General features: G+C 35.5%; 3 protein-coding genes and 2 long non-coding RNA genes across 9 annotated transcripts; 1 reads left to right on the top strand and 4 right to left on the bottom strand.

Annotated features, from left to right (window-relative positions):
• Window positions 1-2,879: 2,879 nt before the first annotated feature.
• On the bottom strand, window positions 2,880-4,812 carry LOC130055081 (uncharacterized). The gene is made up of 2 exons (XR_008803341.1): window positions 4,037-4,812; window positions 2,880-3,909 (listed from the first exon to the last, which is right to left on the bottom strand). It is a non-coding gene; the product is annotated as an uncharacterized LOC130055081 (long non-coding RNA).
• A 9,189-nt stretch (window positions 4,813-14,001) lies between these two features.
• LOC130054782 (uncharacterized) lies at window positions 14,002-18,738 on the top strand. Its single transcript, XR_008803166.1, has 3 exons — window positions 14,002-14,116; window positions 15,934-15,993; window positions 17,628-18,738. It is a non-coding gene; the product is annotated as an uncharacterized LOC130054782 (long non-coding RNA).
• A 6,332-nt stretch (window positions 18,739-25,070) lies between these two features.
• On the bottom strand, window positions 25,071-31,830 carry LOC130054198 (uncharacterized). 2 transcript variants are annotated; one of them, XM_056163090.1, is made up of 6 exons: window positions 30,912-31,830; window positions 30,568-30,617; window positions 30,241-30,459; window positions 27,278-27,413; window positions 26,330-26,364; window positions 25,071-25,411 (listed from the first exon to the last, which is right to left on the bottom strand). In XM_056163090.1, the coding sequence occupies exons 1-6, from the start codon at window positions 30,986-30,988 to the stop codon at window positions 25,101-25,103; spliced, it is 828 nt and encodes a 275-aa protein (XP_056019065.1). In that variant the 5' UTR covers window positions 30,989-31,830; the 3' UTR covers window positions 25,071-25,100. The 2 variants fall into 2 exon arrangements, with proteins under 2 accessions (XP_056019065.1, XP_056019458.1); XM_056163483.1 differs by lacking the exon at window positions 30,241-30,459.
• Window positions 31,831-31,841: 11 nt separating this feature from the next.
• Window positions 31,842-49,856, bottom strand: LOC125653181 (uncharacterized). Of its 4 annotated transcripts, none has more exons than XM_056158140.1 (6): window positions 49,579-49,856; window positions 48,693-48,745; window positions 48,396-48,554; window positions 40,390-40,537; window positions 40,271-40,302; window positions 31,842-35,531 (listed from the first exon to the last, which is right to left on the bottom strand). In XM_056158140.1, exon 6 carries the CDS (start codon window positions 34,286-34,288, stop codon window positions 33,347-33,349), a length of 942 nt encoding a protein of 313 aa, XP_056014115.1. In that variant the 5' UTR covers window positions 34,289-35,531; window positions 40,271-40,302; window positions 40,390-40,537; window positions 48,396-48,554; window positions 48,693-48,745; window positions 49,579-49,856; the 3' UTR covers window positions 31,842-33,346. The 4 variants fall into 4 exon arrangements, with proteins under 4 accessions (XP_056014115.1, XP_056013726.1, XP_056014498.1 ...); XM_056158945.1 differs by having other exon boundaries at window positions 34,660-35,531; window positions 49,579-49,845; XM_056157751.1 differs by lacking the exons at window positions 48,396-48,554; window positions 48,693-48,745; window positions 49,579-49,856 and having other exon boundaries at window positions 40,390-48,389.
• Window positions 49,857-54,475: 4,619 nt separating this feature from the next.
• LOC130053703 (multiple epidermal growth factor-like domains protein 11) lies at window positions 54,476-69,231 on the bottom strand. Its single transcript, XM_056161235.1, has 6 exons — window positions 69,054-69,231; window positions 68,199-68,251; window positions 67,902-68,060; window positions 58,955-59,108; window positions 57,995-58,029; window positions 54,476-57,080 (listed from the first exon to the last, which is right to left on the bottom strand). Exons 1-6 carry the CDS (start codon window positions 69,134-69,136, stop codon window positions 56,716-56,718), a joined length of 849 nt encoding a protein of 282 aa, XP_056017210.1. The 5' UTR covers window positions 69,137-69,231; the 3' UTR covers window positions 54,476-56,715.
• Window positions 69,232-72,089: the final 2,858 nt, after the last annotated feature.

Raw genomic sequence — 72,089 nt, 5'->3', positions numbered from 1 at the left:
TTACAAGTCAAATTTTCAAAGGCTTTTGTACAGTAATTATGTCCCATGAGGTTACTAATAAATGAATGATCAATATATCAGAGGTTGTACAGTTTTGACAGAAAGAACTAAAGCCATAAAGTACTAAAATTGGCCCTTTCGCCAAAATAAATGATACTTTCACAGTTGATGCTCAAAGATTGATAGGTTATAGAACAATTTATTTTATAACAATATCTTTTCTAGATTTCATTTTACAGTCGTTTAAACTTGGTGTTGTTTTTCAGCATTAAAACTATATAACGTCATGATTCTTACGTCATGATGTTGACGTTATGAGAATTAATGCACAAAAATGGACGTATAGGTTAATATATTATATTTTGGGGGCATATTCTGGTTGTAAACCAAAGCTGTTAAATTCCTAAAATAGTAGGAACTCCTGAAATATTAGGAACTCCTAAAATATTATGAACGTGTATATTTTCTATGATGTTTAAATTTGTGACATATTGCCCCTCCTTACATGAAAAGTGAAATGTAAGAGATTGCACTGTTAATTATAGCTTGTTAATTAATCAAAAGGATTAAGTATTCTACTAACACAAATTAGATGATACGTTTTACGGTTTCCTTGATAAACATAAGATATCCACGTGTACTTTAGATTCTCCCACACTGAAATTGGACAAGTCATGCTATGATATGATGCTAGTATCCAGGTTTCCATGGTTTGACTAGTAGAGGGATTTACATTGCCTAAAAGCTCTTGCGCAATATTTAAAGGACATATCGCATGTTTCCAAAGTTCATTAAATCATATACAATTTGTTTTCCTTATGCATATAGGGATTAATTCTAATACTTATTTCGTCGAAATACTGCGATAAATAGCTACAATACGATTTTATAAATTAAACCCGAGTTACCTATAAGCAATACAAAATAAATAGTTGGGCAAACACGGATCCCTGGACACACCAGAGGTGGGATCAGGTGCCTAGGAGGAGTAAGCATTCCTTCTTGACCGGTCACACCCGCCGTGAGCCCTACATCCTGATCAGGTAATCGGAGTTATCCGCAGTCAAAATCAGTGTGCCAAGAACGGCTTAACAATTGGTATGAAACACGTCAGACAGCATTTGACCCAATGCGAGGTTGTATTGACGAACTAGATCGTTATAACAACCATGGCAAACATTTCGTTCATCAGGTAGTCACGTGGTGCTGTGACGTCACATGCGCTCTTCTCCGGTCAGCTGATAGAGAAAATGAAGAAGTACATGCATGAAAGGCGAAGACAAGGAACAGCGAACAATTTCATATATCCCATAAACAATACAAAATAGATAGTTGGGCAAACACGGACCCCTGGACACATCAGAGGTGAGATTAGGTGCCTAGGAGCAGTAAGCATCCCTTGTCGACAGTATATATACATTTTCTCATCCACTAATACCATTACAATCACTCCCTTACTGTATTTACGCTTCGTCGGTGTTATCTTCTAACTGCATGCACCCGTATATTCTAAACATTTTCAGGCTTCCGCGATAATGACGCTCTTTATGTACAAATGAAATAATCTCCCAACGCGGCACCGTGCTTGGAACAGAAAAAGAAAGATAACTCTTGCAGATATTGACTACACAGTTTGCTAAAAAGTAGTTATGTTATCGATTTACCTGGAATCAAAAGTACCACAAACTGTATATCTTACTGTATAGTAATAAATATATATTTCAATATTTCATAAAACATGGTTCAAAAACTTTCAAGATATAGATCTATAAGTATGTATTAACAAGCAGAAAATGGTTTATTTCTCTACTAACAGACAATTGGATAAGTAGTCTGTAGCAGAAATACTCATAGCTTACTATTTCATTATGAAAAACTGTGATCTCCTTACTACAAAGTATAATCCGATCAACTATATTTGTACCAAACAGATCCTCCGGTGTAATATATCTGTGTGAATACTTAGTAACTAATAAAACAAACTATCTAACCCTCTTTAATTGAAATAACTTTGGGGATGTTATTTCTAACTTCATCTTCGCTAGCCAAGGGTGACGATACACGGTGTTCCTCTTTCACCGTGTATCGTCACCCTTGGCTAGCGAAGATGTTCTAACTTTGGAATCACTCATTTCTAAAACATGCAATTTGTTTTAATATGAGTGCTCTTATTGTGACGTTTAAAGTCTTAGTTTCTATTTTCAAAATCTATACTGGTTTCCTAAAATAAAGATAACCATTGAAATCTTAATGTTTTGGAGTCTGTTTTCGAATTGATCATCTAAATCAAATAAACGTATATTTTCATTGTCAAAATTTATAACGAATACAAATTGTAAAAAGTTTTTGTTTGTTTTACGTCGAGAAATTGTTCACTCCTGTAGAGACGCCGCTGGGTGAAGTACCACAAAGTTAGATCTATACACTTCACTCGGGGCCGTGGCAGTTAGGTTTCTTTATCATAAGAACTCCCGCGGCGACATGAGGGGGCGGACATTGTGGTAGCCCTCTCCCCCTCCCTCCCCTTTCCCAGAATAGTAATAAATTGCAATTCATTTTGGGTATTGAAGCGTAATGCATGCCAGTTTACTACCCATATGCACTACAACAGTTATAATACAATCATACAAATATAATACTAGGCTAAGACCTGGACAGAGGGAAGCAGGATAGCAGAACGAAGGACAAAATGGGGAGGAATTTTTCGCGACCTTATTCTCCACAGGATAAGAAGGAAGTAAATCAAGTAAGTCATATATAACAGGCTTACTGCACTCAGTCTCCGACCACGCTTTCCGCTAACTGAATGTCGCCTCAAACTCCGTAGAGTGTCAATTTTCCCCTATGAATAACACACGCATTCACACCCACATACATCACATGTTTACTCCTTTATTCAGTGGATATCGCCTATTACATAAAACTTCAATTTTACGTAGGGTGGTTTTACAAAATATCAAGAAGCAAAAGCAAAATTTCCAGCAATGCAGTATCGTAAATGAATAACAGGGGGGGGGGGGTTGTTAGCTTAATGTGAAAAAAATCTTCCATCATTTGTGGTTTGACATGATTTATATCCAACTCGCCACAACTCGGGGATAGAAGTTACACAACTGGTTGAAATCATATATCAAATTACAAACTATAGAAGATCCTATACAAAATGAATAAATAAATAAATATGCATATCACATATGGAAAAATGATCAATCTCACAACTCCTATGAGCAATACAAATTAGATAGTTGCGCAAACACGGATCCCTGGACACACCAGAGGTGGAATCAGGTGCCCAGGAGGAGTAAGCAACCTCTGCCAACTGGTCACACAAGCAGGTAGCCCTATATCCTGATCGTGAAAACGAAGTTATCCGCACTCAAAATCAGTGTGCCAAAAACGTTATAACAATCGGTATGAAACACGTCAGACAGCATTTAACGTAATGATAAGTTGTATTGATAAATTAGATCGCTATGATGACCATATAATTTTCGAAATGCTGACTTTAAACAATACTATTGAAATCTCTGTACCATACCATACTGTATATACAGTGCAAAATTATCAGTCAGGTGCTTTACCCTCGACCACATAAACATTCTGTTGACGGATTACTGCCCAGATTGCACTTGCCCATTTACGGACCAGGTGGGACAGACATATTGCAACACATCCTGTTTTTACTATATTATACTTAAACCTAAACTACACTATTGGTAAAGACAGCAGTCTATTGATATTAACATGTTATATTTTGTGAAAACATTTTATCTTCATTACTATCAGCCTGATCAGAAAACAGAGACTTTTTAGTCCTTTTGTTCCTCATAACTGCTTCACTTGTATTGTTAGATGGTGTCTCGCAAGTCATTTGCTCCCGAGTTGATTTGGCCATTCTTTTCTGAGACACTACAATATGAGATATGGAGTTGTAGGAAATGATATATAAAGTCAATGACATGCACATGAAAATAAATAATTAATACAGTAGTCATCAATTTTGAATAAATATCTCAAAATATCATTGCTGGCTTACCATTTGGACGGAATATATCATCATTAAAAACTTCAGCAACCCCTTTGCTAAGTTTCTCCTTTAAAACATCGACATTGAATACTGATCAGGAAAATGAAAGTAAAAGCTAATGACCGTAACAGCATTTTATACGATAACTATTTACAACTTAATCTTGGAAACTCATATCAAAATATCCATGTTCCTCGTCACAAAAACTAATGCAAACAAAAGATGTGGATTTTCAATAAAGATAAAATGTTAATAATAATAATAAATAAAATTTAAAAATGGTGCTTAGAAATGCATCGAAAGCAGTCAATTATGGAACTATGAATAGATACCGATCGGGTCTTCTTTTTTTTTTTTTTTACACTGACATGAAACTTTACACACCTTCAGGAGAGAGTACTTACATAATTATATATAATGAGAAATCTAGACAGTATGTAATATGACTAGTTTCATATTAAACTTTGATCAGCTGTTTCAAGCACTAGCACTCAATAAATACCGAAACTCCTGCCTCTCGAAGTATTTCAATTGTGTCTGGTCCCAACAACTCGTTGATAGTTTCTCCGTAAATAGGAACCTCCATGAATTTTCTCCCGTTGACGGAATACATTGTTTTTGGAGCATTAAAACAACAAAAACATTTTGCGTACAACGTAAGGTATTATGATTACACGGAACTATAAATTCTGTATCTTTTTATAGTTCCGGTGGAGACGTGAGATAACCGAAACTAAAATTATCCATTTTAATTAATACAGTTTTGGACGTGATACAGTGATATATATATATATATATATATATATATATATATAATATATATATATATATATATATATATATATATATATATATATATATTATCCCTCTTCAGGGTGTAGAGTTGCTTATGGCGCACCAGATTAACAAACTCAAATAACTGAAAATATCTTTAATCATTTGAATATATCATCACTTCATTTGATGTGAGCATCCATTCGAGTAATCTCTTCAAATGATTAATTATATCATTGCGCGCATTGATTGAATTGTTGATAGCATTAATTATTCTGATGAACTGATACGCGCTATAATTGAATTGTTGCTCTCTTCAAATGAATAGACGATAGACAATTGAATTGGTGTCTGCTGTAATTCAATTAAGAGAGTAGTAATTCAGTTAATACACGCATCAATTCGATTGGCTGGTTGTATTGCTTAACGGGAATATTTCACTCACATGGAAACGTCACAATTGCCGGTGAAGGGTTGCAAAATTTAGGCCTATGTTTGGCGTTTACTGCCTTTGAGCAGGAAGGAATCTTTATCGTGTTACACCTGCTGTGACATGGGGCCTGGGTTTTTGCGGTCTCATCTGAAGGACCGCCCCAATAACTCGATTCAATCAATGCTCGCAATAATTGAATTGTCGTTCTCTTTAATTGAATGAAACCGCCGCGGTGGTCTAGAGGTAGATCGTTCGCACCACATACGGAAGGTCGGGGTTCCAAGATGACGTTAAATACGGATGTCTCATGTCACAGTAGGTGTAGCACGCTAAAGAGCACTCACTGCTCAATGGCCATAATCCCCGAGCATAGGCCTAAATTTGAAGCCCTTCACCGGTATTTGTGACGTCTCCATATGAGTGAAAAATTCTCAAGAGGGACGTTAAACAAGATACAATCAGTTAATCAATTGAATGAATGGTATCAGTAATTGAATTGATGTGTGCAATAATTCTTTTAGAGAGAGTGACTATCTAATTAGAGATATCTTCAATTCACAATTTACACACTTGAATTAATTATCTCTTTAATTGAATTGATGCTCTCTTTAAAAGAATCATGGCGCACATTAATTCCATACATAAAATCGTTGAAAGTAATTTAAAGATATCCTCAATGAAACTAACGAGATCGTCAAATGATTTATATCAAGCTCCAAATTAAATTCTGCGAGCAATAATTCCACAGTAATTGATTTGATACCCGTATCAATTCAATTATTGAGCGCGATTGATGTTATCTTCAAATAATTAAAGATATCTTCGAATTATTTGGGTTTATATTAACATGGCGCGCGCGTGTTGTTTTTTATATAACATTCTGCCCTATATAGGAGCTGATTTTACATTTTTACTTGCCACAACCAGGGATTATGGGATGTACATGTACATTGTATGCATCTGTGTGTCTACTCGCCGTCCACTTCTTATTTGTATATATTTGTAAATATTTTGTATTTATAACCGATGAGTTGTATAGAGAATCTGAATTAAATTATGCTGACTCTAAATCCCAAACCTCGTAATGTACAAACCCAATTTTTTTCGTAGAAACAAGTGAATTGTACTTGAAATATCACGAAACGTTACGTATTACTGAGAAAAGTGGCGTATGTAAATAGCATTTAAATTCACCTTCAGGAGAGTTTGACGTTTGGGAATATTTAGACTTTGGTGCAGTTGTACTTAGAGAATCCTTTGATGTTACTTGTACGTATTTGTACGTAGTTATCCCCGCGATGTCTTCCGTTCTGTTCTCCACACAGCCGTACCGTCTATCACAAACTTCTCCTTCTGTACAGTTACACACAAAATAACATTTCTCTCCGTAATAGCCGGCTGAACATGGCTCTGAACAATTTGCACCAAATGTACCGACTTCACACGCTGAAAAGGTTGAAATGAAAACATCAAAACGAGGCAGGAATAAAAGTGGTACTATATGACGTTTTATTGCATAGAAATCAGTATCTCATATACAGTCTGTACATTATTTGTGTTAAGAATTCAAACATTCTACTAAGTAGTAATGACGTACGTTCACAACTCTTTTTTTCTGTAGCTCTGCAATTGCTCTTACAGCCTGGCCTAAAATATAATTCATCATTACATGTACATAGATGTAAGCGTTAAGAAAGTATATAGCTATTAAAGGACACATCTCATGTTTTCAAAGTATATAAAATTACATGCATTTTGTCTTCCTATATACACTTAGCTATGAACAGATTAACAGTTACCGAAATGCCAGTAATATAATTCCTTTTTTCTACGATGTGTCCACAATTCAATGAACTATGAAGATATGCATATATATATATATATATATATACATGTATATATATATAGATAGATAGATAGATAGATAGATAGATAGATAGATATATAGATAAATAGATAGATAGATAGATAGATAGATAGATAGATAGATGCATTAACATATCCTTTGATATACATGTATGGACGTATCCAATGAAACGATGCTCAGTACTGTTACAGTTCTTTTGTCCAAGTAAATACTCCTAGAATAAGACTCTTTCAACCGCCCACAAAAATACACCCGATAAGAGCCCTACAGCCATCCCCACATAAAATTACATACGGTAATTCCCAGGGAAATACATCAAAAGAGTCTCTCAGGGTCTAAATCTAAATACAACAGATTAAGTTTAAGTTATCTGTCCGTCTGTATAGACGAGTACATTAGATAAGAATTTATCAAGGATGCTACACATAAGACTACGGGACACCTCTCTAACACAAAAGTGTTATTGTTACCTGCAAGACATTGACAAATTGACTACTGTCAAAGTACAAAAAGAGAAATCTTACCAATTCTGATCATGACATTCTTCCTTACTTTCAGTACATATTGTAAAGAAACTGATTAGTATCAAATAAGTGGTAATCATCTTTCAATCGGATCTTCAGGAATTGTGATGCTTGCCGCATTTGATATCACGTTTATCAATTTTCAATTACATTATGAAATACTTCCTCTATGTGTGATGTACATCAATCTTGTTTAACATGTATACGAATCGAAGGCTATTTTTGTCCCTGTTGAGGGGGATTGGATAACCTACATGTGCTTTTCTTTGTATCATCGTCTCATATTAGATTTTCAGGATGAAAGGTTTCCGCATCTTATTTTTCACATTGAAACGAGGAAATTGATAATTATTGGCCATAAAACGTGTCCATCTCCAAGGACTGGTGTATTTCTACAATAAATGATATTTATATGGTAGGCGTTCAAATCCGTGATTACCATACACGGGTTAAGAGAGGTGCACAGAAAACCTTTAATGTTTAAAAAGGATATCTTACAAGCTCACACATAATTGCACCCAAACATGACGAACTCTGTCATTAGAAGGACTTTGAATTAATCATGTTGGGAAACAATATACAAAGATATATTGGATGTAAATATATACATGTAGACTTCAAATATGATATCAAATGCCTTTCATATATGGTACACTAAATTAACATGAACTCTAATTGAAGATATCTTTAATTAATCAAATAATTAATGATATCATAAAATTTAATAATCGAATTTAATTGAATTGTTGATAGAATTAATTATTCTGCTGAATTAACATTAATTATTCTGTTGAATTGACACGCGCTATGATTGAATTGTTGCTCTCTTCTAGTGAACTGATTATATCAACAATTCAATTCATATGTGTTATAATTTAATTGAAGAGAACAATAGCTCAATTAATTTGCTCATTATTCAACTAATGAGCACAATATTTGAATTATTGCCCTACTGATGCGCGCAATACGTCTTTTTGCGAGAGAGAGAGAGAGAGAGAGAGAGAGAGAGAGAGAGAGAGAGAGAGAGAGAGATTATTTAATACTAGATATATTCAGTTCAACAGTAATTTCACCCTCACTTGATGTCATCAGATTTTGCAAAGTCAATGGTTTATTCAGATTTATGCATGATAGGAACATAATGTTTTGTTAGAGTCTTTTCCGATAGGTATTGTAAAAAATCTTGTTAAAAATAAACTATTTCAGAAGTCCAAATTATGGTGTGTCAAGGGGTTCGTGTTTGTCCAACTATCTATTTTGTATTGCTATTAGGAGTTATGAGATTGATCACTGTTCGTTATCTTCACCATTTATGCAAGAGCTTGTTCTGCGTATAGTCAGTTTTGAAATCGAGGTAAGTTACTGACAAACAAGTTGATGGTACAGGGATTTCAACAGTCTCGATTGAAGTCAGCATTTTGCAAATTCTATGGTCGTTATAACGATCTACTTTGTCAGGACAACCTCGCATTGGGTCAAATGCTGTCTGACGTGTTTCATACCGATTGTTTAGCCGTTCTTGGCACACTGATTTTGACTGCGGATAACTCCGGTTACCTGATCAGGATATAGGGCTCACGGCGGGTGTGACCGGTCAACAGGGTATGCTTACTCCTCCTAGGCACCTGATCCCACCTCTGGTGTGTCCAGGGGTCCGTGTTTGCCCAACTATCTATTTTGTATTGCTTATAGGAGTTATGAGATTGATCACTTCGTTATCTTCACCTTGCATGTTAAAAAAAATATTGAATCCAAGGGATATAACTCTTTTCATTGATTTCTATATCAAGTATATTATGCGATAGATTTCCTTTATATACATTTTTTTACAGACATTTTGTATATTTTTATGTGAAGAAACAGTTTCAGGAAATTGTTAGGAATCCTATGATATCATCAGAACCAGTTTTTATGAAATTTTGATAACATTATTTAAGGAAAATAGCAACTTTTTGACGGTGATATGATTCTGTTTATGTTATCTTCACCTTACATGTATTGCTCGCATCTTAAAAAGTGTGGTGACCTATTAACTCTAATAAATGGAAATAAATACACTTTTCAAACTTGTATCAGACAAAGCTGCGAGCATGGAGTTACCTTAACTCTTCCTATATCGCACCAGGCAGTTTGATCGGTATAGCGCGTAAAAGCATGTCTACGCAAAAGGAGTGCCTCTTAATCTTTGATAGAGCGGTCATAAGATAAAAGATGTATATATCAGATTTGATTTTAAGTTTGCTTTATTTTTAATTACATGTATATGTAGGTACCCGGTATAAGCACATATTTAAGTAAATAGAAGCATTGAAAGATGTCTTTTGATGAAAGATGAAGATAACGAATAATGATCAATGCAAGGTGAAGATAACGAACAGTGATCAATCTCATAACTCCAATAAGCAATACAAAATAGATAGTTGAGCAAACACGGATCCCTGGACACACCAGAGGTGGGATCAGGTGCCTAGGAGGAGTAAGCATTCCTTCTTGACCGGTCACACCCGCCGTGAGCCCTATATCCTGATCAGGTAATCGGAGTTATCCGCAGTCAAAATCAGTGTGCCAAGAACGGCTTAACAATTGGTATGAAACACGTCAGACAGCATTTGACCCAATGCGAGGTTGTATTGACGAACTAGATCGTTATAACGACCATGGAAAAACATTTCGTTCATCAGGTAGTCACGTGGTGCTGTGACGTCACATGCGCTCTTCTCCGGTCAGCTGATAGTCTAGGTCACCTACACGTTTGTCAATGCAGTGTTCTATGAGACAAACGTCTAGGAGCATTCTACGATAAACATTTACACTCCATAACGAGGCTTATCCGAATTCTGATAAAGCAGCTGATTGGTTAATGCATAATGATGACGGATGCAGTCAAACAGAAGATAAACAAAGTTTTATCAGATTTAAAAATCGAATTCTCACTGAAACCTTTACAGAAAGAGTGTTTACTTAAATTACCAAATAGGTCAGACGTGTTGGCAGTATTACCAACAAGCTATGGGAAATCGCTATTGTATACGATTCTACCTCAATTAATGTTTGAAGAAGACCTGCATAGTAATACGTTTATTTTTTTCCCCAGTGATATCGTGTGTGTATTTTATGTATATTTTTTATATTATGTTATCTATTTTTCTATTCTCTCATTTATCTGTCTGTGAATATGTTTTATACAGGACCACAATGTAAACTAGTCATTTGTACTAATTGTGCTATCCTGTCTAAATAAAAGAATTTATTATTATTATTATAATACTAGTTCTCGTGAAGTCAGCATAATTCTGGTCATATCGTCACTGGTTTCTCTAATGAAGGACCAAACACAACGTTTGCTTTCTTTAGAACAAGCGACACATAAACTGACATTTGGAACAACAGCTGTGGTCTTTGTTTTCTTCGGTGTCGCCATTTCCGTTTTTTGATAGCGCCCCCTCGCGGTGTAATATTTTTAAATAGAACGCTCCAAGGCGTTTGAGTGGGAAGTCAAGCGGCTTGCGTGACCTAGGCTAGTCAGCTGATAGAGAAAGTGAAGAAGTACATGCATGAAAGGCGAAGACAAGGAACAGCGAACAATTTCATATATCCCATAAGCAATACAAAATAGATAGTTGGGCAAACACGGACCCCTGAACACATCAGAGGTGAGATTAGGTGCCTAGGAGCAGTAAGCATCCCTTGTCGACCAGTATATATATAATTTCTCATCCACTAAAACCATTACAATCACTCCCTTACTGTATTTATGCTTCGTCGGTGTTATCTTCTAACTGCATGCACCCGTATATTCTAAACATTTTCAGGCTTCCGCGATAATGACGCTCTCTATGTACAAATGAAACAAGAGGTACTGTGAGCAATGCTCACCAAGAATAACCCCCTACTTACCCCAATCTCCCAAAGGGTGTTGGTAATAGGTAAAACTTCAGTATTATGATCCAAAAGGTATTTAGGAATACAACATCTCCATGCGATGAAAAAAACCATTAAAAAATTTAAATGGAAACCATATTGCTACTTCGATGTCCAGTGCGCTTGACCTTTGACCTTTTGACCCCAAAATCAATAAGGAACATCTTCATATCATGGCTAGTCCATATGTATGATATGGTGACTGTAGGTGGAAAGGATAACGCTTTAGAGCCCGGAAACCATATTGCTACTTCGATTTCCAGTGCGCTTGACCTTTGACCTTTTGACCCCAAAATCGATAGGGAACATCTTCATCCCATGTGTAGTCCATATGTATGATATGATGACTGTTGATGGAAAGGATAATGCTTTAGAGCCCGGAAACCATTGCGTCTACAGACAGACGGACGGACAGACAGACGGACAACCCGATTCCAATATACCCCCCCCCCCAACTTGTTGGGGGGGGGGGGGTATAATAATCTCCCAACGCGGCGCCGTGCTTGGAACAGAAAAAGAAAGATAACTCTTGCAGATATTGACTACACAGTTTGCTAAAAAGTAGTTATGTTATCGATTTACCTGGAATCAAAAGTACCACAAACTGTATATCTTACTGTATAGTAATAAATATATCTTTCAATATTTCATAAAACATGGTTCAAAAACTTTCAAGATATAGATCTATAAGTATGTATGAACAAGCAGAAAATGGTTTATTGCTCTACTAATAGACAATAAGATAACTAGTCTGTAGCAGAAATATCCATAGCTTAATAATAGCTGAATATCTATTAGAATAGTTCATAAAACATGGTTAAAACATCCAAGATATAGATCTACAAGTATATTTTAACAAGCAGGAAATGGTTCATTGCTCTACTAATAGACAATTGTATAAATAGTCTGTAGCAGAACTATCCATAGCTTACAGATCAGACAGATCCTCCGGTGTAATGTATCAAAGTATCTGTGTGAATACTTAAAGTAACCAATCAGACAAACTATCTAACCCTCTTTAATTGAAATGACTTTGGGCAAATTATTTCTAACTTTGGAATCACTCATTTCTTAAACATGCGATTTTCTTTAAATATGCGTGCTGTTATTGTCACTTGAGATATATCCTGGTTTCCCAAAATAAAGATAACCTTTGAAATTTTAATGTTTTTGAATTGATTGATTCATTAAATATTGTTTAACGTCCCTCTCGAGGATCTTTCACTCATAATCATATGGAGACGTCACCATTGCCGTTGAAGGGCTGCAAAATTTAGGCCGTTGCTTGGCGCTTACAGCCTTTGAGCAGGGAGGGGTCTCTATCGTGCCACACCTGTTGTGACACCGCCCAATTTAGTCGCCCCTTCGACAAGCAAGGGGTACTGAGGACCTACTCTTACCCGGATCCCCACGGGATCGAATTGATCATCTAAAACAAATAAACGTATATTTTCATTGTCAAAATCTATGACCAATACACATTGTAGAAAGTTTTTCTTTGTTTTACGTCGAGAAATTGTTCACTCCTGTAGAGACATCGCTGGGTGAAGTACCACAAAGTTTGACCTATGCACGTCACTTGGGGCCGTGACAGTGAGGATTCTTTATCGTGACAACTTCCGCGACGAAATGAGGGGGCGGATATGGGGGGTAGTCCTCTCCCCCTCCCCTGAATAGTAATAAATTGCATTTCATTTTGGTACTGAAGCGTATTGCATGCCAGTTTACTACCCATATGCACTGCAACGGTTATAATACCTATACATATAACAGGCTGAAATTAATTTGGATTCAAGACCTGGACAGAGACAAGCAGGATAGCAGAAAGGGCAGAATGGAGAGGAATTGTTCACTATTCTCTACAGGGATAGAAGGAAATAAGTCAAGTAAGTCAAATATAACAGGCTTACTACTCTGACCATGCTTTCCGCAAACTGAATGTAGCCTCAGTAGATTAAAATTAAAACCGGCATCGAATACGTATAGCCGGTGCGATCAGTTTGATGCAAATTAGTGGCGAAAAGGTGAAAGCGAAAGAAGTTATAGACAAGAAGTTTAAGAATCTCCCCACTAAACTTCTTTCTCTCCCTCCCACTGGATTTATCCATATTTTATAAACTCTGTGTTTTTTCTAATTCAATATATTTTAGTTGTGAAGTATAAATAAAATGATTTTATGTACGTTACAGCAGCAGATATTGTATCAAATGTTTTTCGATGAAATTGATTGTCCCCGACACACTTCAAACCTGTTTCTTCTTTCAACAGAAGTTATATCAAATAGACGTACGCAATGTGGCTATACTGTTGCGTTTTCTCCCTTGTAATTGTGCGGCACAGTGTACAGCAATGTTTGGCATGAGAGGAAGATATTTCAGACGTGAAGGACTGAAAACTTTCAACACGACACAAATTAAATTGCGTTTTTCCTGTTTCTGATAGGAAATATAAAAAAAAAAAAAAAAACAGACGCCGACAAAGTGTGTTTTAAGGTTTATTGCATGGATGTTATTCAACATCCTTAACAAACTACCGGTATGTTCTGAAGTCACAGGTTCTGAGTTTACTGGGTGAGTGTCTGTTTGATTAATTGATTGAATATTGTTTAACGTCCCTCTCGAGAATATTTCACTCATATGGAGACGTCACCATTGGCGGTGAAGGGCTGCAAAATCTAGGGCTATGCTCGGCGCTTGCAGTTTTTGAGCAGGGAGAGATTTTAATCGTGCCACAGCTACTGTGACACGGGGCCTCGTTTTTTTTGCGTTCTCATCCGAAGGACCGGCCCATTTGGTCGCCTCTTACGACAAGCAAGGGGTACTGAGGACCTATTCTAACCCTAATCTCCCCGGGTAAATCCTTTACGATATAAATTTTAAATCTTTTGAAATTGATATCGTTGTTTTATATCAAATCTCCTAACTGATTGGTATGATCAAAGTAAAAGAGCATGCACGTTTGCTTCATTTTGATTAGATAATATTAAAATGTCTATAGTTCTGTCATATGAACGAGGAAAACGTGAAGATATTCACAGCATAGATAAATAAGATAAATGTCAACAAATTGGTGGAACAAAACATATCAACCCACACACGCATATTTTAAACATGTTTTAAAACTGCAATTCTTAGAATGTCCATAAGCTAACTGTTCACCACCGCAACGCGGAAGGAGACATAGAAATACCGGTGTCCGTCCGTCCGTCCCACTTGACTTTGTGGATGCAACTCCTCTGAAACTGCTAAACGATTTTGTTCAAATTTTGTAGGATTATTAGTCACCATATTGCACCTCCATTTTAATTCGACAAATTTTACAGGAGGTATGGGACTTTGTTGAATTTGTACATGCTACACTATAGGAACACCTTATGGACGCAACTCCTCAGAGACCGCTGTACGGATTTTGTTCAAATTTTGTAGGATTGTTAGTCACCATATCTACAATTGATCATATTGCGCCATCATTTTGATTCGACAAATTTTACAGGAGTTATGGAATTTTTGTGCTTCAACTTTTTTTCGGCTACGCGTATCAGTCTTGTTTTCCGGAATAGATTTTGTCAGATAAAACTGAATGCTAGCATTATCAATAAGGTGTTGATATACAGAATATATGTAGATGAATTATCAAAAATTCATCACGTGACTGCATTACGTTGTCAGTTAACCGCTGTTTAAGACATTCTGAAACTAAAACTTCATTATCAACATAGTGGTTAAACCATACATCACCAAATCCTTTCGACAATAATAAACGCTAACTTGACACCACCATTAATGCATGCAGGTCTTATGATTGGGAAAAAACATGTCATCATACATGGACTACAGAATACAATTTTTAGTTTTGAGAAATTTTAATCAGTATTTAATAATTTTTATCATACGTCAATTATACAATGGCATATGACCACCATCTCAGACCTATACGCCTCTTTCATACAAACTCCTCCTGATGATGATGTAGGAATATAACTAGGAAACCCCGAGTTCTCTCGATCCCGGAAACCAATTCCAACCTCAGAGATGAGCTTCGATAGTGACTGTTTCTTTGTCAAGTGCCTGACTACGATAACCAAGGGTCTCTCGGATGTGACCTTCAAAAACCGAGGTCCCGTATCACGATAGGCATTGACACTATAAAGAGCCCCCACTGCCACGGCGCTGAGCGTTAATCATAGGTCTAATGTGTGGTATTTTACCTACAGATTGTGACAATCCTTCATGAATGATTTAAAAACAAAATGAATATATATTAGACAAAACAATAGAGAAACACATACTTCTATGTTTTATCATGTATTCATATTTCATCTTCACCTTTCAGTGGGAATATAAAGACATGCCATAGTTTTACTATATTGTATATTGAGATTTTTCAGGTTTGGACTGCTTGCTGTCTCGTGTGTAAAAGAAGATGACAACTAATGGGGCCAACATATGTATGTATAGCGTAATCAAGTACATCTACACATATATTTACTTTTGTAACGTGCCAGGCGTTTGCAGAGCATCTAGGCTCGTGCCCGGTTCATCCGAATTTTGATGAACAATGATGAATCTGATAAATTTCACCTATCTGGAGTTTATCTCTCTAATTGCAAGAGGTACAACTAGTCGCAAAATATACATCATTAACACCTGTTTGGTGTTTAACCAAATACAAGAGGTACAAAAAATTGCAATATACATAACATTCTTTACACCTGCCTCGTGTGTAACATTTAACTCCTATGTACAGCTGGCACTTGTCAGATTTATGACTGTTTATAGCCACTGGGCCTTCTCTCTTGCCACCTGCCTACATGTATAACAACTTAAGCTTGCCACTTGCATATACCACCTACCTAACCCACTTGCATATACATCTTGTCAGTAAGTCACTTGTATCTGCCAGTTGCATATGCCATTTCTCTTTACAACCTATCATTGGGTCAAGCTGTCTGATGTGTTTCATACTGATTGTTAAGCCGTTCTTGGCACGCTGATTTTGATTACGGATAACTCCGTTTACCTGATCAAGACATAGGGCTCACGGCAGGTGTGACCGGTCAACAGGGGATGCTTACTCCCCCCTCTGGTGTGTCCAGGTGTCCGTGTTTGCTCAACTCTTTTGTATTGCTTATAGGAGTTATGAGATTGATCACTGTTCGTTATCTTCACCTTTATAGGAGTTTTGAGATTCATCACTGTTCGTTATCTTCACATTTATAGGAGTTATGAGATTCATCACTGTTCGTTATCTTCACCTTTCTTCAACCACTGGGATTAATATGCCAGTCACTTGATTGTTTACGTTTCATAAACCAGTATCATTGCTATTGATACTTGATTGGATATTTAATTTATAACCGATATGGTATCTTAATCTATTTAGTTACATAGAAGTCCTTTAACAATCGCCTTAAATGGCTGCTCACTATATATGTCTCCGTATGTACCCATATCAACAGGCTATACGATTTACCATATCTTAATTTAATTAGGAGCTCAAAAGTCTTCATGACTATCCACAACATGTATAGTTATTTTTGTTGTTGTTAGTGCTATATAATCAATGCACATATTAATCCCGTTATTTGCACTGATCTATGTTAACAATTACATTGTGAAAGGGAGATAATTCACTGTCTGTTTCACTTTGCTGATCGTTTGTGGATTTCATAGTTTCCTAGGATATACGAACATGTACAAATGAATTATTTTAAAAATTAGTTATATCGATTTCTACAATTTACTTCCAAAATGTAAATGATTGCAAGTTGTGGGTTATCTAGCATAAATTTGTAGTTTTGACTATTGGGAATACACAGGGATACACAGGGAATGCCCGACTATTCAAATGCAAATTGTTGATACAGCCATGAGAATTTATCATATTTAATATTTTCTGTAAAGTTTGTTTTAGTAACTTGTAATAATCTGAAAGAAAGCGTGGCACACACATGTAGCGAGGGAAAGAGTCAAAAATAATTTTGCCAATTTCATTAAAGAATGTTTTCATTCTTCTCTCATAGTCGGTCGCCCTATGAACATGCATGCTCATCTGACTCACAAATATTTTCTGTCGACACAGAAAGCAACAGTACCATAGTGATATATGATGAATATTCGTCAAAGAATGGAATGAACGTCATCGTTATACTGGTTACAGAGCTCATAGTCGTGGTATCCATCTTCCTTATACTTCTGATACACTTTCTCAGGAAAAGTTAAGAAGGCTGAATCCAGAAGTCTTTAATCTGTGTACAGATATATGAAAAAATGTTTCAAAACGTTTCATTTCATTAATGTCTTACAAAGCAAGCTTTCCGGTGTATATTTTAAATCATATTTCATACAGGGACTCAAAATTCATTCTAAAATTTTCAGTTTTTTAGTGTTGTTTCCTAACAATAATGATTTCAACTTCTCCATCGTCAACTTCCCATAATTATGTAGCAATATTCCATTACCACTTACATATGGTGTTTACATCTTTTAACTGATTCGGTACGCAAGAGTTTGTTCTGTGTATGGTCAGTATTTCAATCGAGGCAGGCTACTGACAAACAAGTTGATGATGCAGGGGTTTCAATAGTCTCGTTTAAAGTCAGCATTTCGCAAATTCTATAGTCGTTATAACGATTTAGTTTGCCAACACAACCTATCATTGGATGAAATGCTGTGTGATGTGTTTCACGCCGATTGTTAGGCCGTTCTTGGCATCTCGATTTTGACTACGGATAACTACGTTTACCTGATCAAGATATAGGGCTCACCTCGGGTCGTCAGGGGATGCTAACTCCTCCTAGACACCTGATCCCACCTCTGGTATATCCAGGGGTTCGTATTTGCTCAACACTCTATTTTGTATAGCTTATAGGAGTTATGAAATTGATCACTGTTCGTTATCTTTGCCTTCCTTAAAATGAAAATTGAAGAATGCTTCAAACAGTAAAATCATTTGTTAATATAGGTATCAATATTACCAATTGATTTATCAATAAATACAAAACACGTGATATCAAGCTGTGAGGAAATTTACAGAAACATGTTTAGATGTTCGACATATATTGATTGATTGACTGAGGTTTTACGCAGTTTTGGCAATATTTCAGCCATTTTACGGCAGTTCACTTATTGAAATATGTTTGGTTGTGAGTGTTTGAGTTTCTCCACCAGGGAATATATATATATATATATATATATATATATATATGTGTGTGTGTGTGTGTGTGTGTGTGTGTGTGTTTGTGTGTGTGTGTGTATGTATATATATATATATATATATATATATATATATATATATATATATATATATACAATGTTGTTTACTTTGATATCTTTATTAATTGTAATGATAGCCATTTCCTCATTAATGTGATACACGTAGGATCGTGATAAGTATAGTTCGACTGGGAATTCTGTTTGATGCGAAGATTCTATGCAACGTTTACAGTAAATGCTAATAAATAACTATGTTTTTAAAGAACAAGCACTACTAATCATTTGTTTCTTTATAGACAGCAGAACTACACGTGAACAGTTGAAATCAGAGACAAAACATGTAACATCAGGGGACGCCACTCAATGTTGGTGGAATGCAATTGACTTTATAAATATTCTGTAGCATTGTGAATAAATGAGCTAAAGATATTTAGACGTGTATATTGATATGAAAGGTACCCGATGATATTTATTAGTCATATCTACCTTGCTGGTCACCTGTTGTGAGAGGCCACAGTGAACAGATGGTTTCAGTCTCACAAGACTACCTTGTACTACCTTGTACCGTTTAATTCTTTGAAGAAACTGTTTATGCCAGACCTTTGTGAAACATGAAATGACACAATAAATACGAACGAATGCATTGTGTTCTTTGAGGAATCTTGTGAAATTAAGGATCTTCTTCTTCTTAATGATGGTATTAAGGTAGCTCACTACACTAAAACTTATACTCTGTATGACACCACGTCACAAGATGATGATTTAAATGTTTTGTGAAATTTGTTTGTCTATCATCGTAGGTCAGTGGTTAAAGCATTGGGCTGGTGAACCAGAGATCTTTTATTCATGTGTGTTGAAATTATTTTTTTGGAAATCGTGTTTTCATCCAGATTTGTATATTTTTGGCATATATACATATTGTATATCATCATATCTTTTATAATTAAATCAATTCGTACTGATTTGAGAGACCGTTTCTTAGTGTAGTGAGCCACCTTAAGTATAAAAATTATACATACATAATTAGTAATACATATATATATATATATATATATATATATATATATATAGTTACAAAGGAGAAATACTTTATAAAATTGTTTAATCCCAAACTTGATAGAAAATAAATGTTTAAAATTGAAACTACATTGAACTGAACTCTGTAATTGATTTCCAAGTATTGTCTGATATTGTGTATTATACCGCTACCTGTGTAATTTATTATGATGTCACATAGGACAATTACTTACGTCGTGATATGTTGACGTTACTTAGCAATATTATTTCATTTTATAACTGTCTGAAGAGGCATTTTAAAAAGCCGAAAGCGCTAACAGTGAAATGTTATTCGAGTTTTGTGTAACTTGACTTTTATTACTGGATATATTTACTGTATCAAATACTGAATTCTTTTTTACAAACTATATATATATATATATATATATATATATATATATATATATATATCTATCTATATATATATATATATATAGTTATAGTTATCTATAAAAGAAATGCTAGGAATATTTCTTTAAAAGCAAGTATTTGGTAAGACAAACGACTAAATATAGAAATATATTTACTAACTTTAGTCCTGATATTTCATTGCAATTAGAGAAACGTTAGTTTTCTTTCAACTACCCTCTTCCCTTCCCAATAAACCAAAGCTATACTCTGTTGATGCCCCAAAATTGCCTCCTGCATTCTATTTAATGAAGTATTTCAAAGTGTTTGTGACAATCATCGACTCGATGCTATTCTGTTTCTTTTATTACGCATAATGAACCATTTTCTGTAGATAAAATCTTATTTAACTTGATATTGTGATCTACAATAAACTCAATTGATTGCAACTGTATTGAAAGATATTTGATATTTGGTCTCGGGTCGAAAACACGAACAGGGCTTGTCAAACGTTGTTCGCTATCATGTTTTCTTACAATGGTCCAAATATTGCATATCTTTGAAGACACCGACCATGTACGTATATGTATGCATATTGTTAACACAACATCGCTATAATGGTCTTTAATTAAACGATGTACACAACATACATGCATCCCAACTATTTTCAATTAATCTCCTTTTTCTTCAAATGAACGTCGACTTATTCAGAAGAAGTTTCAGCAAGTTGTATTTGTTTTCAACCAGATCTTCTACCACATCAACTGAAAACTTCATCAAATCCACGGGAGATAAATCCGGGCTGTAAATTTATGATAAAATCAATTCAGAAGTCCTGGTATATTGTAGACAATGACCTAGTGTATGGTTTAGGTACATAGCGGATATCGTAGTTCTGAAGTGGTGGATGAAAATCGTACATGTAAGTTGCTGCTCTATCAAATCACTTATTGTCACCTAATTCTTATTTCAAAACATTTAATGCTTACATAACGGCACATTCAGTCATTCACTGTCATGATGGTCTAAATGCTGGGCATACTTATGAACTGTCACACAGGCTATGTATTCTATATGCCACAGTGACTAATCTGATCCACAAATGTTTGATTACGAGAGGTGTGACCAACTATATGATTATTATATCATAAACCTTACATACGAGAAGAAAGAATTCTTGCTGTGGCCTTCAAATCGACATATAGATATTTCAGTGACGTTTTATCTATGACTAATTCGATATATCTCAGTGAACTCGAAATAAAAGACACTACAGAGTCTCTCATTTCAGAATCGTACTTAGAGATGTTATTTAACATAGATGTTAACGGCAAACTAACAACTCAACTTTATGACAAACGAGGTTACTTCAGCTTTAACATCGCTAACTTCCTATATTTATGTAGCAGTATTCCATTGCCACCTGCAAATCATGTTCATATCTCTCGATTGATTCGATACGCATGGACATGATTTGGGTATGATCTGTTTTTTAAATCGATGCAGGCTACTGACAAGTAAGATGATGTTACAAGGGTTTCCAAGGTTTGGTTTAAAGTCAGCATTTAGCAAATTCTATGATCGTTACAATGATGTTAATCTACAAATACAACGTGTCGTTAGGTCGAATGTTGTCGGACGTGTTTCAAACCAAATTGTCAGGCCGTTCTTGACATGCTACTGCAACGTAGATAATGTTGGGAATCTGACTAGTCTAAATGCAAATAACGTAAATGTGATTCGTCGATGTACACAAAGCCATAGTCATGAATTTCGTTCATACAAAAGTCCAAGTATTTACAGAGTATCACTTGATTTACTTTTACCTTTTGTCAAGAAACAATTAGGTCCACGTCATATTCGCAGAAAAGGTTACTCTGTTCCATTGAATGTCTTGATTACGTTATTTCAGGAAGCCAAAACTAGTCCATACTTGGATTTTTCAACACTAGAATACAGATTGGAATTCTAAGATTATAGATGTTGCCCATTACCAGCTCTTTAAATCACCGCAGGTTACAAAATGAATATCCTTCCGAATAATGACGTCAGTTCCTTCAGCTTGAATGTTATAACAAAAGTATATATGCCTTTAGCATAAACAAGATTCTTCGTCATAAAAAAAATCATATATTGTATCATTTCAAAATTCATATCCTGTAAATAGACTTTTATTTTCGCATCCAAACTTTTAAATTACAAACTTAAGATAATCTTAAACGTAATCCATCTACATGTTCTTGTTCTCCTTTCAACGTTGGTTTAGCTGGACATGTCATTACTGGTGACATCGACGAAGTTGAAAACGACGAACTGAATTCACTTGTTTTAAAAGGTCTTAAATCTTCATCTTTCATAGCTCCGATTTTCTGTTCACAACAGAACTTCATCTCTGGTATGAATTATATCGAAGATAATGCCAGACGATAAGGTATATATAAAAAGAAGAGCTTAGCTCCTTGTCAGAATGGATTGAGGCAAGATAAATATTGAAATCTCTGAGACACATCAAAACAAAGTACATACCATTTATCGTTCTGGGATTAGTAAACCAAAGGTAATAAAGGAACAAAATAGGTTACACGAAGAATTTGTATTCATTCCAGCTGACCAGAGACATATATAGCAGATATTAGTAATTTCCTCCACTTTCGTATTATCTTACGATCCTCTGTTGTTTTGGTAAAAATATATACACTGATATACCATAAAGGTTCTGATTAAAGATTTTTAGAGAGATATATATATAAATATACATGTAAGTTTTTATTATTTCAATTAATACGTTTCATTTTTATTTATTATTAAATAAATATTATGAATTAACGATTTTATACGGAGCTTGTACAACAAGTACTCCCCGGAATGACAGTGTATAAAATATAGAAGCAACTCATTATAACATTCCAGATATCACAATGTAAGTAAATAAATGAATTGATGAGAATAATTTTTGTTGGTTTCAATATGCTACAGCCGCAAATATTTATATGCATGTATATTCGGTTATTGCTTTGCTTAAGATCCGCGACGTGCAATCAGAGTTGCAGACATGCGCAGTATAGCTAGTCCAGCGAGTAATATTACCATCATCATGTGACATATATACGGGGTATGTCTTGCCATTTCATTCTATGACACATTCAGCACATTTGTGAAGCAAGTTTGGTTCTGCAATCTTTTGAAACTCAAAATCTAATAATCTTCATTTACTCAATCTGCTTACCATCATGAGGGTGAATTTAAGCATTTTCAATGCAAATTTTCCAATGAGCAAGGTCAAATTGTGGATTTCAATTTAGAGGGGCGTGGAAAAAATATGTTGGTCGCTTTTAAGTCCCCATTTCGTCCTGATGAGAACAAGAGGGCTTAACTGCATTTTAATAATAAAATATCTTGTGTAAAACTAATAGAATTTTCACATACACATGATGCTCTTATATGATTTGAGAATAAATAATGTTTCACTTTTCAAACTTCATCCAATCATGTTTGATAACCATGTTTGCTTCCTGTGTCTGGCATCTTATTCATAAACAGACTTAGAAAACGTCCGTATTTTTCATATGTATTTTGTAAACTTCCTCAATAGACATGCTGAGGCACTTGTCAGTTTTATAATAGTTCGAAGCGCATTGGTTGATTTGAAAATGATTTATTTTAAGTTCTACTACAATTCTAACCGGACACATCAAATATTGAAACCTAAATATGAATATTTCATGCACTTTTAATTTGTTGTTGTTGAAAAATCTGAAGTGCTCTTACATAAATGATATTACATGTGCGGTGAATCAGGTTATACCCATCAAAGAAAATCGGGTGGTGTGGGGTTTTGTCATGGTGATAACATGTTTCCCTTGCAGTGAAATAGGTTGGGCAAATGCTATTTATATATTGGTCGACCGCAGATCAGTTTGTCTGATCTCCGCAGCGGTGCAGAAAAGTCCTTAAAAGAGACGCTGAAAAGCCGATCATTTATAAGTAAAAGGCTACGTTAGGGCTGAATAAAACTTATGGTGTAGGTTGGCTAGCTGATTAACCATCGTAGCTTTGACACTTTGCAATAAAGTCTGAAAAAGTCTGTACCCAGTGTCAAAGTGAGCTGGAGACATCAGCTGGTAAGAGACATCAGGTCGCTTGTCTGAACCAGTGGTAAAAGCCAATTGTCCGGGGACTTTGGATTTAAGGAATTGAAGGGTTATGTTAAGTTAAATCCCTGTTGAATAACCACCGTAAATTTATTGAAAAGGTTCATCTCTTGCTTTGTAGACAACATACATTTTTGTAAAACATATGTACTGCAAAATCCCAGGTGTAACCGGGTACGTGTCCACTGATAAATATATCGACCCTCTGCTGAACACACGTTACACACGTATTAGTTAATGCTTTTTTTAAAGTGAGTACTGAATTTGAATTGTTTCTTGATTTTGTGTAAAATATTTCATCTTACAATTTTCGTGTTTCATGGAAGTAGTTTAGAATATTTTGAAATCTTAGTGGCCAATTTGATGATTTGCATCAAAATTAGGTTGTTGAACATATATATTTACAGTAAACTAACAACTCAATTTTATGGTAAATGGGAAACATATGATTTCAGCTTCTCTATCTTCAATTTACCATATTCATATAACAATATTTCATTATCACCTACATATGGTGTTCATGTCTTTCAACTGATTCGATACGCAAGACCATGTTATGCGTATAATCAGGGTTTTTTTTTAAATCGAGGTAGACTAACGACAAATAGTTTGATGTTACAATGCATTGTTTCAACAGTCTCGTTTAAAATCAGCATTTCGCAAATTCTGTAAAATGTAGGCAGGGAAAGAGCTGAGAATCAACGGTAAAAGTTAAAAGAGACATCTCATGCTTTAATTACATCAAACCTCCTTAATTTTCTTTGATTGCAATCTTTATTTAATCATCAGATACAGGTTTCTGAACATTTTGTAATGGTATCGTCATAATCGCCAGATGACTGACTACTGGTTGCATCTTTTTTGGCAGTCTTTACAGTCGGTGTTAAATAATCATCGGATCCTCCACTTTTATCACTGACGCTGGTATCGTATCCCTTACTGTGTAGTGATACTGATGTTAAGCTCTTCCTTTCCTCCGCTTCGTCATAGTGAACATCGGCATACAGACGAAAGGATCTTTCGCTGATGGTAAGGTACGAATGGAAATCTGGATTTTGTTCCGCGGTCTCAGACATCTCCTCGCTGTTCTTTGTTTCTAAACGATAGTTAGAATTGATGACACTCTTTATTCATGATACATATTTATCGTTATGATAATTTTACAAATATACAGTATTAATCCGTATTACAAAGTTGTATTTTTAAAATCAAAAACTTTATCTATTTTAAAGATTTATTTTGCGAATGGCATAACTTCAATTCAATCAATTTGGAATTTCATAACTTTTCATATTGTGTCTCTACATATTTATAGAAATATTAGAGTCTTTCTTAGAAACGGGGCGAAATTGCAAGACTTTGTTATGAATAGATACATATTGCGAATGTTCAACAATCTATATGATATCTACTCAGTCACAGATTTAAAAATGTTTTGTTGATTATTACATAATTAATGATTGCTCTTTATCTTATCAGCAAATTTGAATCGGAAGTTGGCGATAAATATGGCATATTTACACTAGCCCAAACACTGAAGAATAGTGTCGCAGATGATGTTGTCATAATACAACAGAATAGGATTATGACGTCATAAAGAGAGAAAAGTTGGTGACTTTTAATGTTATTGATGATATCCGTCATTAATGAGTCTGAAAAGTTTCGAAAATTTTATCGCTGAATTATTCCGTTTGTGAGCCTGCTTCTTTGATTTCGCGGCAATTGACATTTCGTGTACCATACTAGATTTTGCATCTTACTGTTCATTAGTTTATGGTAACAATGACTACAGTGAGTTTATTTCAATAATGCTATCATTTCAGTAACAGCATGACAGCTTGATTAGCCTGCAAATGTTTGGGTGAGGCTTCATTGAAAGAATGGCGTAACGTGGTCATCCAAGCTCACTTTTACTGAAACCACACGCCCAATCAGTGATTGAAATTTGCACGCTCCATCAAGCGAAGTGGCACGCTGTTATTTCAACGATAATAAAAAATATTAGGACACTTACTCGTAGCTGTTTTTGTCCCCCTTTTCGAGTTTCGTCTACAGACAAATACAGTAGAAATGAATACATGTATCTATGCGTTGTTATTACAGCACTAAATAAAAATATAGTGAAAATAAATATATGTATCTATGTATTGCTAAATCTTAATTTCTTGTTGAGTCACCTTCCCGAAAGACAGAACAAAAATTTCAAATTCCTAGAGTCTTTTTAAAAATACATTGACATTTGATGTTTGTCACTTTTACAACTTGTCCTCCATATGAATTGATAATCATCTTAAATTTCTGATGGTTTTTATTAAACCTAAATTTCAGTCATACACACACACAATGAAACAAACACTGATGCACCCGAATTGCGACGTAGTCGATAAGGGCCAAGGTTAAAGTTTTTCAAAAGTATGTCAAACCCCAAAGTCAAGATTACAAACTTAGAAACGAAAACTATTATTACAAAGAAGACACATGTGAAATAGCAAAGCCTTAGCCCAGTCCGTTCAAAAGTTATGACCAAGGTTAAAGTTTCAAAAGCAGGTAATAGGGCAAGGTCATGAGGTAAAAACAAAATTGCTACTTAAAGAAAGGTCTTTTCAAAAGGAATATACATGTGGAATATAAAAGCTATATTACTAAACATTCAAAAGTTGTGGCTTTGGTCTAAATTTTTCAAAAGCAATTCAAACGGTCACGAGGTCAAATTCTTTGATAACCAAAGAAAGGTTATGTCACAAGGAATACATTACACTTGTAACATATGAAAGCTCTATCAGCATCTATTCAAATGTTATGACTAGTGTTAACGTTTTGCAGACAAACAGATGGACAAACCAAAAAATGTGTGCCTCCGAATCTTCAATTGGGGGCATAAAAAGAGAGATAAAAGTTTTACTACAATAGACAGAGATATTGTCACACAACAACTGATATTATAATAGATAATTATCATTACCTTACTACAATAACTATGCAGGAAATGCTCAGCGTAACCACTAAAACCAATGAGGCTGCCAAGGCAATAATAACAACGTTGAACACCGTTAATGGCGCTGCACTATTCTTCAGCACTGGTGTCGTATCTTGAGCATCTAGATAAATAAACAAATCAGTAGACGGATGATATAGTTGTGGTACATGTACGATACTGTCTGAATCATCATAGAGAAACAATCACTCATGGTCGTTATATAGGAATCAGTTTGAAATATTTAATAATGCCATATACAGAATGATTTGCATTGCATATGACTCGATGTAATGAGTGATTATACGACCATCCATCTACAATTGTATGCTGACTGATAAACTGTGGCTGGTTCAAATTGACATTTCTTTTCAATCAAGGATATCACTTGGCATTATGCGTATCGTGTCACTTAGGGTGGTTCAAACTGGGATTGGCATAACATGAGTAAACTTAACACAATATTTAATCTGCATTGCGTTCAGACTACGGTTTTCAGTAAGATTAACTTAAACCACTACGGATTGAAATGGGTTCATGTTATCAATATTTATTCTACTCGAATGTGCTCTGCGACTATATATATCCGAAGTGGTGTAAATCAAATTCCAAAGAACTTTTAGTAAACTTGAAATCACAAAACTTTTCTTAAATCAACATCGAAACGTATGGCTTTTCAACTCTTTACACGACCATTCCTCACGACTAGAATTTTTGACATCATAGACAGTTGCTTTGTTAACAAAAATGGAAAACGCAAATATTCCTATCTAGTGATCAGTCATCCAAAAAATTATTTTGTAAAACACCACTCTGATTCCAGGCACAAGTACACTGAAGTTGAAATTTTTAAAAAAAAAATATGCTAGAGTTCCTCATTGACAATATCTTCATGGTCTCTGGTGATCAGGTCTTCCAAGAGTCGGTTGGAATCCCCCTGGACACGAATTGTACTCCTTTGTTAGCTGACCTGTTTCTATTTTTTCCAATGAAGCAGAATTTATTCAAAAACTTCAACGTGAGAAGAAAAAAATCTCTTGCTGTGGCCTTCAATTCGACATTTAGATATATGGACGATGTATTATCTATTAATGTAAAACTTATACGGTTAACAATTATAATTTTCATTCAGTCGATTCGATATACCCAGTGAACTCGAAATAAACGACACCACAGAGTCGTCCAATTCTGTTTCCTACTTAGATATTTTATTGAAAGTAGATATTAACAACAAATTAATAACTCAATTTTATGACAAAGGGGATGATTTCAACTTCTCCATCGTCAACTTCCCATATTTATGTAGCAATATTCCATTATCACCTGCAAATGGTGTTTACATCTCTCAACTGATTCGATACACAAGAGCTTGTTCTGTGTATGGTCAGTTTTTAAATCAAAGCAGTCTACTGACAAATTTGTTGATGATGCAGGAGTTCCAACAGTCTCGTTTAAAATCAGCATTTCGCAAATTCTATGGTCCTTATAACGATTTAGTTGGAGTCAAATGCTGTCTGACGTGTTTCATGCCGATTGTTAGGGCGTTCTTGGCACACTGATTTTGACTACGGATAACTCTGTTTACCTGGTCAAGATACAGGGATCACGGCAGGTGTGACAGAAATATCTTCTATGAAACATGCCAATCATTAATTTCATTTTAACATAATAATTTACACTGTATCTTATCTAGGTTAAGTTAACCCATTGCAGGTGTTTTGAAGTGGGTGAAATTAGTTAACACATTGTGAATTCTGCGAGTTGCCTGAGCTAATAAACTGGGAAGTGTGAACCCAGTCTTCGAGTCATTGTGTCTCTCGCTTACGACATTTAAATAAATATAGACCGTTATTCATTTAAGAAATAAGTTTCATTTTGAACTATACATGAGGGTCTACACTGCGAAGCTTTACGCCTGAATACAGATGATTACGCGGAATTCAATACACATACGCGTACGATTAACCATAAAAACATTGACCGCTTTGTTTAAGGTATGCCAACTGTGCTACTTCAAAACATTTAATATAACACTATAAATGTTTCGTGCAAGTTAGGGTAAAACCTTTGTCATCCTTGGCTACTCCTCGGTTGACAATGATTTTCTGGGTTAACAATTTCCAACATTGCCCTCACTTACAGGCAATATTCATGCAATAACATCTCGTCAATCGTATCTGAAGCGGATTATTACATCAATATATAGTTATAAGATGGATGTAAGGAAAATAGCAATTTTTATGGCCCTGGAGTCAAAAAAGCTATTTTCTGAAGCCACCGAGGGAAAAGCTTTTATTGATGAGAATGACTATAATCTTTTTTTCGAATTACCCATTCTCTCAATGTTTTATTATTCCGAGACGATGTAAAAAGACTTTATATCAAACATTGTTTTAACATTGGCCGAATTGGCCAGTGTTAAAATAATGTTTGTAAATGTTGTGTAAATAATGTTTTAAAGAAACAGTTTCATGAAATTATAAGGAATACTATTATATCGTTTCAATCAGTTTCCGTGAAAGTTTGATAATGCTGTTTAAGACAAATTGCAAATTATTAATACCGCAAAATACTTATTTTATAATTTTTATTTGTTATTATGATGTATTATTTGAAGAATCAACAATCAAATATAAGATTGAACCTATAATTCTAAAAGGGTGGAATTACCTTAAGACTTTATTTATCATCGAACATTGGTGGAAATACCAAACTTTCCTTAAACCATGATTACAGTTTATCTATCATGACGTCTGCTAATAACGATATGTCATAGGCCTCAGGATGGAACGCTCCGAGCGCCTAGCGAGTATTTTAATTGGTTAAAAATATCAATGAATATTAGATATAGAGTAGTGGTGATTTTGCATTTTCTGGGAAATAAACAGTTTTATTGTATTACTTTTATAAAGAGATAAATCAGTAGACGTGTAATAATGAAGAATATAAACCTGATGATGATGATGATGATGGTGGTGGTGATGCTGCTGAAAGCGATGTTTGTTGTGTAAATGTTTTGTACGTTGAAGTGATGTTGAAGCTAACACATCCTACTGCTGGGTCACAAAGTTCATCCACAGAACAATTACACTTGAAGTAGCAGTTCAAACCATATGTATTGACGGTGCAGTCCTGGGAGCAGTTACACCCATATTTACCGGCTTTGCATGCTGAAATGAGTTGTCAGTTCAATGTAGTTTTCTATTTCTTAGAGCCGTGTTCACACGATTTGTTACATAAATTCTCTCCGCCAATTATTTTGGTAGTACTTTACTTACGTTCACATTTCTCGGGCCCTACTTTGAAATTGGCTCCACATGACAATGGCCTGTGTATGATAATTGGCTTTGTTAAAGTTCATTTTTGTGGAAAATACATGCACATGAATATGTCTCCATATCAAGAGTCCTAAAAGGAAATCTAAATTTGAGATAATGTGAAGAGGTACATGTATGATCATATAGGTACATTGTTAAGTAGATTGATAAAAACTTCTATTCAGGTAAATTCAAAATACAGGAAATAGATCAAACAATTAGATTATGTAACATTTAAACTTCATGATAAATATCTTGCAATCTTTTTTTAACAATATTTAAAATTTGTAGAATAACTGAATTACCAGTTGTTTACGTGACAGTCCCCTTCAGCAGGATGCACAAGTTTAAGGAGAATCGTAATGAAGACGAAACCTGACATGTCGGGTAAACATTCGATGACATTAATATTAAGTACATATATTCTGCAAATTTTTACTTTCAGCTTTTGCTCGATTTTGAACTCTAGAATTGTTTCCGGAATTCACACCAATATTTACAAGCTTCATTTCAATTAGTAATGAATAATTCTGCACACACATTTCATAATTTGCGGAAGTATATCCATTATATTAAATATTGTAAAATATAATCAGACCTTCATCGGACATCGTTAAACCTTAATTGATTCTACTCGACCTAGTATATTACAAAAGCATAATTAATCATTAATTAAAGAATCCGCCTGATAGATAAAACAAAAAAACTGGCTGTAATAACAGTCCATGACTCATTGCAGTGATAACAGACACAAGCAACGTTTACCAATTTATTCATATAACAGCAATGACACATTCGGGATATACTGAAATGGACAATATCGGTCGCATGTGAAAATTTTGTGGGGTAACTGGGGAGTCGCCCAGTGAGCCAGTTTAACTTAACTTGTAAGGGGTACACTGGGGGGACCGAGTAAAACATTCAGTGTCCAGACCTGAACGGACGCCAGCGTTCTAAGGAGGTAAGCGAAACCCGCCCTTCTCACCCTGTCTCCTGCAGTGCTACCTGGTATGTACATTATCATGTTGGACATAAGCCCCAAACATGCATCAGACTGTAGCATCCCCTCACTGAAGTGAGATGGATGTAGGCCCAACCGTCCCCGGTGGTGGCCCCACTATTAGTACTGTAAATTGCCCCCTGCTTTAGAAGCAGGTGGGGGAAACAACCAGGTCTTGGAGCAGAAACAGTCATCACATACCATTACCGACTCCCCAGTCTCTCCCCCCCCCCCTTAAAGATGCGACAGTCTAATTAATTAGACTCAAATACACTGTATCAACAATTTGCCTTAAAATTAAAAATTCCCCCTTAACATTTAAAAAAGTTGTTATTAAGGCACTTCATCTCGAATGGCAATGCAGTCACACTTGGTGTGGTCCAGGCTTTACCATTTACTTTATCCAGGTAACCTGTTGGGAGTCTTCGTCTGTTGCGAAACCTATGAAAGAGAAGGAAACAGCAGAACCAAAAGGAAAGAACATGTATATACAAATTAAAATTGGGTGAGGGTGGGTGGGTGCTTCGGTTGGAAAAAGTGTAATGAATGGGTTCGATCACAGGGAGTACCGAGTGTGACGTAGTGCATACAAATTAACTTGTACCATCTAGCCGCGAAAGTCACGTAGACCCGACCTACAGGGTGTATCAAAATTAATACGGACTATTTGATATAAACTCAAATAATCTCGATTAATTAAAGAATCCGCCTGATAGATAAAACAAAAAAACTGGCTGTAATAACAGTCCATGACTCATTGCAGTGAATAACAGACATAAGCAACGTTTACCAATTTATTCATATAACAGCAATGACACATTCGGGATATACTGAAATGGACAATATCGGCCGCATGTGAAAATGGGGAGTCGCCCAGTGAGCCAGTTTAACTTAACTTGTAAGGGGTACACTGGGGGGACCGAGTAAAACATTCAGTGCCCAGACCTGAACGGACGCCAGCGTTCTAAGGAGGTAAGCGAGACCCGCCCTTCTCACCCTGTCTCCTGCAGTGCTACCTGGTATGTACATTATCATGTTGGACATAAGTCCCAAACATGCATCAGACTGTAGCATCCCCTCACTGAAGTGAGATGGATGTGGGCCCAACTGTCCCCGGTGGTGGCCCGACTATTAGTTTACTTGTTTTAACTTTTACGACTTTTAGTACTGTAAATTGCCCCCTGCTTTAGAAGCAGGTGGGGGAAACAACCAGGTTTTGGAACAGAAACAGTCATCACATACCATTACCGACTCCCCAGTTCGGCCACAGACATTGGAACAATGTCCCCCACGAAAAAACAATTGGCAAACAGCAACAAGCACGAAATGATAAATTACTTGTGCGGCAGGTAAGAAAAACCTTGACATTTGAAGAAGAAAAAAATTCCTTGATATTGTTGAGAAATAATTGATTTCCCAGGACCAACATACAGATGAGTGCCATCTGTTCGGAACAACTCAATCTCAGTAGCCTTGATGACATGGTTGTGTCCAATGTACAAACCTCTAACCTGGTTAGCCATGAATTTTTATCATGCAACTATGGTCAACATGCCTATATCTTCTAGGTACTGAAAACGTGTCGTAGGAGTGCCATCCGCATGAAAAGAGCAATATATAAGTAATGGGAGGGGGGCTATAAATATGCCTTAATTGGTAGTGTTGGGCAGATAATTTGACAAACTAGGGGTTTGCCGGTTTGGTTGGTCTTGGACCTAGGTGAAAATACCAACACTTGACCTAGCTGGTTTTGAGAAACTTGTGGAATCGACGATGACAAAAATTACTGACTGCGCAAACCGTAAAAATGCCAATGAAAAGACTGCTGAAAAAATAAAACATGATGAAAAAAAAAGGCGAGCGACATACTGCTGTTAAAGCACGAAAGATTTTAACAAATAATTGGTAAGATATAGGAATTCTTGATATATTGAGACACCTATAAACCGCTTGACACCTTCTAGGGATGAGAGAAATTTGATTGGTTGTTATGTACATCAACCAGAATTCGCTGTGAATTTTGCCCCAAGACATAGCAGGGTTGGAGGCCTTACGGAGTCGGAATTGCTCGTCATACTTTTGCCAATTTTGTGAACGATTAGCTGCAAGCCTTATATCTCGCATGTACTTAAGCATTTCTTGGGCCGTTTGACTATGTTGAAGTACAATGCTCATGTAAATCATGAAGGCTGATGTCGACTTTTCTATGCTCAAAAAGGAGTTAAGTTTGCGCTTGACTACGCATAGCTTGCCATTGACAAGTTGTAAATCCCCGTGGGACTCAAATTGCTCCAATTCCGTAGCCGATTTGAGTAGGACAGACAGATCAATAAATCCCCCCCCCTCCCATATTTTTTGCTTGAGTTTAAGTGGGACATGACTGCCGATATCATCGCATGTAGATGTAATTTGACAAGGTAAAGCCAAGGGTAAATATGCCGTTTGGTCCAACAAAAAATTGCAAGACTCACCCGGGTTATCCGGTGTATTATCGATTGGGAATCGAGGGACCTCCTCAGGGGGCTTTGGCTGCCCATCTGCAGGGGCTAGTCGATCCGTCCAAGGTGTGGCCGTGTGATTTGGACTTCGTTCCCAGAGTTGAGCTGTTTTCCGACGATTACGTTTCATCCCGACCCCCCTGGCCGTGGATCTCTGAGTCGCTGCTCGTTTTTTAGGTGGCATTCCTAATGCAGGAAAAAATTGTCAAAAACCTATGTGTAGGGAATAAATCCAAAAAAGGGGAGAAAAAACTCGGCCACGTGCTTGGTTTCCGCCTCAAATACAAGAGCCACATTGCTGCTTCGGTTGGAAAAAGTGTAATGAATCGGTTCGATCACAGGGAGTACCGAGTGTGACGTAGTGCATGCAAATTAACTTGTACCATCTAGCCGCTAAAGTCACGTAGACCCAACCTATAGGGTGTATCAAAATTAATACGGACTATTTGATATAAACTCAAATAATCTCGATTGTTTGTATTGTTACATAGAACACATATATCCACCATTATCCTCCAATTTTTACAAATCGAATATGAATAACAAGCCATGGTGTATGTTGTACTTTGTCACCACCGTGACTTTTATTATGGCTGATAAGACAAAAAGTGTTTTTCATGTTACGCCAAAGATAACATCAAACAAATCTTTTGTCTTAGAATGATATGATACATGTACACAAGTGGAGATGAGATGGAATATCACTTTAATTTTCCTTCATAGATACATGTATGTACCTAGATTCTTCAAATATTGGAATTATCAAAAACTGTACTAAAGTTACGTGTACAAGATTTCTGAGATTTGTTTTTGAGAGGCAAACTCAATCATGTTTTTATTGTATGGACTTCTAATCATGTATTCCAATCAAAAGCAACATCCTCCTATGAAACGTAATGCAGCATACAGACATGCAGACATGCATGTATTCATGATTTTGGGTTTTTAAATAACCACTTTCTCTTTGTTCGCGGCACAACTAGACACGAAATTCCTCTTTTTCAGGACATGACGCAGTATGTCGCTATCACCATATGCTTGACTTTGGTCTGTTGATACTTGTAGTCGGTGATTTAGGATTAGTTTCCTTTTCCCATTTGGTATATATTACTTTTTGACCTTCGTCCTCGTGAAATAGGTTGATCAAACATTCTGGTTCTATCCCGACATTCAACTCTTCGACTTTAGATTTTGACTGCATGAAGGGACATCACACCCCTCGTCATTTTCATTTACCATTGATGATCTGGTTCTTAGAGATAAGATGTTGTAGCTTCCTCGTTCCGAATGGTCGTACGTGTTTTCTTCATTGCTATGGCGTAGGCTATTGCTGAATATACTCGAATCTGTATAGTTGTAGGAAGCATATTCAGGATCATCTTCAGTTCTTCTTGTTTCAGCCATGTGCAAGTTATTTACCAGTTTTTCTGGAGAGAGAAAAGATACGATCATATAGAATTTCAAACAGGACAAATTATTCTTTTGTTTTTGTTTCGATGTTTTCTACCACACTCAACAATTTTTACAGTTATATGGTGGCGCCCAGTTTTTATTGGTGGAAGAGAGAACCCAAATACAATGTACCTGGGAAGAGAACACCGACCTTCCGAAATTAAACTGGGAAACTTTCTCACTTACCGGCGCGAGCGGGACAAATTATTCAATGTGTAATAAAATCAAATATTCTGTGTTACTGTACATGTATGAAACAAAAGTAAATTAACATTGACGGTGGACATAGTATAAATCGAGATAAATCAGTTTGAATTCATGGTTTCATTTCTGTATGTCTATGAGTGTTACGTTATTTACAATGTTCATGTCACTATGTCTTTACTTCACTAAGTGTATAAACCGGTCACGGTAGCTCAGTGGTTATGTTTTTCGTCAAAAGTTCGGCATTTAGAAGTGATAATCACAAGTCTTTGAGATATAACCATAGAAATGGAGGTCCCGTGTGAAAGAATCCTCACTGCAACGTCCTTGAGCATTAAACATCCATCTACATGTGTGGTACTTCACCTACAGCCGGTGACGTTTCATGAGAGAGAGAGAGAGAGAGAGAGAGAGAGAGAGAGAGAGAGAGAGAGAGAGAGAGAGAGAGAGAGAGAGAGAGAGAGAGAGAGAATTTGATGTATTACACATTGACTCTATTTATCTTATATACTGATAAGACATTGATTTTCTTGCCAAATATTTCCGGGGGTTGTTTTTGCTTTTTGATTCTTGCTATTGTTTTGTTGTACAAGTATTCCTTTTAATTTGTACCAGATAAAACCTCACACAAGTGCGGGAAATCACACTTAAATGATATTTGCCTTTTCAAAAGATGAATTCTTCAAAACCATGCTTCAGTTGTAGACACATTTGATATCTCAGTCAATGGATCGGATGAATATGAGTTACTGTACCTATACTAGATTCCTAAATTTCATAAAAACCCTTACAAATAAAGATACATTGCTGGATCCAGTAAATGTTCTATAAAGGCCCTGTCTTTGCTCCTCACGAAAACATTAACAGCTGTGAAGGAGAAACCTCAAAAGTATTGTGCGACTACATATACCAGAAGTGGTGTAAATCAAATGTGGATTCTAAAAACTTCTGAAGAATGTTTAGTGAATTTGAAATCGCAAAACTTTTCCCAAAATAAGTAAATCAAAAGGTATGACTTTTCAACACTTTACACTACCATTCCTCACGATTAATTAAAGACTAGACGTTTTGACATTATAAACAGTTGCTTCTTCAAAATAATGGAAAACGGAAATATTCGAATCTAGTATTCAACCATCCAAAAAATTCCTTTGTTAAACACCATTCTGATTCCTCGCACAAGTACTCTGAAGTTGAAATACAAAATATGCTGGAGTTCCTAATTGACAATAATCATCTTCGTGGTCTTTGGTGCTCAGGTCTTCCAAAAGTCTGTTGGAATCAACATGGGCACGAATTATGCTCCTTTGTTAGCTGACTTGTTTTTATATTCCTATGAAGCAGACTTTATTAAAACACTTTTACATGAGAAGAAAAAATATATCTTGCTGTGGCCTTGAATTTGACATTTATATATATCGACGATGTATTATCTATCAACAATGATAATTTTCATTTATATGTCGATTCGATATATCCCTGTGAACTCATCCACTTCTGCTTCATACTTAGATATTTTATTGGAAATTTATATTAACGGCAAACTAACAACTCCACTTGACAAATGACAAACGGGACGATTTCAACTTCTCCATCGTCAACTTCCCATATTTATGTGGCAATATTCCATTATCACCTACATATGGTGTTTATATCTCTTAATTGATTTCATACGCAAGAGCTTGTTCGGCGTGTGATCAGTTTTTAAATGGAGACAGGCTACTGATAAACAGGTTGATGATGCAGGGGTTTCAACAGTTTCGTTTAAAGTCAGTATTTCGCAAATTCTATGGTATACATGTATTATCCTTAGACGAATTTGATTTTACTTTGTAAGCACTCTGTTTTCCCCAATAATAGCTCTAGCAAGTTCATTCGGATTTCAAACATTTCGGTTGAGCACAACTCAAGAGACATAATTTGTCGAAATGCGCATCTGGTGCATCAAAATTGGTACCGTATAAGTTTTACATATACCATTTAATTTGCCAATACAACCTATCATTCGGTCAAATACTGTCTGACATGTTTCATACCGATTGTTAAGCCGTTCTTTGCACATTGATTTTGACTACGGATAACTCCGTTTACCTGATAAAAATATAGGGCTCACGGCGAGTGTGACCGGTCGACAGGGGATGCTTACTCCTCCTAGGCACCTAATCCCACCTCTGATGTGTCCAGAAGTCCGTGTTTACCCAACTCCATTTTGTATTGCTTATAGGAGTTATGAGATTGATCACTGTTCGTTATCTTCATCTCTCATAGAAGAGTTTGTATCATAAGAATGCAAAACCGGGTCACCTAAGATAGGAACACAATTTGTAAATACTGAAAACCCGATATTTAAAAACTACATGAATATTGTTAACGAGAAACACGGGAATGGCATTTAACAAAGTAATTTTTGGATGACTCATCAAAAGATATTATTGTTTCTGAGGTCTATTTTTACTGAAGAAATGGTGATAAATCCATTGTAATTTTTATTTAAAGACGGAACTATTTACAGTGAACAAGTAACACGAGGTAAAAAGCTCTTTAACCGACTATATAAGCATAAAACATATAGCGCAAATGATAATTATATATATACATATGCATGCCCAGTCATAAAACAGACAAATCATTAAACAAAAACACATATATGTATATTGACACCACACGTCATATAAACAAAAACACATATATACAGAAGAAGCAGGAGTGAGAAGGAGGTAAAAGTATAGGTGTAAAAAGGTGTAAAGTGTTGAGAAGCATGATTTCATGGTGTTGATATCGAGGGGGGGGGTGTTATTTCAAATTTATTAAATGTTCTTTGGAATATTTGAGAATTTACAGTTGATTCAACCCACTTCTTGAATGCATGTCGTGGCACAATGCGTCTAAAGTTTCTCCATGACAGCAGTTTATATTTTAGGAAGATTAAAGATAGGATATTTGTAGAACATTTGTCGGATCCAGGAATGTATCTTTGTCAGGGCTTTTGTGAATTTTTAAAAAAAAATCCTATATAGACCTGGTAGGTCAAATTCATTCAGACCCTTGAATGCGATATTACAGGTGTTTTAAACTGAACATGTGATTTCGAAGAATTTCATCTTTTAAAAAAGAATAGTTAGTATATGTTTGATTAAAAAATATAGAATTAAAGTCAACTTCTTTTAAATTACAGTTGTAATAATGACCCTTACAGACGATGCAATATTGTTTCAACTTTTGTCAGCTGGAACCAGTCCTCATATAACCTATTTCATCATATTCCTCATGTAACCTATTTCATCATATTCCTCATGTAACCTATTTCATCATGTTCCTCATGTAACCTATTTCATAATTTCTGGTTTAGTAAACAGAGACGGATACATGTATATAGTAGACATTTTTAACCTGACTAATATTTGTATTTTCTATCCATTCTGACAGAGTGTTCAGTTCCCCCATCTAGATTTAGTTCATCTGGTATAATTTTTGACAGAATTCATAATAGAGATTAAATTATGTCTGCAATTGACAAATCGGTGCTCTGAATTTCGAACCTTTTAAAATGAGTGATTTCAGATTGAAGGTTTCAACTATATTTACATCCCTAATGGCATGTCCAGCTTGACTATAGTTAAAAGTATAAAAAGAATATGTAGGAAATTTTTGAATAAGATCGTCTATATCTAAGTACTGTAAAGCGTGTTTGTAATTTTAAAAATGGATGCAATAGTACAGGTATACTTGTGGGTAATGCAGGGTGTTGACCTGAACTTGGAATACAAGTCTGAACTTTATTATGACCAACAATGTTGCTTATTTTGATAGCATATATGATCACTGTTCGTTATCTTCACCTTGCATTCCTTTGTTAATTAGGTTAAGTTTAAGGGACGGGCGGTGTGTTTCGAATTACCATTCGGTGGCATGCAAGGTGAAGATAACGAACAGTGATCAATCTCATAACTCGTACAAGCAATGCAAAATAGATAGTTGGGCAAACACGGACCCCTGGACACACCAGAGGTGGGATCAGGTGCCTAGGAGCAGTAAGCATCCCCTGTTGACCGGTCACACCCGCCGTGAGCCCCATATCCTGATCAGGTAAACGGAGTTATCCGAGAGTTTGGCAAACAAGGACCCCTGGACACACCAGAGGTGGAACCAGGTGCCTAGGAGGAATAAGCATACCCTGTCGATCGGTCACACCCGCCGTGAGCACGACGATGTCCATGACTACGTTTAGTTTACGTAAATTCTCATCACATTCACATTATTTCTATGTGGACTTTTAAGATTTCCCACATTTTTTATATTATAATTGTGCCCATATGTAAATAGCGACTAGTGTCTCAATCGAGTGATAATCTCATTGGGGTTATTTAAAGATGGGTTTTTAGTATGATAGTTGTTTTCTAGAATTCTGACCCTCATAGATAAGATGATTTGAAAGCATATTAAATCCTAAATTAATTCTACACAGATTGGGTGGATTTTGAAAAAGTACTCTAAATCAAATTTTACTCACTGTATTCACGTTGGTATACTCTTTTGTTCAATCTGAAAATGTTTTAGAAAGAAATAAAATTTGAGGCATGTGTAGAAATAACAATTTTAAATGAACCAGATTATAGTGTTGTGTAATACCGTATCAGGATAGCAGCACAGACTATGCTGAAGAAAACTACAGTTGCCGAAGACACCAGCAGCGACAGCGGAAATTTGTTCAGACGATTGTTTTTATGAGAATCCTGAATCGATCTCACAGGAGAACTTCCTGGAAGGTCGGAGGAATCTGAAAGCATATCTCACAGAAAGCCACAAGAGTTATGGAAATGCATGTATGTGAATATCTGCTAAACGTTATTTCACAAAAATATTAGATTTAATTTGCAGTAATTCCACATTTAGTAATTGAACTTATACATATACAACAACTGCCTTTCAAGAGATGAAATTCTTCAAAACCGTGTTTCAGTTTTAGACACATTCAATATCCCAGCCAATGGGTCGGATGAATATGAGTTACCGTACGTATTCTGGATTCCTAAACTTCATAAAAACCCTTACAACGATACATTGCCGGATCCAGTAAGTATTCTACCTACCCTCTATCTTTGCTCCTTACGAAAATATTAACATTTGTGAAGGAGAAACTTCAAACGTATACGTACTGTGACACTATATATTCCAGAAGTGGTATAAATCAAAATGTGGATTCTAAAATGTTCTAAATAACTTTTAGTAAATTTGAAATCGCAAAACCTCTCTTAAATCAACATCAAAACGTATGATTGTTCAATACTTTACACGACCATTCCTCACGATAAACTAGAGACTAGACTTTATGACATCATAGATAGTTGCTTCAATAAGAATTGAAAAAGGAAATATTCATATCTAGTGATCAGTCATCGACAAAATTACTCTAATTCCACGCACAAGTACTCCGAAGTTGAAACATATGCTGGGGTTCCTCATTGACAATGTCTTTGTAGTCTTTTGTGATAAGGTATTCCAACAGTCTGTTGGAATTCCCTTGGGCACGTATTATGTTCCTTTGTTACCTGACCTGTTTTCATATTCTTATGAAGCAGAGTTAAAGCTGACATGAATTAATAAATACGTACACCTTTCTCATCTTATCCGCCATATTTCTCTCAGGTAGCCTAATTTACTCTACCCGTATATACCCTAAATGTTATTGTCACACCTGAGTGATTTTTCTAGGTGGACTCGACCAGTGCACCTCTCTGATAGTAAAATATAGGGAATGAAAAACAAATAAAATCACATTTCAAAACATTATGCTTTGCTCAAAATTACAAAATATTTATTGTATACCAATACAACATTCTGAAAGTTTAGATAATTTTGACAAAAATGCAAATAGGAGTTTTTCTTGCATACTTGCAAATGCATGCAAGTATTTGCAATTTCTTATGAAATAAATGCGGAAAATCATTTGCTAATTACATACTGATAGAATGGAATAAGCAAAGAGCATAAAATCTATTATTCATATCAATTGCAAAATACAGATCCATGCCATATGCATAATATGTAATGCACATGGCATATTCACCCAAAAAAAAACCGTATCAAATATGGACGTCTACTCAACAGGTATCGGAGATGTGCACTTACCGAAAATATTAGATTCTCTTTATAATGATGAATCCACGAAACAAAATGATAAACTCCATTTTGATCTCGTTAGAACTTTACAACACGTTGTCGTTCCATTATAAAGACTGCGACACACTTCACCCGTGCCAAACAGGGTGTTTTCAATCAGGGGAGATGTCAGAGTCGAAATTTGTTTTCCTGTATTGAATGCTTGTCTGGTCGAGGTTTTGCAGTTTATAGAAATCGGAAATCTAATGATATACACCTAGCATCTGGTTGGATATATTGAGTGCACAATTCAAAATTTATTGATGATCATATACAAACTTGGATATACAAATAAGGGAATAATGATAGAAATATACACCTGTGTGAAAATGCGGGTATTGCATTTGCAATCAATAATAAACAATTGATTACACAAAGACACATATAAAAGGAAATATATAAACGAAAATATAATTTTATTGTCTCTTTGGTGACCATATACTTATTTACGGTCTATATATGTCCATATTCATTGATTTAACAGGAGAGAGAGAGAGAGAGAGAGAGAGAGAGAGAGAGAGAGAGAGAGAGAGAGAGTCTTACTTGTACGTACAATATATCATTTCACAGAAGGAAAGAAAATCGATTACTGATATAAATGTAAGCTTACAAGCATTAAAAATTTCCAGCTATTTAAAAATTTGTGAATTACAATATATTGGAAACTTACAGGAGTTGATGCTTATAATTGAATTCATTACAATATTTAAAATAATAGTTTTGTTTGCCAAACTATCTATTTTGTATTGCTTGTAGGAGTTATGAGATTAATCACTGTTCGTTGTCTTCACCTTGCTTTGAACTGCGCATGTAGAAAATACTGACTTTGTATGTTAGAATAACGGAAAGAAGTAAATTGTCAAAAACGTGGGGGAAAGCAGACCAGCCTCCCTGCCCACCCAACCCCCTGTATACGTGCCTAAAACAACATATTCATTCGTGTTAAAAGAAATGGGCATACCTGCATTTCATTAAATTCCAAAGGAAATCGAATTTATGTGTTCCCCTATTAATTATTTTGTATGTAAGATTCGTTCCCGACTTTACAATCATGCATATGCTTTCAGTAAGAGCAGAAATGAAATCATTTTGAAATACATCTAGTTTGAATGTAAATATGGGGTTCCTTCTTTTAATTTCATCAGACCCATTAGAATCCCCTCCCCAAACTATGCAGCTTTGTTTTTATTGATATCTAAATCGGTATATGAATCCGGATATAAATTATATCATGTTTTTTCGTGATCATATAGATATTGATACTAATAATGAAAAAAGAAAATGTTTATTATCTTGTCTTTTGCATATCTTACTAATGCATTACAGTATATTGACACTATCATATCAAATAAAACCTCGACACGAATTTTACTGATTTATGAATACTAACATCTTATATATATCGAATACATTTGAATTTGAAATTTCGACGTACAGAGGTATGTATATTTTCAGTATATATCCATTGCGCCAGATCTACGAAATGAAAATATTTATGAATAAATTACACTCAAGCCTGAAAGTAATCATTATGGCATGTTATAGAAACGTTAAAACACACATATGATATAGTCCTGCAATGCATGCATGCGATTTTTCTGAAGACATGTATTTATGTATTCGTGAATGAAGTTCCTACGTTTAAAAAATTCTTGGTCTTTATGCATTTTGTTTTGTGATTTTAGTTTACCATTCCTTACACTGCATAAATGAAGGAAAACTTGGTAAAGGGTGCAATTCTACACCATACAATCAGTATACATGCATATGTTGCAAAGCAAAATGTACATGTAATAACCAGACATGTATTGTCATTTTTCATGTTGGAAGGGATACAACAGGAAGAAATAAATTGGAAAAATGGATTCTTCAAAATTTCTTGCCTTTCGAAATAAGAGTTTAAAAAGATGAACGAAAACAGTAATAAAAAAAAAAACCAAGATGTTTGGTCCGATGTTCAGTCCTAATGTGGGTGTGAAGGGTTAACGAGTCTTTTACTTTGACTGCCTCAATAATTTCCCCCTACACTTCATTTTCTTCAATCGTTGGGGGTGGGATGGGGTGGTTAGAGTCCTCTACTATGAGTACCTCATAATATCTTCATTTTCTTAATTGGTGGTGGTGTGTGTCTTCTACTATTATATCAGAACGTTTAAGCTGGGGTCAAGTGGGGGGAGGGGTTGTCACCCAATATATCTTTTATTTGCATTACAAAATAACAAATAATGGATATTGTTATTAAAGGTGGGGGATAGTCACTCTTGTCCCCTCACCTTGATTCTATGTGTTTGATAGCGACGCATAATATGATAAACTCAATTATTGCATTTTGCATTAGTATAATTAATTTGCGTCGAGTTCAACGCAGAATGCAATAATGCAAAATAGCATAGATATATAAAAAATCTATTGAATGCCAAATTAGCATAAAATGAAGTAATTGAAAATAACATTATCTAAAGATATGTTTAATCTTTAATTATTGTGTGCTTTAAATGAATAAAATAAATCTGTATTATCTATCAATGAGAACAATATTGAGTTACGGTTCTATTTTATTGAATTAACGATATAATTTGTCTTGATAAAAGCGTGATTATTACAAGATCACCGGTTGAAACCTCTCTCTCTCTCTCTCTCTCTCTCTCTCTCTCTCTCTCATCCCATGCACTCGTACAGTGTTATATATGCAAATTATATATGCATAAACAATTTATGTACCTAAATAATTTCCTGATTTATAAATCTGCAATACTCTGACCAGTAAGCCATGTGATATAAAGATTCATGCACAATACAGGGTAAATATTATACTCTCATACTTCCCCTGATCGAAGATAGCTGATCGGCACGAGCTAAGTGTGTCGCAGTCCGTACAATGGGCAATGACATTTACTGTACAAATACAAATGAAGTTTATCGTTTTGTTTCATGGATTATGCAAATAAAGGGAGTTTTACTACTACTTTGAGTATTTTCGACAAGTGTACACGTACATCTGCGATCCTTTACATATGTTACGAGTAGACCCAGGTAAATAATCGTCCGCATTCGATGCATTTTCATGGCGAGCATACATGTCGCGTGCATAAGTAAAGTAGTATTTATGTATTTGCTTTTTTCTTGAAGTGTGAATGATATAAATTTTATACCCTTTGCTTATTCCATTTTATCAATAGATGATAGATGAAATATTTCTCCGACTTTTTTGTATAGTTTTGACATATTTACTGCAAATGTACGAACATTCACGTAAAGAAAAGGCATTCTATATTTATTTATCCAAACCTCTAGAATAATTTACTACTATGCGATATGCTTATTATAAATTTTAGCACTGCGTGGTGTTCCAAAACTTGATTTCATTTCGTTTTGATGTCCTATAAATTAGTATCGGAGATGTACGTGTTACCTGTCGAAGCTACCCACACAGGTAAATCGAAGACACTGATATGAAGTGAAGCGTAGATACTCATCCCCTTATATACCATGCGAACCCCGATACATATAACAATAGAATATCCAAATAATATGGCGGATTAGCAAAGAAATTTGGCGGACTTATAGAATTATATTATACTACTCAAAATTTGATAAGGATCACTAGGTTATAATTGTGTAATTTACCACTAACATAACAAAAGACATAAATTTGACTCAGAAATGTGTTTACTCAGGTTATGAATGAAAATTCATGAACGGCATACACTTTGATCGATAAGGAATGCTTGAAATCTGATAACAACACCAGAACGCATTTCATTACAAAAAGGTAACAGCAACCCAGAGAAAGAATTACAGAGTTTTTGGGGATAGTCCATCATTACACTTAGTCGATGAAGTGCCAATACCGGCCTCCCCTTGCATCAATGACGGCTTGAAAACGTCGAGACATGGTGTCAATAAGCACCCGGATGTTTCCAATGGGAAGGTTGTTCCACTCTTCCACGAGGGCGTTTCTGAGCTCTTCCAAAGTCGTGGGTTGTGCTCTACGGTGTGAAAGGGTAACCTGCAGCATCCATCAGGATGGACTCAGGGCCAACAGCACCAGCGTAGGGTCTGACGTAAACATCGAGGATCTCATCCCGGTACCGCACCCCCGGCATTGTTCCTCTCTCCGTGACATGAAGATCTGTTCTTCCATCCCTGCTGATTCCACTCCAGACCATGATGGAACCACCACCATAACAGTCATGTTCACTGATGTTGGTATCATGGAAACGTTCACGTTGTCGTCGCCACACTCGGTGCCTCCTGTCTGTAAAGTCCAAACAATACCCGGACTCATCTGTGAACAGAACTTGAACCCAATCGTTCTGTGTCCAAGTGACATGATCTTCAGCCCAGTCCAATCGCTCCCGCAGGTGTCGAACAGTCAGAGGGACTCGAACAGGTGCCCTTCTCGAGTTGAGACCTGCATTGTGAAGCTGATTCCGTATCGTCTGAGTGGAGACATTCATCCCCGAGGCGTTCAGGAGATCGTTACGTACGCTGGTTGCTGTCCCGAAGGGATGGCGTCGTGCCTGAAGAACCACCAAATGGTCTTGGCGTTGGGTTGTCGACCTCTGACGACCACCCCATGTCGGTGTGCTGCTGTACCAAAACTTTGCTGTCGGTTCCAGGCCATATTTACAACGCTCTGACTGACGTTCAGTGCATTTGCAACGTCATGTTGTGAATAGCCAGCGTCAGGCATTCCAATACATCTGCCCAGTTGTTCTATCGTCAGGCGACGCCTTACACGTTGAGGGAGCATTGTGTTGATAAACGTAGTGTAAACACTCAAGTGAGTTTAAAATTTTATAAAGAATCAGACACCGATGCCTGAGTGAAAATCATGCAATGGTAGCAAAAGCATAAACTGTGATGAGCAACGCATTTCCCATGGCATGAAATGCACGTGCGAGTTTGTTGAAGACGTTTTTTATTTCGCTTGGACACAATATTGCCAGTTATGCAGTTATTAAATTTCTAAACAGAAAAATATCTATGATCCTTATCAAATTTTGAGTAGTATATATTTATTAATTCATGTCAGCTTTAATTCAAAAATTTCTAGATGAGGACAAAACAACCATTTTCATTCGAATGTCGATTTGATATATCTCTGTGAACTCGAGATGAAAAACTCCATGAGTCTTCCACATCTGCTTCATACTTGGATAGCTATTAGTGGTAAACTAAAAATCGAGGAAATCTACTGACAAACAAATTGATGGTGCAGGGGTTTCAACAGTCTCGTTTAAAGTCAGCTTTTCGCAAATTTTATGGTCGTTATAACGATGCAGTTGGCCAATACAAGCTTTCATTCGGTCAAATGCTGCCTCACTTGTTTCATACCGATTGTTGGGCTGTTCTTGGCACAGTGATTTTGACTACGGATCACTCCGTTTACCTGAGCAAGAGATAGGGCTCACGGTGGGTGTGACCGGTCGACAGGGGATGCTTACTCCTCCTAGACACCTGATCCCGTCTGTGGTGTGTCCAAGAGTCCTTGTTTCCTTAACTCGCTATTTTTTGTATTGCTTATAGGAGTTACGGAATTGAATACTGTTCGTTATCCCCACCTTTGATAATGTATATGTTGCCACGAAATCGGTAAAACGTAACAAAATTATTATATCATCTATTAACTTACAAAATCAATTTTAATAATTCATAGAATACTTTTGAAAAAGAAAATATCGGTATCTAGTGGTTTTGGTCTCCAAATCAGGTTGCTCAACGAGGGTTTTACTTCAAGTTTTGTATATTTAGAGAAAATATAATCACCATTCTAATTGTAACTAATAGGATAATGTGCTCATAGGGAAATCTGCCTGTTGTATAAGTCATGGGGATACATGTTGTATAACTCACAGCGAAAATCTATCCGTTATATAACGCATGGAAAATCTACCTGTTATATAACGCATTGAAAAGGTACCCGTTTTATAACGCATGGGAAATCTACCCGTTATATAACGCAAGAGAAATCTACCCGTTATATAACACATGAGAAATCTACCTGTTATATAACGTGTGGGAAATCTACCCGTTATAGAACGTATGGGAGATCTACCCGTTGTATAACGCTTGGGAAATATACCCGTTATATAACGCATGGAAAATCTACCTGTTACATAACGCATGGGAAATCTACCCGTTATATCACGCATGGAAAATCTACCTGTTATATAACGCATCGGAAAGCTACCCGTTATATAACGCATGGGAAATCTACCCGTTATATCACTCATGGGAAATCTGCCTGTTATATCACTCATGGGAAATGTATCTGTTATATCACTCATAGGAAAGCTACCCGTTATATAACACATGGGAAATCTACCTGTTACATAGCACATGGGGAAATATGTTGTCTAACTCTGGAAATCTATTGTATAGCTCATAGGGAAATCAATATGTTGTTCAACTAATATAAAATATTACCCGTTTCATAACTCTGTTATATAAATGTTTATAGAGAAATTTACCTGTAGTATATGAGGAAACATTGGTGTTGCTAGTGCATCCTGTTGCGGGATCACAAATCTCATCAGCAGAACAGTTACATGTGGAGTAACAGCCTACACCAAATGTATTGTTAGCACAGAGTAGAGAGCAGTTACAACCATATCTACCAGCCTCGCAAGCTGGAAAGAAGAAATATATCTATACCTTTCCTCAAAAGAGGTACCTTATTAGATTTGATATAAAACCTTTTAACTGCGCGGCAATCTAGTACGCTTCTCTGATGGAGTCATGTTTTTAAAATTTAGGATTGCATTTACCTTCACATTTTCCAGATTCCAACAATCTGGAATTTTCTCCACATGGGTTAGACCTGGAATGAAAATAGCTACATTTGCCGTAATGTATAAAGATACAATTTATGTAAACGCGGTTATATCTAACCCTTTTTATCATTACATGTAAGTCATAGATACTTATATTTTCTTGTGCTTGTTATAGATATCGAGTTAACGTTATATGTACTTTTAGCTATTCTTGATATTTCTGCTAGACTTGCAACTGATTTGATTGATAATGTTAAAATTTTATCATCGTCTACCTCAGGAGAAGGTCTATGTATGCTCTGCCTACTTCTACACAATAAAATACATGTATGGTCAAAATGAACATGGAACTTTTGAGTTTTTGTGGTTTTTCTAGTTGTCTTTATGTCTCTCTCTCTCTCTCTCTCTCTCTCTCTCTCTCTCTCTCTCTCTCTCCCTCGCCGTAAGCGCAAATTGAATTTCATTTACCATTCAATTCAATTCGCTAATATGCCAGGTGTTGATAATGTCGATAAAATTAACCGATTTAGAATTCCTTGAAAACCAACAAAATATTCCTGGCACATCTGTATATTACAAAACCACAGAAAATCGGCACTTGAAAGACTTGCAGAAGACGTAAATTACTCCTTAAATTCTCGCTTCTTATTTTCTATCCGTTACAATTGTATGAACTGCCACACCTCCCAAGCATATATGTAACATATGACAAATGTACATTGTAATGTAAAACTCAAACTCACCTACAAACTTATGAAAGTAAATAAAGGCCATGCAACATACAGCACAGTATGAATTGATACAATTAAATATGTGCAGTATACATTTGAAGTTGATAGAAGAATAATCTCCAGCTGTCATAAATAGCATGGTTACTTACCCGTTTATGTTACATCCTGCTGTAGAATTATATACCGGAATCGCGGTCAAAATAACACATACGATTAAATTACATGTATACATAACTATTGTTTCTATATGTCAAACATTATATGTAATGTTCACTGTTCGTTATCTTCACCTTGCATGTAAGCTATAGCAAGATCTCGAAAGGTTTTACATCCAAATGTGCATGTTTATATTCAAATTCAATTTGGTTTCATCATAGATATTGTACTCTTAGCATTATGCAATTTAATTGCAATTTTCCGGAATTTCCTGCATCAACAACATTCAGAAATAAAACCAAACTTAATAATGATGTGAGTATTTTAACGGGAAGTTTATATATCAGCCTGCACACATCCATTACAATACGAAGATAGATGTATATCACTTTCATCATTTAAAACTGCTTTAAAAATTATATTGCTTACAATCTAGTAAACTTTTTGATTCTGGTAAACGCAAAGGAAACATTTTGTATTGTCAACATAAAAACAATGCAAGCAATCTAAATGCAGATCATACAGATCACTTCTTAGGAGATAATTCCATTTGTTGTCACCATACTGAAAATGCTTGTCAATTTTTCTTCAAATGTCCTGAGTTTACTCATAATAGATTTAATCTAATCTCATCTATCAATGACATGCAACTTGCTGTTCCTTTATCTATATGGTGAAAATGTCTACGTTTTAAAGAGATTGTCTTTTGTTTTAAATTTTTGAAGAGTATATCTTGGATACTAAAAGGTTCTTATAAGTGTCTTATTACATACAGTTGAATACAGAAAAACTTAACAATTCTATCGCTCTAAATAAATTTATTCAACAGAAACAAACAAATATCGAATATAAATAATAAGTAAGCAAATAATTATGCAAAATAAAATAAAATGACTATTTGAAAATAGAAAAAGAAATAGCACACGTCTGCTTCTGCAATTCTGATAGTCACATGTACTCAGCCGGGGATGACAATTGTCCAGTTTACACCCTGCGACAACTTCGTCATGTCACAGACACGAATCACTGTTTAAAAGCTGCACTGGTGTCTCCACAACAAGAGAATGTGTGGTTCACGGTAATGTCTGTCATTTGAACCGTAGCGGTTCTGACATTTCTAGAAATTCTGGTTCTCAAAATACATCGAACACTGCCTCAGAGCGACTGCAATATTCAAACCTCTAACGACGACGGTTTCGAACTCCGGCATATTACGTTCATGAGTGGACATGGGAACGAAGTTTCCGTACGAATTTAAAACAGGCACTGCAATGACCATCAAAAGCAATGTCTTAGCAATTCACCTTCAAAACTTGCATTACCTTTTACAACACTCTCTTATATCTACCTTTGGAAGCTGTGACAACCCTCCAGGAAACTTAACTACATGCGCTATCCGCAATGATACAGTTTTCGGGGGGGGGGGGGGGGGGTTCGTGGTACACATAATGTACTTCCATCAATGAAAAAATACTCCGTTTATCCGATGAAAACATAGTGCTCACAGCGGAAGTGGGCGATCAACAGGGGATGTTTACTCCTCCTAGGCACCCATCTCTGGTATATCCAGGGGTCCGTGCTAGCCCAACTCTCTATTTTGTATTGCTTATAGGAGTTATGAGGTTGATAACTATTCGTTATCTTCACCTTCCTAATTTATTCAGTTCAGTTTACCTGATCAAGATAGAGAGCTCATGGCGGGTGTGACCGGTCAACAGGGAATGCTTACTTCTACTAGACGCCTTATCCCACCTCTGGGATGTGTCCAGGTGTTCGTGCTTTGTCGTACTCTTAATTGCGTATTCTTTATGGAAATTATGAGATTGATCACTGTTCGTAATCAGTATGCAAAGAACGACCTCAATTGGCCACACAGCATTTTACCCAATGACAAGCTGTACTGGTAAATCAGATCGTTACAACGACCATAACGACCATAAAATTTGCCTATCAGATACACATGAACAGGCATCAACACAACTCTCGTCACTCTTCTGGTAATTATTTATTTAGTTGTTATTTTTTTAAGGGTTAGATTGTTTGTATTGGTAGGGAGGATCCACTAGGCCGCCCTGCGTCATAGTCATTAAGGTGACACCATGGGTTTTTGCTTTTTACGAAATTATTATGCTGATATTTGCACTATTGCTATACTTCTTACACAACAATTTCCTGATTTATATATAATATATATAATATACTGTTAAATAAGAAAACGTTACGTAAAATTTCTTATTGATTTTAAGATATTTTATAATTGGTTTAATGATAATACAAAAATGATGTAAACGCTGGGTTAGAAATCATATTTTGGTGTCATTTTAACACATATCTATCTAGCTGCAATAATGTAGCCATCTCCTATTTTTTTATTCTGACATTTTCGGGAGGGGGCTACAATGTCATAGAATGATCGTAATGGTGCAAAATATTTTTATGAATGACCGATAATAAGCTCCGAATACTTGTCTCCAATGTTTACACTAAAATGAGTACCAACTCAGTGCTTGGCCACGTCTAATAAAGGTGTTTTTAAAAACTTCTTCGTCTATTATCAAGAGATCTCGTAGGTGGATCTACTGAAAAACCTAAACATTGACAATCAGCTCGAAAATGTAGTTACTTGAGCCATTCCGACAAAATAAAGAAAACCATACGGTGGCAGAAAAAAAAAATACAATCTGCTGTTCGTTTTTAACTTGATTTCAAATCTGAACCCTTTCAATGCCGACAAAATAGCTTTCTCCTCCGTAATCGTCCATGATGTAAAACTATCTTATATGATCTTATATCGGAATATGCAATTACATGTAACTTGACAACCGGAAGTTCAGCTCAAACATGGCGCATAATATAAATTAATCGAGAAATTGGAATATGTCTGAATTGTTAAAAAGGTAGAATAGAACCTCACAAATTGTAATGTGCAGGTTGTAAATTTATATATGGACTAAGAAATATAGAATGTCATTTTATTTACGTAAAGAAAGTCAGAAAATGTTTAGAATGATCGAAAATGTTGCGGGGATGAATCACTTTATGATCACTCCAGCATCTGCACCATTACGAAGATCCTAAGTTCTAGCCTCCATTCCAAAAAACAACAACAACAAAACAAAACAAACAAAAACAAACAAACAAACAACCAAAATCGGAAAGGGCTACATTATTGCAGCTAATACATACGCATCGATTTGGTGGCAATTTAATATCTAGTTCACCCATTCCAAAATATTTGACCGTTTAGCTACAGACTGCCAATTCTGCAGTTAAATTCAAGACGAAGTTTTATGAATATTAATAAAAAATCATGTTTTCATTCTTCTCTATCCTACAGGTGCTGAGTACAATGTTTTGGTTGCTGACTTAGTCTGAATACAGTATATAGTAACCACTGTAAGTACTTACATAGGGACAATCTACTAGATTATTGGTCAGTGTATGACATCCTTCAGGTACTGAGTACAGTACTTGGGTTGCTGAATTAGTTTGAGCATTATCATATGGTAACCACAATATGTACAATACTTACACACAGGGACGATTTACTAGATCCTAAGTCAGTGTATTGGATCCTCCACAACGGCAAAGCACTGCTTTCCAGTGTGCAATCAGGGAGTCTTTAAATTCAATTTGAAATCAAAGCCTATCAGACACTTATCGACAGACATCACCAGAACTCCATCGCTCCTCTGGAAATTATTGCTCTCGTATGCTACCATGAGTCGAGGTTATACATTTGTTGTCAGTTAGAAAAATGGACGTATCGGTATCTGTAACTTGTATTATCTTATCTTACACGAAACCCGTGCTTCCATTGTTTATAATATATTCCCTTACTGCATTAACTTGATATTGTGATCTACAATAAACTCAATTGATTGTAACTGTATTGAAAGATAATTGATATTTGATCTCGGGTCGAAAACACGAACAGGACTTGTCAAACGTCGTTCGCTATAATATTTTCTTTCAATGGTCTAAATATTGCATATCTTTCAAGACACCTACCATGTACTTAAATGTGTGCATGTTGTTAACACAATATCGCTAGTTTTGATTAGATGATGTACACAAGATAAATGCATTTTCAGAAGAAGTTTCAGCAAGTTGATCAATTTGTATTTCGTTTCAACCAGATCTTCTACCACGTCAACTGAAAACTTCATCAAATGCGCGGGAGGCAAATCCGGACTGTAAATTTATGATAAAATCAATTCAGAAGTCCTGGAATATTGTAGACAATGACCTAGTGTATGGTTTAGGTACATAGCGGATATCCTAGTTCTGAAGTGGTGGATGAAAATCGTACATGTAAGTTGCTGCTCTATCAAATCATTTATTGTCATCTATTTCTGATTTTAAAACAATTAATGCTTACATAACGGCACATTCAGTCATTCACTGTCATAATGGTCTAAATACTGGACATACTTATGAACTGTTACACTGGCTATATATTCCATATGCCACTGTGTCTAATCTGATCCACAAATGTTTGATTACGAGAGGTGTGACCAACTATATGATTATTATATCATAAACCTTGCATACGAGAAGAAAGAATTCTTGCTGTGGCCTTCAAATCTACAGATAGATCTGCAACCAGTATAACGATGACGTTTATCTATTACTAATTCGATATCTCTCAGTGAATGCGAAATAAAAGGCACTACAGAGTCTCCCATTTCAGAATTGTACTTAGAGATGTTATTGAACATGGATGTTAACGGCAAACTAACAACTCAACTTTATGACAAGTGAGGTTACTTCAGCTTTAACATCGCTAACTTCCTATATTTATGTAGCAATATTCCATTGCCACTTGCAAATCGTGTTCATATCTCTCGATTGATTCGATACGCATGAATGATTAGGGTTTCATCTGTTTTTTTCAATCGATTCAGGCTACTGACAAGTAAGATGATGTTACAAGGGTTTCCAAGGTTTGGTTTAAAGTCAGCATTTAGAATATTCTATGATCGTTACCATGATGTAAATCTACAAATACAACGTGTCGTTAGGTCGAATGTTGTCGGACGTGTTTCAAACCAATTGTCAGGCCGTTCTTGACATGCTACTGCAACGTAGATAATGTTGGGAATCTGACTAGTCTAAATGCAAATAACGTAAATGTAAAATGTAAAAGTTTTACATATAGCAGATATTAGCAATTTCTTCCAGTTTCGTATTATCTTATGATCCTCTGTTGTTTTGGTAAAATTGTACACACTGATATACTATAAAAGCTCTGATTAAAGATTTTTAGAGATATGTATAAATATACAAGTAACTCTTTATAATTTCAATTAATACGTTTCATTTTTATTCGTTATTAAATAAATATTATGAATTAACGATTTTATACGTATCTTGTACAAGTATTCCCCGTAATGACAGTGTATGAATTATAGAAACAACTCATTATAACATTCCAGATATCACAATGTAAGTAAATAAATGAATTGATTAGAATAATTTAAGTTGGTTTCAATATGCTACAGCCGCAAATATTTATATGCATGTATATTCGGTTATTGCTTTGCTTAAGATCCGCGACGTGCAAATCAGAGTTGAAAACATCCGCAGTATAGCTAATCCAGCGAGTAATATTGCCATCATCATATGATATAGATACAGGGTATGTCTTGCCATTTCATTCTATGACACATTCAGCACATTTGTGAAGCAAGTTTGGTTCTGCAATCTATTGAAACTCAAAATCTAATAATATTCATTTACTCAATCTGCGTACCATCATGATGGTGAATTTAAGCATTTTCAATGCAAATTTTCCAATGAGCAAGGGCGAATTGTGGATTTCAATTTAGAGGGGCGTGAAAAAAATATGTTGGTCGCTTTTAAGTCCCCATTTCGTCCTGATGAGAACAAGAGGGCTTAACTGCATTTTAATAATAAAATATCTTGTGTAAAACTAATAGAATTTTCACATACACATGATACTGTTATATGATTTGAGAATAAATAATGTTTCACTTTTTGAACTTCATCCAATCATGTTTGATAACATGTTTCCCTTGCAGTGAAATAAGTTCGGGAAATGCTATTTATATATTGGTCGACCGCAGATCATTTTGTCTGATCTCCACAACGAAGCAGAAATGTCCACAAAAGAGACGCAGAAAAGCCGATCCTTTGTAAGTATAAGGCTACATTAGGGCTGAATAAGCCTTACGGTTTATGTTGGCTAGCTGATTAACCATCGTAGCTTTGACACTTGGCAATAATGTCTAAAAAAAAAAAAAAAAAAAAAAAAAGAGTCTGTACCCCAGTGTCAAAGTGAGCTGGAGACATCAGCTGGTAAGATACATTAGGTCACTTGACTGAACCATTGGTAAAAGCCCATTGTCTCGGGACTATAGATTTAAGGAATTGAAGGATTATGTTAAATTAAATCCATGTTGAATAATCATCGTAATCATCGTAAATGTATTGAATAAATTCATTTCTTGCTTAGTAGACAAGAAACATTTTTGTGAAATATGTATTGCAAAATCCTTGGTGTAACCGGGTACGTGTCCACTGATAAATATCAACCCTCTGCTGAACACACGTTACTCGTGTAGTGGTTAATGTTTTTTAAAGTGAGTACTCGAATTGTTTCTTGATTTTGTTTAAAATATTTCATCTTACATTTTTCGTGTTTCATGGAACTAGTTTAGAATATCTTAAAATCTTAGTGGCCGATTTGATGAATTGCATCAAAATTAGGTTGTTGAACATGGATATTGACGGTAGACTAACAACTCAACTTTATGGTAAAGGGGATGATTTCAGCTTCTCCATCGTCAACCTACCATCTTTATATAACAATATTCCATCATCACCTACATATGGTGTTTATGTCTCTCAACTGATTCGATGCTTATGAACATGTTATGCGTATGAACAGTTTTTTAAATCGAGGTAGACTAACGACAAATAGTTTGATGTTACAATGCATTGTTTCAACAGTCTCGTTTAAAATCAGCATTTCGCAAATTCTGTAAAATGTAGGCAGGGAAAGAGCTGGGAATTAACGGCAAAAGTTAAAAGAAACATCTCATGCTTTAATTACATCAAACATGCCTTATGTTTCTATGATAGCAATCTGTATTTAATCGTCATGCTCAGATACAGGTTTCTGAACATTTTGTGATGGTATCGTCATAATCGCCAGATGACTGACTACCGGTTGCATCTTTTTGGGCAGTTTTTACTGTCGGTGTTACAGATGACTGACTACCGGTTGTGTCTTTTTTGGCAGTCTTTACTGTCGGTGTTAGATAATCATCGGATCCTTCACTTTTATCACTGACGCTGGTATCGTATCCCTTACTGTGTAATGATACTGATGTTAAGCTCTTCCTTTCCTCCGCTTCGTCATAGTGAACATCGGCATACAGACGAAAGGATCTTTCGCTGATGGTAAGGTACGAATGGGAATCTGGATTTTGTTCCGCGGTCTCAGACATCTCTTCGCTGTTCTTTGTTTCTAAACGATAGTTAGAATTGATGACACCTTTTATTCATAATATATATCTATCGTTAAGATAATTTTACAAATATACAGTATTAATCCGTATTACAAAGTTGTATTTTTAAAATCAAAAACTTTATCCATTTTAAAGATTTATTTTGCGAATGGCATAACTTCAATTCCATCAATTTGGAATTTCATAAATTATCACATTGTTTCTCTACATATTTATAGAAATATTAGAGTCTTTCTTAGAAGCGGGGCGAAATTGCAAGACTTTGTTATGAATAGATACATATTGCGAATGTTTAACAATCTATATGATATCTACTCAGTCACAGATTTAAAAATGTTTTGTTGATTATTACATAATTAATGATTGCTCTTTATCTTATCAGCAAATTTGAATCGAAAGTTGGCGAATAATATAGCATATTTACACTATCTCAAACACAGAGAATATAGTCGCAGATGATTTTGTCATAATACAACAGAATAGGATTGTGACGTCATAAAGAGATAAAGGTTGGTGATTTTAATGCTATTGATGATATTCATCATCAATGAGTTTGGAAAGTTTTAAAAATTTTAGAGCTGAATTTGCGAGCCTGCTTTTTTCATTTCGCAGCAATTGACATTACGTGTTCCATACTAGATTTTTTTTTATCTTACTGTCCATTAGTTTATGGTAACAATGACTGCAGTGAGTTTTATTTCAATAATTAATGCAATTATTTCAGTAACAGCATGACAGCTTGATCACCCTGCAAATGTTTAGGTGCGGCTTCATTGAAAGAATGGCATAACGTGGTCATCCAAACTCACTTTACTGAAACTACATGACCAATCAGTGATTGAAATTTGCACGCTCCATCAAGCGAAGTGGCACGCTGTTATTTCAACGATAATAAAAACATTAGGGCACTTACTCGTAGCTGTTTTTGTCCCCTTTTTCGAGTTTCGTCTACAGACAAATACAGTAAAAATAAATACATGTATTTATGCGTTGTTATTACAGCACTAAAAAATATAGTGAAAATAAATACATGTACAATGTATCTATGCGTTGCTAAATCTTATTTTCCTGTTGAGTGACTTTCCCAAAATTTCAAATCCCTAGAGTCTTTTCAAAAACACATTGACATTTGATGTTTGTCACTTTTACAACTTGTCCTCCATATGAATCGATAATTATCTTAAATTTCTGAAGGCTTTTGTTAAACCTAACTTTCAGTCATACAATCACACAATGAAACAATCTGTGCTTGTAAAACACTGATGCACCCGAATTGCGACGTAGTTGATAAGGGCCAAGGTTAAAGTTTTTCAAAAGTATGTCAAACCCCAAGGTCAAAATTACAAATTCAGAAATGAAAACTATTATTACAAAGAAGACACGTACATGTGAAATAGCAAAGCCTTAGTCCAACCCGTTCAAAGGTTTTGACCAAGGTTAACATTTCAAAAGTAGGTAATAGGTCAAGGTCATGAGGTATTTAAAAAAATGTTACTTAAAGAAAGGTCTTTTCAAAAGGAATGTACATGTGGAATATAAAAGACATATTACTAAACACTTAGAAGTTATGGCTTTGGTCTATATTACTCAAAAACAAGTCAAACGATCACGAGGTCAAATCTTTTGATAATCAAAGAAGGTTATGTCACCAGGAATACATTACACATGTAACATATAAAAGCTATATTAGCATCTATTCAAAAGTTAGGACTAGTGTTAAAGTTTTGCAGACACACAGACAGACAAACCAAAAATATGTGCCCCTGAATCTTCAAGTAGGTGGGGGACATAAAAAGAGAATTAAAAGTTTAGCTACAATAGACAGGGATATTGTGACACAACAACTGATATTATGATAGATAATTATCATTACCTTAATACAATAACTATGCAGGAAATGCTCAGCGTAACCACTATTACCAATGAGGCTGCTAAGGCAATAATAACAATGTTGAACATCCTCAATGGCTTTAATGGCGCTAATGGCGCTGCACTATTTCTCAGCACTGTTGTCGTCTCTTGAGCTTCTAGATAAATAAACAAATCAGTAGACGGATGATATGTGGTACATGTATGATATTGTCTGAATTATCATAAAGAAACAAACACCCATGGTCGTTACACAGGAGTCGGATTGAAATATTTAAAAATGCCATATACAAAATGTTTTGCATTTCATATGACTCGATGTAATGAGTGATTATACGACCATCCATCTACAATTGTATGGGGACTGATCAACTGTGTCTGGTTTAAATTGACATTTCTTTTCAATCAAGAAAATCACTGGAGATTACGCGTATCGTGTTACTTAGGGTGGTTCAAACTGGGATTGGCATAACATTAGTAAACTTCACACACAATATCTAATCTGCATTGCGTTCAGACTACGATTTTCAGTAAGATTAACTTAAACTACTACGGATTGAAATGGGTTCATGTTATCAATATTTATTCTACTCAAACGTACTGTGCAACTACATATGCCCGATGTGGTGTAAATCAAATGTGGATTCTAATAAAACTTCCAAAGAACTTTTAGTAAACTTGAAATCACAAAACCTTTCTCAAATCAACATCAAAACGTACGACTTTTCAACTCTTTACACGACCATTCCTCGCGATAAATTAAAGACTAGACTTTTTGACATCATAGATAGTTGCTTTATCAACAAAAATGGAAAACGCAAATATTCCTATTTAGTGATCAGTCATCCCAAAAAATATTTTGGTAAACGCCGCTCTGATTCCATACACAAGTACTCTGAAGTTGAAATAAAAAATATGCTGGAGTTCCTCATTGACAAAATCTTCGTGGTCTTTGGTGATCAGGTCTTCTTACAGTCTCTTGGAAATCCCCTGGGCACGAACTGTGCTCCTTTGTTTTTTTAATGTTTTATTTTTGTGTTTTCAAAACATTTATACATACAAACTGTAATCTTCACTCGCTCATTCACATTTGCAATTACTCCGTGCACCTTCTAAATCAACAATTACAATGAATTGTATATATAATATATACATGTATAACATATACATACACACACATAAATATAAATACACACATAAACATGGAAATTTAAAGATAAAGGTAATTGTTTTATTTTTCATATAAATGTATAGTGATTTTCAACAAACTATTTGTCCATTATATTATCATACAATGCCCATTTACCAAGCATTTTGGATTTGCTATGAAATACATTTTGACAATAGTTTTATAAATTTCTATAGTATTTAAACAAATCAATTGCATCTGACAATTTGGGTTTTGAGCCCTGTGATCTGGAGTAATAGATGTGCTCTATTGCTAACAAAAGAAGAAATTTTTCCAACCAGCTTCCATCAATATTGCCTAGCAACACAATTCTTTTTGTGATTTTATAATCTTTTTCAAGTGCATTGTAACATTTCACAAAATCTCTCCAGAAAGCAGATACATACGCACAGTCATAAAAAATATTAGTGACTGTTTCTCTTTCGCTTTTGCAAAATGAACACAAGTCATTGTCTACAAGTTTTAAGTTTGTGAAGGAAAGAGTTTGTAGCTATATAACACATACTACGGTATTGAAAACCAATTAATTTTGTTTCTTTGTGCTTAATGATGCGTTCATACAGTAAAATTAAGTATAACATTTTCCTGAAATAGTTTCACTGAGATAAGTTTCCCACTTCTCTCTTTTGAGTTGTGGGGCTATGAACTCCTTTTCCTTCAAAACTTGATATAACAATTTAACATTAGAACTAGAGTTCATTTCTGTACAATGCATTGATTTGGACTCAAAAATTCATGATGTACTTTGTTTTTAAAATCAGCAATTTGTCTTTTAATCTTTTTGGGTACTTTTGAAATAAGACAATAATAGCTTAAAAAGTTCTTTGTACCAACCACATCTTTTACATCAGTAAAACATTAGAATGTTCCATTCTGTAAAACTTATCAAATACGGATGTCTACTCAACAGGTATCGGAGATGTGCACCTACCGAAAATATTAGATTCTCTTTATTATGATGAATCCACGAAACAAAATGATAAACCCTATTTGTATCTCGTTAGAACTTTACAACACGTTGTCGTTCCATTGTACAGACTGCGACACACTTCACCAGGGCCAAACAGGGTGTTTTCAATCAGGGGAGATGTCAGAGTCGATATTTGTTTTCCTGTATTGAATGCTTGTCTGGTCGAGGTTTTGCAGTTTATAGAAATCGGGAATCTAATGATATACACCTAGCATCTGGTTGGATATATTGCGTGCACAATTCAAAATTTATTGATGATCATATACAAACTTGGATATACAAATAAGGGAATAATGATAGAAATATACACCTGTGTGAAAATGCGGGTATTGCATTTGCAATCAATAATAAACAATTGATTACACAAAGACACATAAAAGGAAATGTATAAACGAAAATATAATTTCATTGTCTCTTTGGTGACCATATACTTAATTACGGTCTATGTATGCCCATATTCATTGACTTAACAGGAGAGAGAGAGAGAGAGAGAGAGAGAGAGAGAGAGAGAGAGAGAGAGTCTTACTTGTATGTACAATATATCATTTCACAGAAGGAAAGAAAATCAATCACTGATATAAATGTAAGCTTACAAGCATTAAAAATTTCCAGCTACTTAAAAATTTGTGAATTACAATATATTGGAAACTTACAATAGTTGCTGCTTATAATTGAATTCATTACAATTTAAAAAAATATAGCTTTGTTTGCCCAACTATCTATTTTGTATTGCTTTTAGGAGTTATGAGATTGATCACTGATCGTTGTCTTCACCTTGCTTTGAACTGCGCATGTAGAAAATACTGACTTTGTATGTTAGAATAACGGAAAGAAGTAAATTGTCAAAAACGTGGGGGAAAGCAGATCAGCCTCCCTGCCCACCCAAACCCCCTGTATAGGTGCCTAAAACAACATATCCATTCGTTTCAAAAGAAATGGGCATACCTACATTTCATTAAATTCCAAAGGAGCTCGAATTTATGTGTTCCCCTATTAATTATTTTCTATGTAAGATTCGTTCCCGACTTTAGAATCATGCATATACTTTCAGTCAGAGCAGAAATGAAATCATTTTGAAATACATCTAGTTTGAATGTAAATGTGGGGTTCCTTCTTTTAATTTCATCAGACCCATTAGAACCCCCTCCCCAAACTATGCAGCTTTGTTTTTATTGATATCTAAATCGGTATATGAATCCGGATATAAATTATATCGTGTTTTTTTTCGTGATCATATAGATATTGATACTAATAATGAAAAAGGAAAATGTTTCTACTCTTGCCTTTTGCATATCTTACTAATGCATTACAGTATATTGACACTGTATCATATCAAATAAAACCTTAACACGAATTTTACTGATTTATGAATACTAACATCTTATATATATCGAATACATTTGAAATTGAAATTTCGACGTACAGAGGTATGTCTTATTTCAGTATATATCCATTGCGCTAGATCTACGAAATGAAAATATTTATGAATAAATTACACTCAAGCCTGAAAGTAATCATTATGGCATGTTATAGAAACGTTAAATCACACATATGATATAGTCCTGCAATGCATGCATGCGATTTTTCTGAAGACATGTATTTATGTATTCGTGAATGAAATTCCTACGTTTAAATATATCTTGGTCTTTATGCATTTTGTTTTGTGATTTTAGTTTACCATTTCTTACACTGCATAAATGAAGGAAAACTTGGTAAAGGGTGAAATTCTACACCATACAATCAGTATACATGCATATGTTGCAAAGCAAAATGTACATGTAATAACCAGACATGTATTGTCATTTTTCATGAGGGAGGGGGTACAACAGGAAGAAAAAAAAATGAAAAATGGATTCTTCAAAATTTCTTGCCATTCGAAATAAAAGATGAAGGAAAACAGCAATAAAATAAAAAAAAAAACCAAGATGTTTGGTCCAATGTTCAGTCCTAATGTGGGTGTGAAGGGTTAACGAGTCTTTTACTTTGACTGCCTCAATAATTTCTCCCTACACTTCATTTTATTCAATCGTTGGGGGTGGGATGGGGTGGTTAGAATCCTCTACTATGAGTGCCTCATAATATCTTCATTTTCTTAATTGGTGGTGGTGTGTGTCTTCTACTATTATATCAGAACGTTTAAGCTGGGGTCAAGTGGGAGGAAGGGGTTGTCACCCAATATATCTTTTATTTGCATTACAAAATAACAAATAATGGATATTGTTATTAAAGGTGGGGGATAGTCACTCTTGTCCCCTCACCTTGATTCTATGTGTTTGATAGCGACGCATAATATGATAAACTTAATTATTACATTTTGCATTAGTATAATAAATTTGCGTCGAGTTCAACGCAGAATGCAATAATGCAAAATAGCATAGATATATAAAAGATCTATTGAATGCCAAATTAGCATAAAAGGAAGTAATTGAAAATAACATTATTTAAAGATATGTTTAATCTTTAATTATTGCGTGCTTGAAATGAATCAAATAAATCTGTATTATCAATCAATGAGAACAATATTGAGTTACGGTTCTATTTTATTGAATTAACGATATAATTTGTCTTGATAAGAGCGTGATTATTACAAGATCACCGATTGAAACTTCTCTCTCTCTCTCTCTCTCTCTCTCTCTCTCTCTCTCTCTCTCATCCCATGCACTGGTACAGTGTTGTATAAGCAAATTATCTATGCACAAACAATTTATGTACCTAAATGATTTCCTGATTTATAAATCTGCAGTACTCTGACCAGTAACTCATACGGTATAAGGATTCATGCACAATACAGGGTAAATATTATACTCTCATACTTCCCCTGATTGAAGATAGCTGATCGGCACGGGCTAAGTGTGTCGCAGTCTGTACTATGGGCGATGCCATTTACTGTACAAATACAAATGAAGTTTATCGTTTTGTTTCATGGATTATGCAAATAAAGGGAGTTTTACTACTACTTAGAGTATTTTCCACAAGTGTACACGTACATCTGCGATCCTTTACATATATTACGAGTAGACCCAGGTAAATAATCGTCCGCATTCGATGCATTTTCATGGCGAGCATACATGTCGCGTGCATAAGTAAAGTAGTATTTATGTATTTGCATTTTGCTTGAAGTAAGTGTGAATGGTATAGATTTTATACCTTTTGCTTAATCCATTTTATCAATAGATGATAGATGAAATATTTCTCCGCGTTTTCTTGTATAGTTTTGACATATTTACTGCAAATGTACGAACATTCACGTAAAGAAAAGGCATTCTATATTTATTTATCCAAACCTCTAGAATAATTTAGTACTATGCGATATGCTTATTATAATTTTTAGCACTGCGTGGTGTTCCAAAGCGTGATTTCATTTCCTTTTGATGTCCTATAAATTAGTATCGGAGATGTACGTGTTTACCTGTCGAAGCTACCCACACAGATAAATCAAAGAAACTGATGTGAAGTGAAGCGTAGATAAAGTCGTCCCCTTATATACCATGCGAACCCCGATACATATAACAATAGAATATCCAAATAATATGGCGGATTAGCAAAGAAATATGGCGGACTTATAGAATTATACTATACTACTCAAAATTTGATAAGGATCACTAGGTTATATGTGTGTAATTTACCACTAACATAACAAAAGACATAAATTTGACTCAGAAACGTGTTTACTCAGGTTATGAATGAAAATTCATGAACGGCATGCACTTTGATCGATACGGAATGCTTGAAATCTGATAACAACACCAAAAGGCATTTCATTACAAAAAGTTAACAGCAAACCAGAGAAAGAATTACAGTGTTTTGGGGGATAGTCCATCATTACACTTAGTCGATGAAGTGTCGATACCGGGTATGGCCTCCCCTTGCATCAATGACGGCTTGACAACGTCGAGCCATGGTGTCAATAAGTACCCGGATGTTTCCAATGGGAAGGTTGTTCCACTCTTCCACGAGGGCGTTTCCGAGCTCTGTCAAAGTCGTGGGTTGTGCTCTACGGCGTGAAAGGGCAACCTGCAGCATGTTCCATACATACTCAATCGGATTCAAGTCCGGCGAGCGCGCTGTCCAGTCCATACGGAAAATTATCTCCTGCTGAAGGTACTGCTCCACCACCCTGGTGCGATGAGGACGGGCGTTATCATCCATCAGGATGAACTCAGGGCCAACAGCACCGGCGTAGGGTCTGACGTAAACATCGAGGATCTCATCCCGGTACCGCACCCCCGGCATTGTTCCTCTCTCCAGGACATGAACATCTGTTTTTCCATCCCTGCTGAGTCCACTCCAGACCATGATGGAACCACCACCATAACAGTCATGTTCACTGATGTTGGTATCATGGAAACGTTCACGTTGTCGTCGCCACACTCGGTGCCTCCTGTCTGTAAAGTCCAAACAATACCTAGACTCATCGGTGAACAGAACTTGAACCCAATCGTTCTGTGTCCAAGTTACATGATCTTCAGCCCAGTTCAATCGCTCCCGCCGGTGTCGAACAGTCAGAGGGACTCGAACAGGTGCCCTTCTCGAGTTGAGACCTGCATTGTGGAGCTGATTCCGCATCGTCTGAGTGGAGAAATTCACCCCCGAGGCGTTCAGGGGGTCGTTACGTAAGCTGGTTCCTGTCCCAAAGGGATGGCGTCGTGCCTGAAAAGCCACCAAATGGTCTTGGCGTTGGGTTGTCGACCTCTGACGACCACCCCCATGTCGGTGTGTTGCTGTGCCAAAAGTTTGCTGTCGGTTCCAGGCCATATTTACAACACTCTGACTGACGTTTAGTGCATTTGCAACGTCACGTTGTGAATAGCCAGCGTCAAGCATTCCAATACATCTGCCCAGTTGTTCTGTCGTCAGGCGACGCCTTACACGTTGAGGGGGCATTGTGTTGATAAACGTAGTGTAAACACTCAAGTGAGTTTGAAATTTTAGAAAGAATCAGACACCGATGCCTGAGTGAAAATCATGCAATGGTAGCAAAAGCAGAAACTGTGATGAGCAACGCATTTCCCATGCCATGAAATGTACGTGCGAGTTTGTTGAAGACGTTTTTTATTTCACTTGGACACAATATTGCCAGTTATGCAGTTATTAATTTTTTTAACAGAAAAATATCTATGATCCTTATCATATTTTGAGTAGTATATATTTATTAATACATGTCAGCTTTAATTCAAAAATTTCTAGATGAGGACAAAACAACCATTTTCATTCGAATGTCGATTCGATATATCTCTGTTAACTCGAGATGAAAAACACCATGAGTCTTCCACATCTGCTTCATACTTGGATAGTTATTAACGGCAAACTAAAATCGAGGAAAGCTACTGACAAACAAATTGATGGTGCAGGGGTTTCAACAGTCTCGTTTAAAGTCAGCTTTTCGCAAATTCTATGGTCGCTATAACGATGCAGTTGGCCAATACAAGCTTTCATTCGGTCAAATGCTGTCTCACTTATTTCATACCGATTGTTAGGCTGTTCTTGTCACACTGATTTTGACTACGGATCACTCCGTTTACCTGAGCAAAAGATAGGGCTCATGGTGGGTGTGACCGGTCGACAGGGGATGTTTACTCCTCCTAGACACCTGATCCCGCCTGTGGTGTGTCCAAGAGTCCGTGTTTCCTTAACTCGCTATTTTTTGTATTGCTTATAGGAGTTATGGAATTGAATACTGTTCGTTATCCCCACCTTTCATAATGTGTATGTTGCCACGAAATCGGTAAAACGTAACAAAATTATTATATCATCTATTAACTTACAAAATCGATTTTAATAATTCATAGAATACTTTTGAGAAAGAAAATATCGGTATCTAGTGGTTTTGGTCTCCAAATCAGGTCGCTCAATGAGCGTTTTACTTCAAGTAATGTATATTTAGAGAAAATATAATCGCCATTCTAATTGTAACTGATAGGATAATGTGCTCATAGGGAAATATGCCTGTTGTATAAGTCATGGGGATATATGTTGTATAACACACAAGGAAAATCTACCCGTTATATAACGCAAGAGAAATCTACCCGTTATATAACACATGAGAAATCTACCTGTTATATAACGCGTAGGAAATCTACCCGTTATAGAGCGCATGGGAAATCTACCCGTTGTATAACGCTTGGGAAATATACACGTTATATAACGCATGGAAAATCTACCTGTTACATAACGCATGGGAAATCTACCCGATATATCACGCATGGGAAATCTACCTGTTATATAACGCATCGAAAAGCTACCCGTTTTATAACTCATGGGAAATCTACCCGTTATATAACGCAAGAGAAATCTACCCGTTATATAACACATGAGAAATCTACCTGTTATATAACATGTGGGAAATGTACCCGTTATAAAACGTATGGGAAATCTTCCCGTTGTATAACGCTTGGGAAATATACCCGTTATATAACGCATGGAAAATATACCTGTTACATAACGCATGGGAAATCTACTCGTTATATCACGCATTGGAAATCTACCTGTTATATAACGCATCGGAAAGCTACCCGTTATATAACGTATGGGAAATCTACCCGTTATATCACTCATGGGAAATCTGCCTGTTATATCACTCATGGGAAATTTATCTGTTATATCACTCATGGGAAAGCTACCCGTTATATAACGCATGGGAAATCTACCTGTTACATAGCACATGGGGAAATATGTTGTCTAACTCTGGAAATCTATTGTATAGCTCATAGGGAAATCAATCTGTTGTTCAACTAATAGAAAATATTACCCGTTTCATAACTCTGTTATATAAATGTTTATAGAGAAATTTACCTGTTGTATATGAGGAAACACTGGTGTTGCTAGTACATCCTGTTGCGGGATCACAAATCTCATCAGCAGAACAGTTACATGTGGAGTAACAGCCTACACCAAATGTATTGTTGGGACAGAGTAGAGAGCAGTTACAACCATATCTACCAGCCTCGCAAGCTGGAAAGAAGAAATATATCTATACCTTTCCTCAAAAGAGGTACCTTATTAGATTTGATATAAAACCTTTTAACAGCGCGGCAATCTAGTACGCTTCTCTGATGGACTCATTTTTTTTAAATTTAGGATTGCATTTACCTTCACATTTTCCAGATTCCAACAATCTGGAATTTTCTCCACATGGGTTAGACCTGGAATGAAAATAGCTACATTTGCCGTAATGTATAAAGATACAATTTATGTAAACGCGGTTACATCTAACCCTTTTTATCATTACACGTGAGTCATAGATACTTATATTTTCTTGTGCTTGCTATAGATATCGAGTTAAGGCTATATGTACTTTTAGTTATTCTTGATATTTCTGCTAGACTTGCAACTAATTTGATTGATAATGTTAAAATTTTTATCATCTTCTACCTCAGGAGAAGGTCTATGTATGCTCTGCCTACTTCTACACAATAAAATACATGTATGGTCAAAATGAACATGGAACTTTTGAGTTTTTGTGGTTTTTCTAGTTGTCTTTATGCCTCTCTCTCTCTCTCTCTCTCTCTCTCTCTCTCTCTCTCTCTCATTTACCATTCAATTCAATTCGCTAATATGCCAGGTGTTGATAATGTCGATAAAATTAACCGATTTAGAATTCCTTGAAAATTAACAAAATATTCCTGGCACATCTGTATATTACAAAACGACAGAAAATCGGCACTTGAAAGACTTGCAGAAGACGTAAATTACTCCTTAAATTCTCGGTTCTTATTTTCTATCCGTTACAATTGTATGAACTGCCACACCTCCAAGCATATATGTAACATATGACAAATGTACATTGTAATGTAAAACTCAAACTCACCTACAAACTTATGAAAGTAAATAAAGGCAATGCAACATACAGCACAGTATGAATTTATACAATTAAATATGTGCAGTATACATTTGAAGTTGATAGAAGAAGAATCTCCAGCTGTCATAATTAGCATGGTTACTTACCCGTTTATGTTACATCCTGCTGTAGAATTATATACCGGAATCGCGGTCAAAATAACACATACGATTAAATTACATGTATACATAACTATTGTTTCTATATGTCAAACATTATATGTAAGCTATAGCAAGATCTCGAAAGGTTTTACATTCAAATTTACATGTTTATATTCAAATTCAAATGGGTTTCATCATAGATATTGTACTCTTAGCATTATGCATTTTAATTGCAATTTTCCGGAATTTCCTGCATCAACAACATTCAGAAATAAAACCATATTTAATAATGATGTGAATAATTTAACGGGAAGTTTATATATCAGCCTGCACACATCAATTACAATACGAAGATGCATGTATATCACTTTCATCATTTAAAACTGCTTTAAAAATTATATTGCTTACAATCTAGTAAACTTTTTGATTCTGGTAAACGCAAAGGAACTATTTTCTATTGTCAACATAGAAACAATGCAAGCAATCTAAATGCAGATCATAAAGGTCACTTCTTACGAGATAATTCCATTTGTTGCCACCATACTGAAAATGCTTGTCAATTTTTCTTCAAATGCCCTGAGTTTACTCATAATAGATTTAATCTAATCTCATCTATCAATGACATGCAACTTGCTGTTCCTTTATCTATATGGTGAAAATGTCTACGTTTTAAAGAGATTGTCTTTTGTTTTTAATTTTTGAAGAGTATATCTTGGATACTAAAAGGTTCTTATAAGTGTCTTATTACATACAGTTGAATACAGAAAAACTTAACAATTCTATCGCTCTAAATAAATTTATTCAACAGAAACAAACAAATATCGAATATAAATAATAAGTAAGCAAATAATTATGCAAAATAAAATAAAATGACTATTTGAAAATAGAAACAGAAATAGCACACGTCTGCTTCTGCAATTCTGATAGTCAGATGTACTCAGCCGGGGATGACAATTGTCCAGTTTACACCCTGCGACAACTTCGTCATGTCACAGACACGAATCACTGTTTAAAAGCTGCACTGGTGTCTCCACAACAAGAGAATGTGTGGTTCACGGTAATGTCTGTCATTTGAACCGTAGCGGTTCTGACATTTCTAGAAATTCTGGTTCTCAAAATACATCGAACACTGCCTCAGAGCGACTGCAATATTCAAACCTCTAACGACGACGGTTTCGAACTCCGGCATATTACGTTCATGAGTGGACATGGGAACGAAGTTTCCGTACGAATTTAAAACAGGCACTGCAATGACCATCAAAAGCAATGTCTTAGCAATTCACCTTCAAAACTTGCATTACCCTTTACAACACTCTCTTATATCCACCTTTGGAAGCTGTGACAACCCTCCAGGAAACTTAGCTACATACACTATCCGCAATGATACAGTTTTCGGGGGGGGGGGGGGTTCGTGGTACACATAATGTACTTCCATCAATGAAAAAATACTCCGTTTATCCGATGAAAACATAGTGCTCACAGCGGAAGTGGGCGATCAACAGGGGATGTTTACTCCTAGGCACCCATCTCTGGTATATCCAGGGGTCCGTGCTAGCCCAACTCTCTATTTTGTATTGCTTATAGGAGTTATGAGGTTGATAACTATTCGTTATCTTCACCTTCCTTAATTATTCAGTTCAGTTTACCTGATCAAGATAGAGAGCTCATGGCGGGTGTGACCGGTCAACAGGAAATGCTTACTTCTACTAGACGCCTTATCCCACCTCTGGGATTTGTCCAGGTGTTTGTGCTTTGTCGTACTCTTAATTGCGTATTCTTTATGGAAATTATGAGATTGATCATTGTTCGTAATCAGTATGCAAAGAACGACCTCAATTGGCCAGACAGCATTTTACCCAATGACAATCTGTATTGGTAAATCAGATCGTTACAACGACCATAACGACCATAAAATTTGCCTATCAGATACACATGAACAGGAACCAACACAACTCTCGTCACTCTTCTGGCAATTATTTATTTAGTTGTTATTTGTTTAAGGGTTAGATTGTTTGTATTGGTAGGGAGGATCCACTAGGCCGCCCTGCATCATAGTCATTAAGGTGACACCATGGGTTTTTGCTTTTTACGAAATTATTATGCTGATATTTTCACTATTGTTATACCTCTTACACAACAATTTCCTGATTTATATATAATATACTGTTAAATAAGAAAACGTTACGTAAAATTTCTTATTCATTTTAAGATATTTTATAATTGATTTATGATAATACAAAAATGATGAAAACGCTGGGTTAGAAATCAAAGTGTAATTGAGTATATCTCAAATTGTTTTTCCTTATTATGATATTTTGGTGTCACTTTAATACATATCTATCTAACTGCAATAATGTTGTCCTCTCCTATTCTTTATTCTGACGTTTTCGGGAGGGGGCTACAATGTCATAGAATGATCGTAATGGTGCAAAATATTTTTATGAATGACCGATAATAAGCTCCGAATACTTGTCTCCAATGTTTACACTAAAATGAGTACCAACTCAGTGCTTGGCCACGTCTAATAAAGGTGTTTTTAAATAAATATCATGTACAGCATGTAAAATTCTTCGTCTATTATCAAGAGATCTCATAGGTGGATCTACTGAAAAACCTAAACATTGACAATCAGCTCGAAAATGTAGTTACTTCAGCCATTCCGACAAAATAAAGAAAACCATACGGTGGCAGAAAAAAAAATTACAATCTGCTGTTCGTTTTTAACTTGATTTCAAATCTGAACCCTTTCAATACCGACAAAATAGTTTTCTCCTCCGTACTCATCCATGAAGTAAAACACTATCTTATATGATCTTATATCGGAATATGCAATTACATGTAACTTGACAACCGGAAGTTCAGCTCAAACATGGCGCATAGTATGAATTAATCGAGAAATTGGAATATGTCTGAATTGTTAAAAAGGTAGAATAGAACCTCACAAATTGTAATGTGCAGGTTGTAAATTTATATATGGACTAAGAAACATAGAATATCATTTTATCTACGTAAAGAAAGTCAGAAAATGTTTAGAATGATCGA

This window comes from Ostrea edulis, chromosome 1 (assembly GCF_947568905.1).
Source record: "Ostrea edulis chromosome 1, xbOstEdul1.1, whole genome shotgun sequence".
Taxonomy (NCBI): Eukaryota; Metazoa; Mollusca; class Bivalvia; order Ostreida; family Ostreidae; genus Ostrea; species Ostrea edulis.
The sequence above is the reverse complement of the archived record's forward strand: the minus strand, read 5'-3'. Positions and strand labels throughout refer to the sequence as shown.

Excerpts from the sequence above, each read along its gene's own strand:
- LOC130054198 (XM_056163090.1), bottom strand. The coding sequence starts at position 30,988 with ATGTCAGGTTTCGTCTTCATTACGATTCTCCTTAAACTTGTGCATCCT. Across the intron at positions 27,414-30,240 it reads ATCATCATCATCATCATCAG|ATGCTCAAGATACGACACCA; the intron begins GTTTATATTCTT and ends TTATTTATCTAG. Across the intron at positions 25,412-26,329 it reads GGGGACAAAAACAGCTACGA|AAACAAAGAACAGCGAGGAG; the intron begins GTAAGTGTCCTA and ends ACTATCGTTTAG.
- LOC125653181 (XM_056158140.1), bottom strand. The coding sequence starts at position 34,288 with ATGCCACCTAAAAAACGAGCAGCGACTCAGAGATCCACGGCCAGGGGG.
- LOC130053703 (XM_056161235.1), bottom strand. The coding sequence starts at position 69,136 with ATGTATACATGTAATTTAATCGTATGTGTTATTTTGACCGCGATTCCG. Across the intron at positions 68,061-68,198 it reads GGAATCTGGAAAATGTGAAG|CTTGCGAGGCTGGTAGATAT; the intron begins GTAAATGCAATC and ends TCTTCTTTCCAG. Across the intron at positions 59,109-67,901 it reads TGTTTCCTCATATACAACAG|AAGCTCAAGAGACGACAACA; the intron begins GTAAATTTCTCT and ends TTATTTATCTAG.